This window comes from Magnolia sinica, chromosome 15 (assembly GCF_029962835.1).
Source record: "Magnolia sinica isolate HGM2019 chromosome 15, MsV1, whole genome shotgun sequence".
Classification (NCBI taxonomy): domain Eukaryota; kingdom Viridiplantae; phylum Streptophyta; class Magnoliopsida; order Magnoliales; family Magnoliaceae; genus Magnolia; species Magnolia sinica.
Window position 1 is genome coordinate 39,294,151 of NC_080587.1, and position 72,089 is coordinate 39,366,239.

The 72,089-nt window shown below is 37.4% G+C and overlaps 2 non-coding genes across 2 annotated transcripts; one reads left to right on the plus strand and one right to left on the minus strand.

Annotated features, from left to right (window-relative positions):
* Positions 1-45,884: 45,884 nt before the first annotated feature.
* On the minus strand, positions 45,885-45,991 carry LOC131228362 (small nucleolar RNA R71). Its single transcript, XR_009162867.1, has one exon. It is a non-coding gene; the product is annotated as a small nucleolar RNA R71 (small nucleolar RNA).
* A 25,097-nt stretch (positions 45,992-71,088) lies between these two features.
* On the plus strand, positions 71,089-71,195 carry LOC131228419 (small nucleolar RNA R71). Its single transcript, XR_009162921.1, has one exon. It is a non-coding gene; the product is annotated as a small nucleolar RNA R71 (small nucleolar RNA).
* The last annotated feature ends 894 nt before the right edge of the window (positions 71,196-72,089 follow it).

The following is a 72,089-nucleotide window of genomic DNA, read 5'->3' on the forward strand; positions in this document are numbered from 1 at the left end:
TGTGTGGGCCTAAGAATGTTAAGGCCCATTTTGAGTGAATGTCATGTGGGCCCATCAGTAGTGGCCTTGTTTAGGCCAACCATTGGCCCTCTTCGGCAAGTGTTTGTGATCTACATGTATTAAATGTATGCTATATTGAATCATGTGAAATTGTGTTGTGTGTACAGTCCTTCACCACTTGGTATGTGATATGTGTTGTATTATGTTGCTGCCTTATATTACCTAATTATATAATGAGTGTACAGCCTTTCACCATTTAACACTTTGGTTAGAGTGCGGCCTTAAGTAGTAAGATCATATGATATGTGTTTAAACCCATAAACACGTTCAATTACAACAAATATGTAGATTTAGTGGTGTGAGGATGTGATGTACATGTTTGGCCCCTTAATCATGTGGACATGTGACGTATGTAAGGTCACCTAATCATATGCAATTGTGGAGTATGTATAGTCGTCTAACCATATGATTGTGAAATGCACATAAGGCCAACCAATTACATGAAGTCAGGTGGCATTGGTGACCATCCAATGACATGACCACGTGCTTATGCGCATAGTCATAGTCACCTAAACCATGAAAATCGGGTTGTACGTGCAGATTTTCTCAGTCATGAAAATTATGATATGGGTTGGATTATACAACTTGATAATGAAGTGCCCCTCAATTCGGTATCATGCAACATAAATACAACCCTTACATTATGCTCATAGGTGAGGCAGATGCAGGGACCACTAAACTATATCTGATGTGATAGAAGCTAGTTCCTGGCCACTTGATCGTGTGACACCGAATTTAAGTCATTCTCCGTATGAAGTATAGGGCGATCATAGTTTAAGAGTTAGTGTAACATAGTGTAACCGGGTATGGTGGGTAAGCTTTTGATTGTGCCTTGGATGCTTTGAGATATGGTCACTAAACTATGATACTAATTATATGTCCACTCAACCAAGTGAAATTATGGCATCGACAACCTGACCATGTGGAAGCTTAATAAAGTAGTTGCACATAGATGTATGAGTTATGGTGTAGTAAAAATTAAGTAACCATGTGACCTAAGTCCCTTATTATGACTAGTAGAGTGACATTTGTGTGGCCACTCAACCATATGGACTTCTGATAATGGAGTAGCCATAAGACCAGGTAGGCATATGAGAATTGTGTGATTGCTCAGACTCATGGACTATGCTGGTGGTGTAACCTCTTGGGTATATGAACTTAAGACGTGTATCAGATTGATTATGGACCCTACCTTGATGTAAGTATTGCATATTTCACCATTTAGGCTAGCTAATTCTAGAACATGATTCCAAAATGATCTAGATCCAATTCCTAAATAAGTCAAACGATATGAAAGAGTATTAATTGAACGTATAACTTTCGAACACTTGTGAATCCACTCAATGTACATATTTTATCCACCCTGTTCAATTGTTTTTCTAACTAGACGATTTAATGATGGAGCTCGCTGACGTGTGCCTTGTGCATCTGAACTGTTATTCCTTATACTACATTAATGTATGTAAATTACCTATATTATCTATTTATTAGGAGCCACTGTAATGTTTGTGTGTGGACCAATCTGCTTGCGGGACCACTTGGAAGTAGGACCCACTACCCTGTATGAGATAAACCTGTGTCATTCCAACCGTGACTAACCCTTATGTGTATATTATATACCAAGTCATTCAACTTAGGGATCACTGTATCTTATGAGGTTTACATATTCCTTTCAAACTATTGTAGAATTGTTACGATAACTATTTGCAACTCCAACCTACTAACAACCCACCTGAAGGTGAAGCGCGCTACATTATATGAGTTTCACCAACACCATTCATCCCATGGATCATTTACTATATGTTATGTCTAAGCCTTTCATCTCATAACCACTTGGTGCATGTACTTTGCGTCAGCACCACTCATTAACCATAAGGCCCAGTTAGGGTATAACCATGTGGTCCCAATAGAAAAAAATTATATCGGGCCAAAGCCACTAATGGAATACCTATCTTGCGAAGGATATGGTGTAACTCTGAATACAATTAATGCTTGTAATTATGATAGCTATGGATGATATCAGTGATGTTAGTTATTTGATTAATAGAAGTACGTGATTTAATATCTTGATTAATGTTATTCCATTTCCTAGCATACTAAATTCATTTACTTAACCATGTTATTATTGATCATACTCATGCACCATGGAATGATGGTATGTGCAAGTGTACTTCAATACATTTGTTCATGTGTAAGATATGTCATCTTCAATTTAGTGATATGACCAAGGATTGATATAGTTAATAGTGGCATATGATGATTATATGTCATTTTTACTTTAAAGGTTAAGAAGACCCTAAACTCATGGCATTATATACATACCACATGCACTTGAATGTATGCCTTATCATAATTGCTTAAATTCATGCATAATCATGACATACATGATGATCGAAATACCACAGTCATGTCGTATAACATTGGTTGGATCTTGATGATGAAATGTACATCTATGATGATGACTTGGGTTATTCGTGAAAATGAACGGGACACTGGAAGTGTGGAAATAGTAGGAGATGATGTGCCCCTTGGGTTGAAAGTCCCTAAACCCCGATGCTAGCTAGGGTTGCCTCACCGTCGGGCCGAGTGGATACATGAGTCATGGATTTGACTCCCACTGATGAGGTCGGGTTGAGAAGAGGTGGGTCTAACCTGCTTAAGGGTTGAGGTGCAAACAGGGACCAGTCTGACTCGCCAGCGAGGAGAAACGCGAATGAAGTCCGTTACTGGCATGCCGGGTGGAAGTCCACCACAGGCAGGTATGTGAGGTTGATTACTGGTGTCTAGTGCATGGGTATCGACCACGGTGTTTTCCATGATATACAGTTTGTGGAAGGACACCATGGGGTGGGTATGCGAGGTCGATTACTAGTGTTTGGTGCATGGGTGTCGACCATGGTGCTTCCCGAGATATACAGTTATGATATGGCATGACAATTTGATAATGATGTTATGATTACGAATATGTGTAATACGGTTATGGCTGTGGTATAGGAGAAATGAAAATATGACTTGGTGATGCTAGTAGTATTGACTCAGAGTATTACTATAATGCATATGCATTCCATTGGCATTGACATCATACCTTACGTGTTACACGCCTTTCACCATACATGATTTCCTTGTTGCATATTTGTCTTGTTTGCATGTAGGACACACTGCACACACGTGTGTACTCACTAGGCTTTTTACCTAAGCTTCCTATTTCCCCATTTTTTTTAGGGCAGTAGCAGCTAGGAAGACTTAGCTTTCTCGATGCATTGTATCTATTTTTCGATTTTGTAATATTGGCATTGTGTACCTTTTGGAAAGCATTGCACTTATAACCAATAGGATTTATAATGGAAAGTGTTGCTTAGTATTTTGATCATGGATCTTCATTCTTAGGTATTATTATATGTATATACAACAAAAAAAAATTCAATCAAAAATCTTCCTTGTGGTGCACCGAACTCAGGACTTGGTGTATGGAAGTCGAGTGCTGGATTTGGAGCATCACGAAAGTTGTCTGTCCCTGGATTTGGGGCGTGACAGACCTCGTGGGCTCGAGTATCCACTTAGTCTCGACGTCAGAGCATCCTGCTGGTACCATAAGGGTTTGAGGGCTTTCACCCAAGGACATCATTTCGGCCTAATGCTTAAAACTAAGTATTTCCAGTATCCAATCCTGCTATCCATCATATGCATATGGAGGTCATAACCCTGATGTCGCTAGGGTACACAGTAATCATATCACACAATACAAGGTACATGAGTCATATGATCCTGTCACACATTAATCATGCTTATACTGTGTGCTCATAAGGGACAACTCCTCCCATCAAGGAGTCCAATAAGCAATCTGCCTAATGTTATAATGTTATGATCAATCACTCCCCATAACAAGCATGAAAATGATGCATATGGGCATGTATCATGATGCTATGCTAACACATACTCATAGTCGTAATCGATAATCAGCTTGTATATAAGGCAGGGTCCATAGAAGGATAGTAGATCTGATCTATAACATGAAGATCGGTCCTTAACAGTCGATATACCAAATCTGATATGATGAATTTTTCTACCTATGGCAAGAGGTGATGATGCATCCTCCTCATGACAAGGATGGGACTAAATGGCCTACTCATATCGAGAATGGGCCTAAGAACAAAGAGTGGGCTTCCAGGTTTGGGTACTTCTTCTAACATCAATGGGGGCCCAATAGTTTGGGTTTAGCCTAAAAAAATGAGATGGGTTACGATAATATCAATGGGGGCCCAATGGTTTGGGTTAGCCCACTAGGGGAAGATGAGAATGGGCCTAAGGATGGGCCTAAGGAGGTTACAATGTGGACCTTTAACCATCATTGCTCCCAAGGTAATGGGCTTAGGAATGGGCCTTCGAGAGGCTTACAATGTGCACATTTAACCATCATTGCTCCTAAGGCATGGCCCATTTAGAGCCTATCTTATAATGGGGGCCCATGGCCATATACTAACTAGGAAATGGATTGGCATCATAGACATTATTATATACATCATGGTGGGCTCACATATCGTAATGGCCTCACCACATGGGCCTCTCATATATCACATTAGCCCTCATCATATGGGCCTCACATACATCACATTAGGCCTCACACAAGGGCCTCACACACATTACATTAGGCCTCATCTCATGGGCCTCATATACATCACTTTGGGCCTCATCATAAGGGCCTCATACACATCACAATAGGCCTCATATACATCACATTGGGCCTCACCACATTGGCCTCATATACATAATATTGGGCCTCACACAAGGGCCCGTGAGCTAGGCATAAGGGATGGATAGTGTGTGTAACTCATACAACATAGTGGGCCTAATGGGGCGGCCCATATAGTCCAGAAAACAAATAGGCATCATGAATATAGAACACATACAACATTGTAGGCCTACAAATGGGCCCTTGCTGGACATCCTGGATAATATACACATCATGGTGGGCCTGTATAGCACAGATGGGGCCTTGCACATCTAGCAGGTGGGCATGTATAGCACAGATGGGGCCCTGCACATCTAGCAGGTGGGTCCTGCATGATCATTAGGTGGCCCTACATGTTCGGCAAATGGACAAACAGCGTGGGTAAAAACATAAATCATAAAAGGTCTCACCATCTAACAGGCTAGAATGTGTGGACATACAACACATGTATCATTGTGGGGTCCACATCCCATATGGACTGGATGGTGGGATTGCCCACAAACATCGAGGTGGGGTCCATGTCTAACTAGACTAAACGGCTAGGATAAAACATATGCAGCATGGTGCGTCCCACCGTACAGCAGGTTGGACGGTGCGGATAGCAGATATACATCACAGTGGGCTCTATCATCCATAGATAGTGGATGCCATGGATGAAAGACATGCATCAGGTGGGTCCACAGGTGTGGCCCACCGGCTTTGGATTAAAGATGATATTTGTGTTTTCCCTTCAACCAGGCCTATCCAGGCGGACAGGCAATAGGCCTGCCCACTGGACGGGCAGCAGGGTGGGCCTAACATATGGATAGCATGGATAAAATACATACATTATGCAAGGGGTCCACGTGGATGGGCCACCCATCCAGAAAATCAGGCTGATCCTTGTGTTTTCCCTCATCCAAATTTGCCCGAAAATGGGAAGCAAGGTGACCCCAAAAATCTAGATGTGTGAGCGCCCCATGTCTGGACAACAACATGCATCAGGTGGGCCATCATGCAAAGGATCAAGTGAGAGAGAGAGAGAGAGACATGTGATGGAGGGGCCCCGCCACTATGGACCCCTCTAGGATCTACAACATACATCATACATTCATCAAGATAGGTCTCATGATTGGGTGGGCCCTCAAATCAGTAAACCAAGGGGGGGATACCATCCCCATCACAAATCAAGGGTCTAGATGACCCATCAATAGCATGGATTTAAATAAAACATCATGATGTGGTTCATGGAGAATGACCTCATCATAGATCATGCACGCAACAAGGATGGGCCATTAGCCACATCCAAGGGATCAAGTAAGATCTCTACCATTGATTAGTGGGTCCTACATGTTCCTATGTAAGAAAAACCAAAGATCTATGAAGGGAAAAGGGAAATCTAGTCCTAAACATGTACCCACCTTGGATCTTCAACTTCTTCTTCCACCTTAGGGTCTTAGAGCTCCAAAGGAGGGGATTTCTATGGTTAAGATGGCTTTAGGAGGGTTGGATTGGGAGGTGTAGAGGGTGGAGATAGCTGGATTTTTGGAGATGGGTTGGGACGTCTTAGGGCTTGCAAATGGAGGAATGAGGAAGGAAAGAGAGAGGGAGATAGATAAGAGAGAGAGATGGGTGATAGCTTGTAGGTAATGATTAGTTTGTAAGGAGGCATGGCTTGTTGCCATTATGAGATGTAAGAGAGGCATGGGCTAACAATCATAACTTGTAAGGAGCATGGGTGGTGATGTCATCCCTAGGCTAGCTAGGATGACATCATCATCATCATGGTTTCTAGGGAATTGTAGAATCTGGAATGGGTGGGTCCTGCAACGTGCGGTCCACGGCCAAAATAGAGCATGGGCCATTTCTCACAACCGAAGCATCGGATTGGCACACGAGACGCGGCGATGATGCAGTCATAATGGCATAGGTCTCGGGTTGAGTCGGCTCGGGTTCACAGGACGCTACTCAAGGTCGCTCGCAAACATTATCTACAGGTCGTGGATCATCAGAATTCGACGGGGAGGATCGCGGGATCCTAAGGAATGGAATGGTCACTAGGACATAGGCCTGACATGAATGCTACCCAAGTAAATTTAGTAAAGTCATTGACAATTACCAAGAAATACTTCTTACCACCTCTACTCTCTGTTTTGGTTGGTCCAATAAGATCCATGTGGAGAAGTTCAAGAGGTTTAGATGTGGTAGAGGAGTTCATTTTCTTCTGACTATTCCTTATTTGTTTTCCAATTTGACATGCGTCAGATATTTTATCCATTTTCTTTAATTTGGGTAGACCTCTAATAAGATTGACTTTGCTCAATCTATACGGATTTCGGCGTTTATGCCATAATTCGTTTTCATTAGTTTGGACTATGTAACAAGATAATTCAAATGAGCAAGATTCATTAATGATATAGCAAATTTTAGATGTTCTACAACCATTTAATATCACACAACCTTTCTCATTTGTGATCTCGCATCCTTGATTTGTAAATTTAATACTATGCTTGTTACCGCAGATTTGAGAGATACTCAAAACATTGTGCTTAAGTTCTTCTATAAATAAAAAATTTTCAAAAGGAGAAAGGTTAGAAATTTGAAAGGTACCTTGGCCAATTATCTTGCAATTGCTTCCATCACCAAAAGTGACTGAGTCATCAGTCATTTCTTTGTAGTTGGTGAACAAATCTCTGTCACCTGTCATGTGTCTTGAGCAACCACTGTTTAGGTACAACTTTGACTGACTCGAAGCCTTGAAGGCAGTGTGGGTAATATGACAAGAAACTTTAAGAACCTATTTCATCATTATTTTCAGTTTTAAAGCACAATTAGTTTTCCTTCGCTTGATATTATTTTGTCTATCAACTCTCATATTAGAGTTTAATTTGAGAAGCTCCTTGAGTAACTCCACAATCTTTTTAGCTAAAGGATTATAGCATTATTTTCTAAAGTTGAGATTATTAGTATTGACATTAGATGCTTGAAAAGTTTTTACATTTTTAAATTTGTTTTGATTATTATATTTCAAGCCCTTCCCTTTTGAGTTAGAGGATTCTCCTTTGACAAATGTAGGAGATACATACTTATTTTTTTGAGTTATGTCTTTGACATCGCCTAGACCCAATCTGTCCTCACATTTTCTAGTTGCAGTTAATAACTTTTCAAGTTTAAAGTCTCCATGGGCATACCTTCATGTATCCTTTGAACTTAATAGAGAAGAAACTTCAAGTTTTAGTTTCACATTTTCTATTCTTAATTTTTCTAGTTCAGAAGTTTTGAAACTCAAATCGCATTTTGTTTTTTTCAAAACAATCAGAAATATGAGATTTTTCTAAAAAAGAATTTTCAAATTCCTCTTTTAATTTCAGAAAATTTTCTTTATTAAGTTTTAGCTTGACAACAATCTTACAACTTTCCTAGTATAGGGCATTATAGGCATTGTCATGCCCCAAATCTGGGGATGGACAGCTTCCGTGATGCCCCGAATCTGGCACTCGACTTCCATACACCAAGTCTCGAGTTCGGCACACCACAAGGAAGATTTTCGACTAAATTTTTTTATTATAATAATACCTGAGCATGAAGATCCATGATCAAAATACCGAACAACACTCTCCGTTATAAATTTTGATGGTTACAAGTACAATGCTTTATAAAAGGTACATACCGTCAACATTGCCAAATCAAAAAATAGATGCAATGCATTGAGAAAGCTAAGTCTTCCAAGCTACTCTAGCCCTGAAAAAAATTGGAAATAGGAAACTTAGGCAAAAAGCCTAGTGAGTACACACGTGTGTGCAGTGTGTCCTACATGCAAGCAAGATAAATATGCCACAAGGAAATCATGTATGGTGAAAGGCATGTAGCACGTAAGGTATGATGCCAATGCCAATGTAATGCATATGCATCATAGTAATATTTCGAGTCAATACTACCAGCATCACCAAGTCATATTTTCATTTCTCCTATACCACAGCCATAACCATATTATACGCATCTGTAATCACATCATCATCATCATATTGTCATAGCAAATCATAACTATATATCTTGGGAAGCACTGTGGTCAATACCATGCACTAGACACTAGTAATCAACCTCGCATATCCACCCTTTGGTGGACTTCCACCAACTACATATCATGGAAAACACCATGGTCGATACTCATACACTAGACACCAGTAATCGACCTCACATACCTGCCCTGCGGTAGACTTCCACCTGGCATGCCAGTAGTGGACTTCATTCACGCTTCTCCTCGCCGTCGAGTTAGACCGTTCCCTGTTTGCACCTCAGCCCTTAAGTAGGTTGGACCCACCTCTTCTCAACCTGACCTTATCAGTGAGAGTCAAATCCATGACCCATGTATTCACTTGGCCCGACGGTGAGGCAACCCTAGCTAGTATAGGGGTTTAGGGACTTTCAACCCAAGGGGCACATCATCCCCTACTATTTCCACACTTCCGGTGTCCCGTTCATTTTTAGGGATAACCCAAGTCATCATCATAGATGTACATTTCATCGTCAAGATCCAACTCATGTTATACGGCATGACTGTGGTATTTCGATCAACATGTATGTCATAATAATACATGAATTCAAGTAACCATGATGAGGCATACATTCAAGTGCATGTGGTATGCATATATAATGTCATGAGTTTATGGTCTGCTTAACCTTTAAGGCAAAAATGACGTATAATCATCATATGCCACTATCAACTATATCAATCCATGATCATGTGACTAAACTGAAGAGGACATGTCTTACATATGAACAAATGTATTGAAGTACACTTGCACATACCATCATTCCATAGTACATGAGTATGATTAATATCAACATGGTTAAGTAGATGAATTTAGTATGCTAGGGAGTGGAACAACATTAATTAAGTATTAAATCACATGCTTCTATTAACCATAATTACTGACATCACCAAATCATCCATAACTACCATAATCACATGCATTAATTGTAATAAAAGTTACACCATATCCTTCGCAAGATAGATATTCCATTAGTGGCTTTGGCCCGATATGATTTTCTTCTATTGGGACCACATGGTTATACCCTAATTGGGCCTTATGGTTAATGAGTGGTGGTGGTGCAAAGTACATGCACCAAGTAGTTATGAGATGAAAGGCATAAACAAAACATATAGTAAATGAGCCATAGGATGAATGGTGCTGGCGAAACTCATATAATGTAGTGAACTTCATCTTCACATGGGTTGTTAGTAGATTGGATTTACAAATAATTATTTTAGTAGTTCTACAATGGTTGGAAAGGCACATATAAACTTCATAAGATATAGTGAGCCCTAAGTTGAATGACTTGGTATATAATATACACATAAGAGTTAGTTACGGTTAGATAATGCAAGTTTGTCTTATACAACGTAGTGGGTCCTACTTCCAATGGTACTACAAGCAGATGGGTCCACACATAAACATTATGATGGGTCCCAACAAGTAGATAGTATAGGTATCTCACATAAATTAAGGTAGTACAAGGAAGAACAGTTCAGATGCACAAGGTACACATCAATGGGCTCCATCATCAAGCTGTTTGGTTGGCAAAACAATTGAACAGTGTGGATAAAATACATATATTGAGTGGGTTCACAAGTGTTTGAAAGTTATACGTTCAATTAACATTATTTCATGTTGTCTGACTTATTTAGGAATTGGATCTAGGTCATTTTGGAATCATATTCTAGATTTAGCTAGCCTAATGAATAAATGATGAAATATACAATACTCACATCAAGGTAGGGTCCATAATCAATCTGACACACACCCTAAGTTCACATATAAAGTAGTTTACACCATTAGCATAGTCCACGAGCCTGAGCAATCACACAATTCTCATATGCCCACATGGTCTTATGGCCACTCCATCATCAGAAGTCCGTATAGTTGAGTGGCCACAGAAATGTCACTCTACTTGTCATAATAAGAGACTTAAGGTGAGATGGTTACTTATTATTATTATGATTATTATTATTATTATTATTTTAATTATACCATAGCTCGCATAATGGGGCAACCACTTTATTAAACTTTCACATAGTCAGGCGGCTAGTACCACAATTTCACATAGCTTAACAGTCACCTAAGCACCACATGATCATATGGTTGGGCCACACATTCCCCACATAACCACATGATTTATGGCTATCCACGTCATGCATGATCACAAGATTTATAAGCTATATATTTAACACCATTTCGCCAAATGTACCTGCCATTTATCATATCAGTGATCATATGGTTAAGGGCCACGACAACCATAAATCCATTTAGACAAGTAGTCATACAATTGCTCCAATTTCATACTGTTAGGTGGGCTATAAAAATCACGCACTCACATGGTGTGGTGGCCCACACAACTTCCACCAATTGACACAACTAGTTGGGTCACCCAAGATCCCAAATTTCTATAGTGTACTGATCCACATAATTCCTACCAACTGATGATCTAAATGAGGAATAGCTATTATAATGGGTACCATGAAAACAACTTAGATTGCAGTAAATATATAGGTAGCCCCACACTCTAAAATGATCTAATCAAAATAGATGAATGGCTGGTAAAACATGTATATTAGGTGGTCCTTGATCGGTTAAAAAGAATAAATGGATAGATTTCTCACAAACATTACTGCAGCTCTAGGAAATATTTAATGGAGGACAAGTGATCAATATTGTTCCCGTGGAATGAGATTTGGATCTGACTAGTCTACGGGGAAACACCCTAAAATGATAAGGATAAACCGATGAATGGCAAGGATCTACATCATACTACAAGGAGGAATCCATGGTCAAGGAAGCATCTCGGCATATAGTGGCAGAATAGAGCCTAAGAATTTCTAATGGTTATTACTACTGTTTCTACTTGCAGCGTGGCTCACCTAAAATTGAGTTCATCTTGTGTCCATAGGCAGGAGGTGAGCCCACTTCCCAAGTGACTGAAAAATATAAGCAGTGTGGGTATACACCACATGCACCTAGGTTGGCTTCACATATATCACATTATGTCCAGGGAAGTTTTCATTGGTAAGCATATAATTCCCTTTCCTATTATTATTATTATTATTATTATATATTGTATAATTGTAGGTTCCATTGACATGGTGGGGTTTACCCCATGAACAATTTGTACAACAAACAACATCATAGCTGGTACCACCCATTAAACGAATCACATGGATATAAGGTACATACGTCGGGTGGGGCTCATAAAACATGGATGGTCTAAATGATGGACGACTTGGATATAAAATACATGTAACGAGTTGGCTCCACGGTCTAATGGCTGACCCAACTTTAGTGACAGTTACACATCACGGTAGAACTCGAAGGATTTAATAGTAGGGATTTTTATTCCCACTATTTCTTACAGTGTGGTCCACCTAAGGTGTGGATCTACCTCATTCTTTTTCTCATGACTTAAAGTGGTCTGAAGGAGTGGATGAATGGCTCAGATATACCTTTCATCACCACGGTGGGCCCCAGAAATATCTAAGTATTTTGAGTATAATTTTCACTGTCCAAGTGGCATGGCCTGCATGAACTTCTAATCGGCTTGATTTTTGGGACCATACAATAAATGGGGCTAGTAAGATGGATGAATGGTGTGGATTTAGCACATACATCATGGTGTGGCCATGATCACCGCCCTCTCTGGACGTCCAGGGAGGACATCACCTCCTTCACGCCCCTTTTTATTTTATTTTATTTTATTTATTTATTTTTTATTATTATTATTTTATATATATTTCTCATCAAGGTGGGTCACTTAAGAGATCTAGTCCATCTATTGTGTATATCCCACTTGGTGGAGAGGTCAGTCCAAGTTTCAGATGCATCAAAATTTCAAGTGGGCCCCAGCAAGTACTTTTATATGTTTTAGCATGTCCTCACATGATTTTTGATGGTGTGAGCCACTTGAGTTTCGTGTACCGCTGATTTTTGGGGGATCCCATCTTTTAAAGGGGACCCAACAAATGCATGGTGCAGATGCTCGATATGCATCAAGGTTGGGCCTGTGGTGGGGCCCACTTCCTTCCAGCATCAGCAGTAGGACGCTGCTTGCTGCAGCGTCAGGCGCTGACAGCAACATCGTCCAATGCTTTTTTTTTTTAGGTTTTTTGTAGGTGGGGCCCACATCAAGACGATCCAATCCGTCTACTATTATTATTTTTTGGGCTCGTGACGGGTCCAATGAGACTAATATTAAATATGTTTTGATGTACGAAAATATTACAGCAGGCTCTAACAAATTATTAGCATTAAAACAATCTCTTTGATGGTGGGGCCTACCAGAGATTTAGATTGGCTTCAGTTTTCGGCTCAATGCCTAAAATGAGCTGGGGAATCGGATGAATGACATGGATTAAATATATACATCATGGGTGGGGCCCGTTGTGGACCCACACCCTTTTCTTTTGTTTTCAAGCAGTGGCAGGGACGTCTGGACACTGCAGCAAGTAGCGTCCAGCCTTCTTTTTTATTTTATTTTTATTTTTTGTTTATTTGTGGTGTGTGTGCATGTGTGTTTGGCCAGCCCAAGTCCTCACTTTGGACGGTTTAGATGGACTACAAAATTCTAGTGGGGCCCACTATCAATGGGTCCCACATAAAGTCTATAATAAATTATTTTTATTATTATTCTTTTTATTTATATTCTCCCATGAATCCACACCATTAAACACATCATATCATCACCATTATTGATCATCATTATCACCATTAAACACATCATACTCTCCTATGTATCCACACCATCGATCACATCATTATCATCAAATCGTCACCACTAATAATCATACAAATAATCAAAAAGAAAATAAACCAAGAGTGGAGTGGGTGTACTCACCTTGATGAATTAGATGGATGGTTGAGATGGATGGAAGGGATGGAATTGATGGTTGAGATGGATGGAAGGGATGGGATTGATAGAGTTGATGGCCCACCAAGATCACTCCCCCCCCCCCCCTCTCTCTCTCTTGTATAGAAAATGATGAAATGTTAAGGGATGGAGGGGTATTTATAGAGAAATGGATAAAAATTTGGTTAAGTTAGGCTAATGTGATTAATATTAGCTTACGATAGGATTATGGGAATTTGTGCATGATTAAGAATTAATGGTGGATTAAGGAGACATGGGGTGGCATGGCATGATGACATCATGCTTCAGGTGTGGCATGGAGAAGAGTTGACTTGGGGTGTACATGAGAGAGAGAGGGGTATGGGTGTGTGACATGACACACATGGGTAGAGATTCTCTCACCCATGTGTGGCATGTGCATGTGTGTATGACATGTGTTGTACACATGTGTGGAATGGAGTACATGGCGCCTTGCGTACATGATACACTAATGATTCTTCACGGCATATCTCACTAATAGAGTATTGTACAGATGCACGGGTTATACCTCCACGATCGCGGCGACGGGCCGGTCGATATGAAATAGGTTTCGGGGTCTTGAGGTTCCGCTCAATTAGGTGTGTACTATGAACGACCAATCCAGGTCTAGCTAAGGGTGTCGATCATTGTGTACATAAGCATAGAAAGTTGTACGAAATAGATGAGGTCTTACAGGCATCCTGAAGATCTTCTTCATTTTTAGGGTCACTTCTTAGATTTTCATATTCAATTGAATCGCAACCACCTATGGAAGTGAATCTGGCTAGAGTCATTAAAGCCTTGGCTTCATTTGAAGTTTCAAGTTTTGATTCATCTGACTCAGAAGAATGTTCAGAGCTGGATGATTCATCCCTTATGGTTAACATGCCTTTTCTCTTTGGCTTGTCTCTTTTTGGACACTTATTTGCCTAATGCCCATATTCGTGGTAGTTGAAACATTATCTTTTAGAGATTTCCAGTTTTTAGATTTACCCTTTTTCTTCTCAAAGGGTTTTTGAAAATCTAATCTTTTCTTACTTTTAAAAATCATGTTAAACTTTTTAGCGTGTAAAGCCATATCAACTTCTGAGTTTTCACAATTAGAATTAATATCACTCTATTTTGAAATAGATTTGGATGATTTAAGAGCTATGGACTTACCTTTTGGAGCGTTGAAATTTAACTCGTAAGTTTGAAGTGAACCAACAAGTTTCTCAACCTTCATATGATTTGTGCCTCTAAGTTCCTGAATGGCATTCACCTTGGAATTAAATCTCTTAAGAAGAGAACACAGTATTTTGCACAGACTTTGCTTTCTGAGATACCATTTCCTAGACCCCACATAGAGTTAACTATGACATTTAGTTTTATATATAAGTCCATGAAAGACTCATTTTCTTCCATACGAATCTCCTCAAACCTACTGGTGAGGATCTGAACTTTAGACTTTTTGACTATAGTTGTTCCCTCATATGTCATTTCAAGAATGTCCCGGGCTTGTTTAGTAGTATCACATGAAATGATTCTTTTGAATTCATCAAGTGATAGTGCACAACATTTAAAGCCTTAGCATTAACACCGCTCTCATTTTTTTGAAGAGTAATCCACATGTATAAAGGTGCTTCCTTAAGTGACTTGGTTCCATCACTGCCTAGAACCTCATACATCAGTGGATTCCATTTAGTCACCGTGGCTTGCCACATGCTTTCATCAATGGATTTCAGAAAAATCCTCATTTTGGCTTTCCAATAAGCATAGTTTGAGCCATCAAACAGTAGTGGCCTAGTAATAGATAGGCTATCAAAATTTTACATACTGAAAGCTCTAGATTGATAAGCTCAGGAAATAAATCCAAAAGAATGAGCAACTTATATCTGATACTACTTGAAAAGGGTGAGCTCTCAGTCCTAGAGGAGAACGGCTGAATAGGACTATGCCAAATAAAAATAATTGTGGAATATAAATGAATATAGCTCAATCAAATAACAATCTCAATTGCAATAATATTGAGAAGTTGATTCAAACGTTATTCAAAGAACAACACCAAAAACCAAAGTTTATGGTAGGACAACCTGATTTCTTAAACTCGATAAGGATAAAAAACCCAAACTAAAACAAGAGGTAAAATAATAAAATCTAGCTATTACAACATTCACCACATGTACATGAAATAGATACAATCATTCACCACTCATACATCACATACATCAACCACAAAACACTAAAAATTATAGTGGTTCGGAGTGTACACCAACTGTTCTTAAATAGCCACACCTGCTCCACTCCCAATAATCACCACCCACGTGATATTGGATTTCACTATGAAAGAAGGTTTTCCAAGGTTTACCTTAAAACCTTTACAATTGCATTTTCAATGGGCTACCACAATTAAAAACCCCGCGCTGAGATTTTCTGGCTATCTCAGTCAAAACCACAATAGAGATTTTCTGGCCATCTCAAAAACCAAAAGAAATTAAAAAAAATATTTATATGAAGATTCTGCTTGATGTAGCCCGGTAAAACTGCTTCATTTGATGATGAAGATGTCCAATGTTCAATCACACATATAGAAGGGTTCTAGGTTTAAATGAATTTTAAATTAATCCAACCTTGGGCTACTTTGATTTAATTCCTTGGATCTCAAAAGGGGTAGAGAAGAACACCCTTTTATAAAATCAGATTGAAGCAAAGAGTGATCAAGAAATTAGAAATCAAAAAGTTATAAAAACAATCTTAATTTACCAGACAATAGCTTGACAATCACGAGGGCTTTTCTCTCAAAGTGGAGGCTTGATTTGGCTTTTTATCAAGGATAAAAGCTGAGAAAAGTCCTCTATTTATAGGCCAAAAAATAGTTCCTTCGACTGGTCTAAGGTCAGCTTCGACTGGTCTACGATTCAACCAAATCTTAAAAATTCTTACACGATCGGATAAAACCATCCCTCGACTGGTTGAGTGGGGCCAAAATAGCTTGTTGGAGTTCGAGTCGAGCCCTTCTAGACTGGTTGAGCTAGTGTCCATGATTGGTCGAGCAGGGTGCTCGAATAGTTGTGACTGTAAGTGCTATAGTTTTTATCCCTGTCTGTTGTCAAATTTGTGGTGCCAAAATCAATGTTATGTTATATATAACTTGCTTAAGTGAAGCTCTTTCAAGGATCAACATTCATGAACAAGCTAAGCTCACAACAAGCAAAGCTCAAAAGACAAGACTCAGGCTGCAAGACTTCAAGAAGAGTTCAAGGCAGTTTGTACACTTTCAAGATTGAGCTACATCAAGGTTTGATCTACATCAAGATTACAAGGCTCATACTTCAAGGTCTCAAGTTCCGAATGTTTCAATGTCCATACTTCTTGGTTGAAGTTTAATTGACCATAGGTTGACCTTAGAAGTAGGTCATTTTGGATACATAAGTCGAATGTTATTTTATATGTGATTGGTCTGTTCTTCGACTAGTCCTAGACTTGCTTCGACCAGTCTAAGAAATTCCTCGACCAGTCGTGAGTTTGTTACATATTCCGGATAAAATCTGTTAGCCTTCGATTAGTCCAGGAATCTGTTCGACCAGTCGTAGGAACAGTGTCGACTGATCTTCGACCAGTCGTACAATCTTCGACTCGAAGTCCAGCAAAGATTTTCTGGACCTACGACCAGTCGAAGGAAACCTACGACCAGTCGTAGGTGACCTACGACCAGTCGTAGAACGGTCAAAGCTTATCCCGCCTAATCTTTCAAATATCTGTTATGGCTTCGACTAGTCGAAGAGCACTCTAGACCAGTCGAAAACCCGATCTTCTCACCTATAAATAGTGCACGAATCTTAGAAGAAATTATCGAATTACTTAGTCCTTTCAAGCCAATCTTCGTCGAACTTCTGAGAGTTAATTCTGTGCTCCATCTAAGCTAAGTGTGCTTATTTAATATTCTCTTTCCTTAGCTTTATTTAATTGATTTTGTTTCTGCTATTCCAATCTGATTTGATAAGAGGAATTGTTATTCCCTTTCTTTGGAATCAAAATCAATTAAGGCAAGCCCTATTTGGTTTAATTTAAAATCTATTAGAATTAGAACCATTGTAATCGAGTACTGGACATTGAACTTGGACATTCAATCATCTACTTTGATTTGGTTCTACTGGGCTGCTACAACGAAGGAGATATTCAGGTATTTTACATATTGTAAATTCCTTTCTATTATTTTGGTTTCTTTCAAGATTTGCCAGAAAAATCTTGTTATATTGGTTATCTGAGGAAAGCCAGGAAAACTCAAAAGTGGGGTTTTTTTAATTGTGTAAACCCACATACAAAGACACAATTGTAAGGGTTTTGGGTGAACCTGGGAAAACCTATTTTTAGTGAACGCTAATATCCCCTGTGTGAGGATATTAGGAGTGGAGTAGCTTTTTGTGTGGCTGTTGTTTAACAGTTGGTGAACACACAGGCAAACCACTATAAACCCTTGTGTTTGATTGATTTATTCTTCTAATTTTTAATTATTCTTTTGTGGGATGTAGTATGGTAGTGAATGTTGTAATTATTTAATTCAAGCTTTGTGAGAATGTTGTAATAGCTTAGAATTTATTTTTTGTTATTCCTTTATCGCTTGATTTTCAATTTCATTTGAAAGTTGTTCCAGCAAGGTTGCCTTGCCATTTTTATGGTGTATGGCTGTCCCTAGAACAATACATTTTTAATTACAAGTTATTTCAATTCAGTTTATATTTATTATTGTATTCCTCTTCGGTTTGAGACTTGATACAAAGATCTTTCTAGGAATAAGGTTGTCCTACCATAAACTCTGTTTTTGGTGTAAGGTTGTCCTTAGAACAACGTTTGTATCAACCTCTCAAGATCTGGATTTTGAGGTTATTTTAATTTACTGCATTGTGATTTACTTTGGCTATCATATTCATTTTAATTCCGCTGTTATAAGTTTTAATTTGGCACTGTCCTATTCACCCCCCCTCTAGGACATATAGCTTGGCCTTTTCAAGTGGTGTCAGAGCCTAATAGCTCTTTTTTATTCTTGGATTTAATTCCTGAGCTAACGATTTAAGCTATTTAAGATGTCAAATTTTGATAGCCTTTCAGTCACTAGGCCTCTACCCTTTGATGGCTCCAACTATGCCTATTGGAAAGCCAGAATGAGGATCTTCCTCAAATCAATGGATGAAAATGTGTGGCAAGCCACAGTGACTGAATGGAATCTTCCTATCATGGAAGTTACTGGGGTTGACGGTTCAAAATCAATGAAAGTAACACCATATTACCAATGGACCACTCTTAAGAAAAGTGAGAGTAGTGCAAATGCTAAAGCACTAAATGCAATTACTTGCACACTATCACCGGATGAGTTCAAAAGAATCATTTCCTGTGATACTGCAAAGCAAGCTTGGGATATATTAGAAATGACACACGAGGGTACTACAATTGTCAAAAAATCTAAAGTCCAACTCCTCACAACCAGATTTGAAGAAATTCATATGGAGGAAAATGAAATGTTTATGGACTTTTACACTAGATTGAATGACATTGTAAACTCAATGTGGGGTCTTGGCGATAAAATCCCAGAAAGTAAAGTGTGTGCAAAAATACTACGCTCACTTCCTGAACGGTTCAATTCTAAAGTAACCGCGATCCAGGAACTTCGTGATATGGATAATATGAGGGTAGAAGAACTAGTTGGTTCACTACAAACCTACGAGTTAAACTTTAAAGCTCCTAAAGGAAAATCTATCGCACTAAAATCTTCTAAATGTAATTCAGAAGAAAATTCTGATTCAGAAGATGATATGGCTCTTTTAGCTAAAAAATTTTACAAGATTTTCAAAAGCAAGAAAAGGGTTGATTTTCAAAAATCAAATGACAAAAAGAAGTTTAGACCCAAATCTCAAAAATCTTTGAAAGATAGTCAATGTTACAACTGTCTAGAATATGGGCACTTAGCAAATAGATGTCCTAAAAGGGACAAACCCAAGAAGAAGGGTATGTTGGCTACATGGGATGAATCATCTGATTCTGAAGGTTCTTCTGAATCAGAAGATTCTGATACTGAGTCGGGTAATGAGGTTAAAGCTCTTATGACTCTAGCCAAATTCACATTTTCAGATAATGACTCTACAAGTGAAGAAAATCTGAATAGTGAATGTGAAAATGAAGATGATCTTCAAGACGCTTACAATGCCCTATATAAGGAAAGTTATAAAATTGCTGTCAAACTTAAAATTCAAAAAGAAAAGTTTTCTAAACTCAAAAATTGTTTTGAATCACTTGTCTTAGAAAAATCACAAATTTCAGATTGTTTTGAAAAATCAAAATGCGATTTGAAATTCAAAAACTCACTAATTGTTGATTTAAAATCTGAAATTGAGAATCTTAAAACTGAAGTATCTTCTCTTCTGAGTCTAAAGGACACATGGAAATATACCCAAGGTGATCCAAAGTTAGAGAAACTTTTATCCGAATCTAGAAAATGTGGCGATCGATCCAGGTTGGGCTATGATAAAAATTTATCTCCTAAACAAATGTATACTCCTCCTATGTTTGTTAAAGGAGAGTCCTCAAACTCAAAAGGGAAAAGTACTTATCAAGATTTTTCTAGAAATTCAAAAACCTAGAAACAGCCATGTCAACTTTAATCAGAAACGAAATCCACTAGCTGAAAAGATAGTTGATTTACTCAAGGAGCTCTTAAAATCTAACTCTATAGGTCATTCCTACAAATGTACACAAAAGAAGACCAACTATGTTCCTAAACCCAAAACAGTTATGAAATGGGTTCCTAAAGTCACCTACTTGGTTGCTCACACTGCTTTCAAAGCAACAAGTCATTCAAAGTGGTACCTAGATAGTGGATGCTCCAGGCATATGACAGGTGACAAAGCTTTATTCACCGATCTGAAAGATATGACTGATGGTTCAGTCACATTTGGTGATGGTAGCACCTGCAAGATTATAGGCCAAGGTATGGTTCAACTTTTTAATCTTCCTGTGTTTAAAAATATTTTATATGCTGAAGGCCTAAAGCACAACTTGCTTAGTATATCACAAATATGTGATAATAACCATAATGTTCGGTTTTCTAATCAAAGCTATGAAATACTAAACAATAAGGGTTCTGTAATATTAACTGGACGTAGAACGTCTTAAAATTGCTATATTATTAGTGAATCCAGCTCATCTAATCAAACATGTTACATGGTCCATACAGACGAGACTGATTTATGGCACAAACGTCTTGGACATGTACATTATCGAAATTTATATCGATTGAGCAAACGAGAACTTGTAAGAGGTTTACCCAAACTTCAAAAATTAGATAAAATATGTGGTGAGTGCCAGATAGGCAAACAAACAAAGAACTCACACAAAAAGGTGAATTCAAATACCACATCAAGACCACTCGAACTTCTCCACATGGATTTGATAGGACCTACCATAACGGAAAGTCGTGGTGGTAAAAAGTATATCCTGGTAATAGTTGATGACTTTACCAGATTCACTTGGGTAGTCTTCTTAAGGGATAAATTTGAAACCCTTGAAGAAGTAAGAAAAGTTCTCAAAAGGATTCAAACTGAAAAATCCTCTCAAATCAGTAAAATTCGTAGTGATCATGGATCTGAATCTGAGAATAGCAATTTTGAGAAGTTCTGTGCCGACCAAGGAATATTACATGAATTCTCTACTCCCAAAACTCCACAACAAAATGGAATTCTAGAAAGAAAGAATAGGGTGCTTCAAGAAATGGCTAACGTCATGTTGAATAGCATGAAGCTCTCTAAAAATCTTTGGGCTGAAGCAGTCAACACAGCTTGCTATATTATTAACCGAGTATACACTGGCAAAGATAATAATAAAACGGCTTACGAATTGTGGTTCAATAGAAAGCCTACTGTTAAATAATTTTGAGTTTTTGGCAGTAAGTGCTATATTTTACGTGATCATGAAAATTTGGGAAAATTCGATACAAAGAGTGATGAAGGGATTTTTCTAGGATATTCCTTAAACAGTCGAGCTTATAGGGTCCTAAACAAAAGGACTGGTGTGATTCAAGAATCCATTAATGTTGTTATTGATGATCATTTAAATGTACCAATTTCTAATTCAGATAATGATGAAGTACTAATCATTGATAAACCCGATACTTCATCAAATCAGACTGATTCTGAGTTAAGGACTGTTAAAGATCATCCAACCACTCAAATTCTTGAAAACCCTCTCACCGGTGTTTGCACCCGTAGACAACTTGAGGATATATGTAATTATGTATGTTTTACATCCCAAATTGAACCTTCTAACGTAAAAGAAGCTCTGGCTGATGAGAACTGGATTGTTGCGATGCAAGATGAACTCAACCAATTTGTAAGAAATGATGTTTGGTATCTCGTACCAAGACCTAAAGATAAACACATCATTGGAACAAAATGGATTTTCAAAAATAAGTCTGACGAATGTGGAAATATAATTAGAAACAAGGCTAGACTGGTGGTACAAGGTTATACTCAAATTGAAGGGATTGATTTCGATGAAACCTTTGCACCAGTAGCACATCTTGAATCTATCAGACTATTTATATCCGTTGCATGTTTTAGAAAGATAAAGATCTATCAGATGGATGTGAAAAGTGCTTTTCTAAATGGCGATCTACATGAAGAAGTCTATGTTGAACAGTCAATGGGTTTTGAAGATTCTAAAAATACTGATCATGTATATCGGCTTAAAAAGGCACTTTATGGATTAAAACAAGCACCTAGTGCATGGTATGAGAAACTAACGAAATTTCTTTTAAGTCATAATTTTCAAATGGGATCTGTTGATAAAACTCTGTTTGTTAAGAAACATAATGATCATATCTTAATGGTACAGATTTATGTTGATGATATCATTTATGGATCAACTTGTACTGACTTAACTACTGAGTTTGCAGATTTGATGAAATCACAGTTTGAAATGAGCATGGTTGGGGAATTGACTTATTTCCTTGGATTGCAAGTAAAGCAATAACCTGAAGGAATATTCATTTCTCAATCTAAGTATGCCTTGAATCTAATCAAGAGATTTGGATTTGAGAATGACAATAATTTCGATACTCCTATGAGTACTACCCTGAAACTATCAAAAGACTCTAATGGTAAAAATGTTGACTCAAAACTTTATCGGAGTATGATTGGTAGTTTGTTATATTTAACTGCTAGTAGACCTAATATTTCACTAAGTGTTGGTATTTGCGCAAGATATCAATTTGATCCAAAAGAATTTCACTTGATTGCTGTCAAGCGAATTATTAGATATGTCGCAAGTACTGTAAATCTTGGTCTCTGGTATCCTCATGAAACCAATGTCCAATTAGCTGGGTACTCGGATGCTGACTGGGCTGGTAATCTAGATGATAGAAAATCAACCAGTGGTGGCTGTTTTTTCATTGGAAATTGTCTAGTTTCCTGGTTTAGTAAGAAATAAAATTCTATATCACTTTCAACAGCTAAAGCTGAGTATATCGCAGCTGGTAATGCATGTACACAGCTTGTTTGGATGCAACGAATGCTAAGTGATTATGGAATTAAATAGGATTCTATGTTATTATATTTTGATAATTTCAGTGCGATAAATATTTCAAAAAATCCTATTCAGCATTCTCGTACTAAGCATATTGACATTAGATTTCATTATATAAGGGAATTAGTAGAAGAAAAAGTTATATCTCTAGAACATATTCCTACTGAAGATCAACGAGCTGACATTTTCACAAAACCTCTCGATAAAAGCAGGTTCAAAGATATGAAATTTGATCTTGGCATGTGCATTTTAAATTGATAATTTATGCCTTCTTGTATTATAGTGTATATATTTGCTAGATTAAATTCCATTTTTTGTTAAAATTGCAAGAAATTTGAATTTTTTGGGGTTTATTCGACCAGTCATGAGTATACACGACCAGTCGTACTACGACCGGTCGTAGATACCCACGACCAGTCGTGGAACACGGGTTTCACTTCAAATTGGGGATTTTTTCACTTTCTTCCTCATTTCTTCTTTCTTCTCCTTGGAGCCGAACTTCGACTCGTCGAACCCATCCTTCAAGTTCTTCAAGGTTAGTGTTCCAAATTTTATTTTTCTTGCATATTAGTGTCTAGATTGCTTCCTTTTCTCTCTTGAAGCTTTCTATTTTGAAAATCTTTGAGATTTGGGGTTTAGATTTTGAAAAATCTGTTTTGAGCAAACCCACTTCTCAATCCTTTGTAACTTCTTTATTCCTTTAAATCCTTGTTGCAAATGGCTTCTAGAGGTAGAAAAACTACTTCACGTGGTCCTTCTTCTTCCTCCAGACCGATCGCTATCTCTAAACGTCATCTTCTTGTTCCTAATGATGATCCATCATATGTTAGGATATTAGATCTCGTAATGTTATCGTTGAACATCCTGTTGATGTCAATCATATTGCACCTTTTGACATCCTTCCTATGCTTGAAGCTATAGGTTGGGTTAACTTATTGCATTGGGGTGAGCCTGCATACCGGTCCATTGCCAAATCCATGTTTACATGTATTAGTGCATTTTCACAGGATAATTTAACTTTTCAAATTTCTACTAGAGAAGGGCCATTTGACGTTGATCGTCATTTAATTTCAGCCCTTATGAAAATTCCTGTGAATGATGAGGGTATTCCTATCCATAATTTAACCGATAAACCCTCAATGGCTGAAAAACGCATGCTCACTAGAGACTTGTGCAATATGGATGTTCAATGGACTCAAAAAGGGAATGCGCTCCCCGTAAGGTATTTGTTACCCAAATACAGAATTCTCCACAGAATCTTTGTGTCTAATCTGTATCCTCGTTCGGGTAATAAATCTGACTTGACTTCGTTTATGGCTCGTGTTATCCATGCTATCTCAAATGGTACTCAGATTTGTTTGCCATCCTTAATCTGTCATTTCATTATTCAGTTTTGACTCCATCCTGGTCATAATGACATTCTTTTTGCCTATATTATGACTGTATTGGCTACTCATATGTTAGTCGATATGCCTGTTGATGAAGCACCAATCCATCATCTGATCTTCAACAATACAAATATTAATAAAATGAAGTTGGATCTGCTTCCTAAACAAGGTGGTGGTGATGGTGGTCATGAAGAAGCTGGTGTTGACATTAATATGGATGACATTTTTGAGAAACTGGATTCTGACTCAGCAAATGATCCAGATTTTGTACCATCTGATGTTGATGCACGTCTGAGTGCATTAGAGGGTAAAGTTGAGGATATAAATGTTAAGTTGGAAAACATGTCTGTTGCTCATGATTTGCAATTCAAATACATGCGCAAATATCTAAGGCGCTTGAACAAAGGCATGCACCAACTTGATCCCTCTATTCCTGCTCCTTCATCAAGCTCTAGTTCTGACTAGTTTTTATGAGACTTTTGGTCTGTAATAACTTTATTACTTAGTACTTATTTTCTTGAGTTTGAGTTGGGTTTTATGCTGGATATTTGTTCTTGATGTAATATTTATGCTGGATATATGTGATGCTATCTTGAGTATCTCTATGAATCTTTTGCTATACTCTCTTACTTCCTCATGTTTCCTCTCATGACTTCCTTTATTTAGTTCTCCTTTGTCATATTGTGACAAAAAGGGGGAGAATGGTTTGTTCTTAATGTGATTGTGAGAGGAGTAGCATTGGTTATGTTTCTCAGGGGGAGTTAGGGGGAATATATGTTTGATCTTGTTGAATGAAACTGGTTGAATGTTGAATATTGAATATTGATTTGCAGGTATTAACCAGTTGTTTTACTTTTGTTTGGTTATGTGTTTTGTCACTAATTTGACAAAGGGGGAGATTGTAAGTGCTATAGTTTTTATCCCTGTCTGTTGTCAAATTTGTGGTGCCAAAATCAATGTTATGTTATATATAACTTGCTTAAGTGAAGCTCTTTCAAGGATCAACATTCATGAACAAGCTAAGCTCACAACAAGCAAAGCTCACAAGACAAGACTCAAGCTGCAAGACTTCAAGAAGAGTTCAAGGCAGTTTGTACACTTTCAAGATTGAGCTACATCAAGGTTTGATCTACATCAAGATTACAAGGCTCATACTTCAAGGTCTCAAGTTCCGAATGTTTCAATGTCCATACTTCTTGGTTGAAGTTTGATTGACCATAGGTTGACCTTAGAAGTAGGTCATTTTGGATACATAAGTCGAATGTTATTTTATATGTGATTGGTCTGTTCTTCAACTAGTCCTAGACTTGCTTCGACCAGTCTAAGAAATTCCTCGACCAGTCGTGAGTTTGTTACATATTCCGGATAAAATCTGTTAGCCTTTGACTAGTCCAGGAATCTGTTCGACCAGTCGTAGGAACAGTGTCGACTGATCTTCGACCAGTCGTACAATCTTCGACTCGAAGTCCAGCAAAGATTTTCTGGACCTACGACCAGTCGTAGGAGACCTACGACCAGTCGTAGAACGGTCAAAGCTTATCCCGCCTAATCTTTCAAATATCTGTTATGGCTTCGACTAGTCGAAGAGCACTCTAGACCAGTCGAAGACCCGATCTTCTCACCTATAAATAGTGCACGAATCTCAGAAGAAATTATCAAATTACTTAATCCTTTCAAGCCAATCTTCGTCGAACTTCCGAGAGTTAATTCTGTGCTCCATCTAAGCTAAGTGTGCTTATTTAATATTCTCTTTCCTTAGCTTTATTTAATTGATTTTGTTTCTGCTATTCCAATCTGATTTGATAAGAGGAATTGTTATTCCCTTTCTTTGGAATCAAAATCAATTAAGGCAAGCCCTATTTGGTTTAATTTAAAATCTATTAGAATTAGAACCATTGTAATCGAGTACTGGACATTGAACTTGGACATTCAATCATCTACTTTGATTTGGTTCTACTGGGCTGCTACAACGAAGGAGATATTCAGGTATTTTACATATTGTAAATTCCTTTCTATTATTTTGGTTTCTTTCAAGATTTGCAAGAAAAATCTTGTTATATTGGTTATCTGAGGAAAGCCAGGAAAACTCAGAAGTGGGGTTTTTTTAATTGTGTAAACCCACATACAAAGACACAATTGTAAGGGTTTTGGGTGAACCTGGGAAAACCTATTTTTAGTGAACGCTAATATCCCCTGTGTGAGGATATTAGGAGTGGAGTAGCTTTTGTGTGGCTGTTGTTTAACAGTTGGTGAACACACAGGCGAACCACTATAAACCCTTGTGTTTGATTGATTTATTCTTCTAATTTTTAATTATTCTTTTGTGGGATGTATGTATGGTGGTGAATGTTGTAATTATTTAATTCAAGCTTTGTGAGAATGTTGTAATAGCTTAGAATTTATTTTCTGCTATTCCTTTATCGCTTGATTTTCAATTTCATTTGAAAGTTGTTCCAGCAAGGTTGCCCTGCCATTTTTATGGTGTATGGCTGTCCCTAGAACAATACATTTTTAATTACAAGTTATTTCAATTCAGTTTATATTTATTATTGTATTCCTCTTCGGTTTGAGACTTGATACAAAGATCTTTCTAGGAATAAGGTTGTCCTACCATAAACTCTGTTTTTGGTGTAAGGTTGTCCTTAGAACAACATTTGTATCAACCTCTCAAGATCTGAATTTTGAGGTTATTTTAATTTATTGCATTGTGATTTACTTTGGCTATCATATTCATTTTAATTTCGCTGTTATAAGTTTTAATTTGGCACTGTCCTATTCACCCCCCCCCCCCCCCCCCCCCTCTAGGACATATAGCTTGGCCTTTTCAGTGACCCTACCAGAAAAATCTAAAATTTTGTAACAAATCCAAGACTGGTCGAGAAAAACCGTAGACTAGTCAAACATAGGCTAGGACTAGTCGAAATAGAGCCTATAACATGCACAATAACTCATACTAAATGTGCAATATGAATGACCTAAACCTAAGGTCTTTTTAGGGTCATTTATACATGAAATATTGAACATTGATCTTATAGCTTCAGTTGCTTCGGTTGATCTTCAACTTGATTTACTTGAAGCTTGATCTTGTACACTTGAAGCTTTAACTTGATCTTGACCATGTAGTGCACTTGGACTTGAGCTAGCACATAAACTTGAAGTAGCACTTGAACTTGGTCTTGCTCTTGAACTTAAACGTGCACTTTAACTTGAACTTTGAAATAGAACTTGCACTTGAACTAGAAGTAGCAATTGAAGTTGATCTTGAACAAGGTAGAATAATCTTCATGACTTGAGCTTTGTAGCACATCTTCTTATGAAGGTGAACTTTTCATCTTTGAACAAGTCCATCATTCTAAAGTGGTTACTCACTACGGAATTTGACAACACAGGGTGCTTGATATATAACATAGCACTTACAATCTCCCCCTTTGCCAAATTCGTGACAAAACCAACTTAGAAGATTATAATACAAACTTCACACAATGCACAAGTTCGTAAACTTCATAACTTCACTTCACAACATAATACTCTTTTAAATAAAAACTCCCCCTCAGTCTACTATCCCTCAAACTAAGCATGGCAACATGTGGAGTACCTGTATTAGCAAATACAAATATCCAAAAAAAAAAAAATCACCACTCCAATCTACACCATATAATCAATGAACATAACCACAAAGCTCTTCCTCGTTTTGTCATAACTTGATAAAGGAAGATATAAATATAGAGATCGAATGTAAATGTGATTATGATAACAAAAGAGAATAGTATAAAAAAGAGTTAGCATATAGAACATACCAGAGGGTCATCATCATCAAGTCATACACAACTAGTGAAAAAGTGAAAGATAAAGTTAAAGTTATAGATGCCCAAACATCAAGAAAGAGAACTAATCTGATTCAGATGAAGGAGGAGGTGGAATGGACGGATCAATCTGATGGAGTCCTCTAGTTATGTGATGAAAGTACTTATATATATATTTCATAGATGATTTATGGCTCTCTGCAGACTGTCCTGGGAAATTTTCAGTTCATCCACCTTCTCCTCCAAAGTGCGAAGGCGCTCATCAAACTGATGTGGCTGAAAATCAGGGTCAGCCTCAACATCAACTGATTTTAGTTCATCAAAAATATCATCCATCATTATGTCGGTTGGTGAGGTGTCTTCTTCTTCAACTTCCTTTACTTATCTCTTTGGCCAAGATTGAGCTTCAGGTTCATCTTGTTAATATTAGAATTATTGAAAGGAAAAACTACAATAGGAGCTTCACCAGGTGGCATGACCGCATTACAATGTAAAGCCAAAGTGGTCATCAAGTAGGCAACTGGAATATATCTGTGGCTTGGATGAAGACAGAATTGAATGATAATATAGAAAATTAAGGATGGAAGACAAATAGGAATACCTGACACAACTGAATGTAGAATGCAAACCATGAAAGAAGTCAATTCAACTTTGTTGCCAAAATGGGGATAAACATTCGCAATGAAGATACGATGAATTACCCTGTATTTGGGCAACATCTGATTGGCCAGAAGCACATTCATCGCACTCCATTTAAAGTCCATGCAACATAATTTACAGGTTAGCGATCGACGTTCCGATTTAGTCATTTTTTTTGCTAAGGTTGCTATCGGAATACCATCATCGTTAACATTAACATCAAGCAAACCTTAAATTAAAAATCGATCAACTTGAAATGTACCTTCTCTAAAGCTAATAGAGAAAGTTAAGTCTTCAAGAGATACATCGCTAATGGAAGCGAACATTCCTTGTGCAATGGAGCGGTATGCTGGTCCACCCTAATTCAAGATGCTTTCCCAACCTACAGTGGTAAAGATGGGAAGGAGCTGAAATTGAGTAAGGTGATTTGAATTAACCGAATGCTCAAGATAATCTCGTGATTACGGAGATTCTGCACATACTCGGGGTCTTCCTTGGGAGGACGTAGGGTTCTCACCCTAATAGGAGTGGATCGAGAGGAGGAAGCTCGAGTAGCTTTCTTCCTAGATCATCCTTCCATTGCAAGCTTAAAATGTAGAAATACAACAATGTAATGAAGGGTTTCAAACACAATAGATTTTTGTCTAAAACCCCTAAGAAATTACAAGAAAAGCTCTAATTGACTCTAAAATCTTGAAATGTAAGTATCAAAGAACCCAAATATGAAAGGAAATAAAAAATAGAGCACTTACAATGTACCAATCGAAGATGGGTTCGACGAGTCGAAAGGGGGACGAGTGAGAAAGAAGAGAAAAGTGAAGAAAAAGGTGATTTCTCTTACATAAAGGATCCTAATTGTGTAACTCAACTGGTCGAGTACATGCTCAACCAGTCGAGACACGACTGGTCGAGGATGTGCTTGACCGGTGATGCAAGCACTAAAAATTCAGAATTTTTATATAAATTTTATTCAACAATTGTTTGCATAAAAATATAAAAATAAAACATGCAAATATGCCATGATAAACTCAATTAGAATTCCACATACCAATATCCATTTTCAATTTAGAAAACCTATTCATGTCAAGTGGTTTAGTAAAGATGTTAGCAAGTTGATTTTCCATTTGAATGTATTTCAACGAAATGCTTTTATCTTCAACCAATTCCTGAATATATTGATACCAAATGTCAATATGCTTCGTATGGGAATGCTGGATGGGATTTTTAGAAAGATTAATTGCACTAGAGTTATCGCAATACAATATCATTGTATCTTGCGTAATTCCATAATCATTAACCATTCTTTTCATCCATATAAGCTGGATATAAGCATTTTCAGCTGCAATGTATTCAACCTCAGCTATGGATAATGATACGGAACTCTATTTCTTACCGTGCTAGGAAACTAAACAATTCTCAACATAAAAACATCCACCGCTAGCAGATTTTCTATCATCTACGTTCCCAACCCAGTCAGCATCCGTATAACCAGCTAATTGAACATTTGTATCATGCAGATACTAGAGGCTTGGATTAGCCGTAGTTACGACATATCTAATAATGCACTTGATAGTAATAAGATGAGATTCCTTAGGATCTGATTGATATCTTGCACAAATACCTACATTGAATGCGATATTAGGATGGCTTGCAGTTAAGTATGACAAACTACCAATCATACTACAATATAACCAAGGATCTATACTTTTAACTGTTGCATCTTTTGAGAGCTTGAGAGTCGTACTCATAGGAGTATCGAATTTCTTACCGTTTTCAAATCCAAATTTCTTAACCAGGTTTAAGGTATACTTGGTTTGAGAAATGAAGTTATCATCTTCTAGTTGTTTAATCTATAAGCCTAGAAAGTAGTTCAATTCTCTCACCACACTCATTTCGAACTTGGATTTCATAAGCTTTGTAAACTTAGTGGACAAGTTAGAGTAAGTAGAAACCATAGATAATATCATCAACATATATTTGTACTATTAGTATGTGTTCATTATATTTTTTAACAAAAAGAGTTTTATCAACACTCCCCATAACAAAATTATGACATAGTAAGAACTTAGTTAAATTTTTATATCGCACCTTGGGAGCTTGTTTCAAACCATAAAGTACCTTTTTAAGGTGATACACATGATTAGAGTGTTTGGGGTCCTCAAAACCCTTATGCTGTTTAACATAAACATCTTGATGTAGATCAACATTTAAGAATGTACTTTTAACATCCATTTGATAAATCTTAAACTTTTTAAAGAACGCAATGGATATGAATAATCTGATGGATTCAGGACGAGCTACTGGAGCAAAGGTTTCATCATATTCAACTCCTTCTATTTGAGTGTACCCTTCTACAACTAGTCTAGCCTTATTTCTGATTATATTTCCTAATTCATCAGATTTATTTTTAAAAATCCACTTGGTCCCAATTATATTTTTATCAGATGGTCTTGGAACTAAATACCACATATCATTCCTAACAAATTGATTCAATTCATCTTATATGGCAATAATCTAATTTTCATCAGTGAGTGCCTCTTTTACGTTGGCTAGTTCAATTTGAAAAATAAAACGCATATAATTACATATGTTTTCTAGTTGTTTTCGAGTACGCACACCTATTAGAGGATTGCCTAGAATTTGATCGGTAGGATGGTCTTTGACTGATCGTAGTTCAGTATTGATTGGAGAAGATGAGTCAGGTTTTTCAATTATATTGACTTCATCATCTTCTGAACTAGATGTTGGTGTGTTCAGGCGATCATCAATAACAACATTTATAGACTCCTGAATGACACCAGTTCTTTTGTTAGAACACAATATGGTCGACTATTTAGAGCATAACCTAGGAATATCCCTTCATCTCTCTTAGTATCGAACTTCCCTAAATTTTTCTGGTCTTGTAAAATGAAGCACTTACTTCCAAAAATTTGAAAGTATTTAACTATAGGTTTCTTATTAAACCACAATTCATAAGTCGTTTATCTTTAGATTTTCTAATGTAAACACGGTTTATAATATAACATGCAGTATTAACAGCTTCGGCCCATAAATTTTTGGGTAACTTTATGTTATTTAACATTACATTTTCCATCTCTTGTATCACTCTATTTTTCTTTTCAACGACCCCATTTTGTTAAAGTTTCTTCAAAGCTGAAAACTTATGCGATATACCATGATTGCTACAGAACTTCTCAAAATTACTATTTTCAAATTCTGACTCATGATCACTTCGGATCTTAACAACATTTATTTCTTTTTCGTTTTAGATATGCTTGAGTATTCTTTTAACTTCATTGAGAGTCTCCAATTATTCTCTCATGAATGCTACTAAAGTAAATCTAATAAAGTCATCCACAATTACCAAGAAATACTTTTTACTACCTCTACTCTCCATTCTGGTTAGTCTAACAAGATCCATGTGGAGAATTTCAAGAGGTTTGGATGTGGTAGAGGAGTTCACTTTCTTTTGACTACTCCATGTTTGTTTTCCAATTTGACATGCATCACATATTTTATCTATTTTCTTCAATTTGGGTAGACCTCTAATAAGATCGGCTTTGCTCAATCTATACAGATTTTGGTAGTTAACATGTCCAAGGCGTTTATGTCATAATTCATTTTCATTAGTTTGGACCATGTAACAAGATAATTTCGATGAGCACGATTCATTAATGATATAGCAATTTTCAGACATTCTATGACCATTTAATATCACACAACCTTTCTCATTTGAGATCACGCATCCTTGATTTGTAAATTTAACACTATGCTTGTTATCATAGATTTGAGTGATACTCAAAATATTGTGCTTAAGCCCTTCTACAAATAAAGCATTTTCAAAAGGAGGAAAGTTAGAAATTTGAACTGTACCTTGGTCAATTATCTTACAGTTGCTTCCATCACCAAAAGTGACTGAGCCAACAGTCATTTCTTTGTAGTTGGTGAACAAATCTCTGTCACCAGTCATGTGTCTTGAGCAACCACTTTCTAGATACCACTTTGACTGACTCGAAGCCTTGAAGGTAGTGTGGACAACAAGACAAGCAACCTGAGGAACCCATTTCATCGTTGTTTTAGGTTTTAGAGCATTGTTGGTTTTCCTTCACTTGATATTATTTTGTCTATCAACTCTCATATTAGAGTTAGATTTGAGAAGCTCCTTAAGTAAGTCTACAATTTTTTTAGCTAAAGAATTATAGCATTGTTTTCTAAAGCTGGCATTATTAATATTGACTTTAGATGGTTGAAAATTTTTCACATTTTTAAAGTTGTTTTGATTATTATATTCCAAGCCCTTTCCTTTTGAGTTAGAGGATTCTCCTTTGACAAATGTAGGAGATACCCTCTTATTTTTCTGAGGTATGTCTTTGACATAGCCCAGACCTGATCTTTCTCCACATTTTCTAGATGTGGTTAATAACTTTTCAAGTTTAGGGTCTCCATGGGCATACCTCCATGTATCCTCTTAACTCAATGTTGAGGGTCAAATATTGCATATTGGACCCTATTTATTACTTGGTTTTATGAACATGATAATGCTTAAAGTCCTATTTTAATCATGTTTGTGTTGCAAGAAGAATTTAAGAGCTTGGACTGAAAAGGGTACTAAAAGCATAGATTTGATGCTCAAAAATCACCAAGGTTGTGTTGTAAGGAGAATTTAAGAGCTTGGACTGAAAAGGGTACTAAAAGCATAATTTTGATACTCAAAAATCACCAAGATAAGGGACGGATCTTAGGAGACCGAGATTGAAGAATTCACACACCATAGATCTGAGAAAACCAAGTGATTGAAGATAAGGAAGCCTGAAAATCATCCTAAATGCAGGATCACAGGGTTTCCACCATCCGTTAGGCATGAAACTTTATATCTGGCTTGAGGATCATAAAGTAATTGTACATATAAAATTGTAAACCTCGGATCTTTGTGGAAGTGTCCAATGGAAAGATCAGCCACAAATCACTAATTTTGGGCCCACCTAATCTTTAGATATGCTTCATATTTAGGATCAGCCCATATATGAGATGGAAGAAATGAATGGATGGTGTAGATGTTTCAAAAACATCACGATGGACCCCACCTTGGGTTGTGTGTGCACACAACGCACGTCAGCCGCTGTGCACCGAACTTAGAGTCAGGACAAACGTGGTTTAACCTGACTCCTAGCCAAAATGGAAGCTCTCTCCTCTTACATAGCAGCTAACATTCGTCCGTTGTGATGCATTGTGGCCAACCACCTTTGATCGGATGGATGATCCGAGCCGTCCATTCAAATCGGACGATGGGGCATACCACGTCCATGGAGTTAGATTAAAGAGATCTAATCATGGGGTTCTCCCACAACAACCACACGCAAACCAGTTTCGTGGTCTTCTCGCTGTGTCAACCCGTTGCGAAACTCAATGCGAAAGGGTTCACCGACCATGCACTCTAGCCGACCGACTCCCAACAGCTATAAAAGGAGGGAGAAAGGGTGTGGAGTAGACATCAGATAGTGGTGGATGTGGGACATGAGAACAAGAGAGAGAGAGAGAGAGAGAGAGAGAGAGAGAGAGAGGACGTGTGGAGGATTAGACGGCTAGATTTTCTCTCCCTTTCCTTCATTATTTTGTTATGTTTTAAAAGATTTTTAGTTCAGTCATGTCTATGATTGGCTAAACCTCTTAGCTAGGGCTAAGAGGTGAAGCTTGTAGTGTGATGGGTTATTTTTTATTTCTTTGATTCATATTGATTGAACTCTCTTTGATTTTAGTTTGATTATAAGAAATACTTTCAGTTTTTAACGATTTGTTGTGACGTAAATTACAATCGATTTGCGATAGCTCGGAGTATGTTATTTTCATTATATGGATTGTGAACTTGGGAACCCTGTTGTTCACCATTGTCCCATGGACATGGTTGGATGATGAAATTCTTCCTAACGTTCATGATTCTCTCAGATTGGTTGTGAATTGGTAAAATTTTGTTGTTTACTTTATCTCATGGGAATGGTTATGTGATGGAATCACTTCTAGTTCTCATGCCTCTCATCCATTGAGAACTAGATCAAAGGAAGTTTAGATTTGATTTTTAATGAGATATCTTCCAATTGGATGAAGATGGGACTCTGATTCCAGTTGTGTTCGTGAATCAAGCATAGATCTCCATGATCTCTACAAGTGGATCCTTGGAAACCCTAGTTTCCCACCTTTGAATTTTACAAGTTTCAGTTAAATAGTTTGCAATTATTCTCTTAAATTCTCCAGATTTAGATTACATCTTCTTTTAATTCTAGTTCTAGTTACTTTTAGAATACGTACAAGTTTCAGTCCCTATGGATTCTGAAAGTGCTCTGGTTAGTCAATTAGCGTGCGCATTGAGTTAACTAGACAGAAAAGCCCCATAAGAAGATTGATCAAGCAACTGCCTCAACTAGAAGTGTGCCCGAACTCGTCACAGGTAAATCTTAAGCCTCACATCCCATGTCCCAAAACACCAGTTAATTAAAACCCTTTAAATTGGTTAGAACACCGTAAGGCATTATGGTTAGAAAACTCTTTTCAAACTCGAAAAAATCTCTAAGTTTTCTTCCTTTGTCAATTTATCGACAAGTGGTTCAATGAAATCGAACCTTGTTGTTGATGTCCTCGAAGCTCACTCGATATTATCGAAATGAGGACATAAGATGTCTAGCAACCACAAAGATATCTGGACGGAATTATCGATGTATCGATAGAGGGTTCGATATGATTGAAATTTGAATCTCGAGTCCATCGAGTAGACTCGATAAAATTGACATCAGGTCTGTTGTGTCCAAAGTTCTGCTAAGGCAAATCATGTAATCTTCAATATATCAAAGAGCTTCTTGATATCCACGGAATTTAAATCTCGAAGACATCAGAAGTCCTTCGATGATATTGGATTAGGACACATTTATATCCAACGAGTTTTTCAGGATATTTTTCTCGGATCGAGGATCACTCGATAAAATTGATATTCAAATATCGATCATATCGAGGCATGGTCGATATCATCAAAAGTGAACAGAAACTGTCTAGCAAGCTTATAGGAGAATTTCATGAAAATTATCGATGAATCGACACTACCCTCGATATCATCGATAATCAAATTTCGATGATATCGAGTGATGCTCGATCATATCTGTTTCCTGAAAAATCTTTAAGGACAAGTCTCTCTCATTTTCAAATGTCGAGGAATTGAACTTCATGTCGATGAATCTAAGTTCGAAATCCGATGACATCGACATATGTTCGATTTCCTTGACCAGCTGACAAAAGGTTTTAAAAGCATTTGACATTTAAGTTCGTGTCATCGAGCGGCCAGTTGATGCTATCGAGAGTATACGCTCGATGATATCGACCTTGCTCAATGATATCGAACTCTGTAAAAATGTGACCGTTTTATATCCGTTGGAACCTTTTGCTTATTTAATGAGAGCTTTCCCTTAGTTTTTGGACAGAGAAAATATAGAGTGCTTTTGTGTGTTTAACCCTAGATCATATACCCAAAGACTTTTTCTCTCATGGAAGTTCATCCTCCAATCCACCCTCATCATTGACATTTAATAGAGTGGATTGGGGAATGAACTTCCGCATTTAAGGATCCTACAGCTACCACCTTAATGGGAGATCATTAAGTTGGGATGACTTGAATGCATAGATGATTGGAATCACTCTATCTCGCTTATAGGAAAACATTTAATAGAGTAGGATTCCATCATAACTTTCACCCAACCTGTCATCATGTATCGGTACATCTTCTGAGTTGCGGTTCAATGGAGCTGAAGATTCTTTGTCATCAAAGGAGGAGTCTTCAACAACGCACTGAAAGGGGCTCATCTACTTATCCGTAAGTCATTAAAGTCCAGAGGACCCTTGAGATCATTCATTTTGTAGGATTGGGTCTAAGGTGTTTCTCACCCCTTGCAAGTCCTCATAAGAGGCCTTCGGCAGGAGTGTACGTGGGGGTCTTTGTGTTGACCCTTGCTCTATGGAGAGCATAAACCCTTAGGTCCTTGTGAAGGTCCTTGGCCAGTGTGGCTTAAAAATTGGGTGTTATGTGTGGACCCTTGCTCATGGGAGCATAAACAGTGTCGTGTAGACACATTGTGTCAGCCTAAGTGTAGGTTGTACTAGTTAGAGGTGAACCTGATTTAAAACCTTCGATTTGAGGTGAACCTATTATGAAACCTCCTTTGCGAGATCTGGTACTCTTAAGGGTTGAGTGTGTCTACCAGAAGTGGAGTAGACAAGTAGTCGAACCACTATAAAAATGATTGTGTTTGAGATTGCTATTGTCTTCCATTACTTAAGTGATTTCCTTAATTACTTTCACACTTGATTATTTGAGATCACACCTCACACACACAGTCAAATCCATCATAAACTGATTTACATATTATGTATCTCTCCAATAGTTTTATGATTGGATCCTCTGCCAGGCTTGGAAGCCAGTAGAATTACTCTATAGTAATCCTGATGCATGCCTACCTTTAGGATTAGAGGGATAGGATTTTAAATTGTCATAAAATATTAAAAAGTCCTATTCACCCCCTTTAGGACCTATTGGCATATTCCTACTTCAGCTAAAGCAGTCATTACCACAATTTCAATTGGTATCAGAGCAGGTCTCTCTTAAGGGCTTCACCGCCTAGAGAGTGATCTTGACTGAAGTTGGTAATATGGCGAAAGGAGAGGGCTCATCGGTCACTAGACCTTTAGTGTTTGACAGATTAAATTATGCATACTGGAAGGCTAGAATGCACTACTTTCTGAGATCTTTGGATTATGATGTTTGGGACACTGTTGAAAGAGGATACGTGCCACCAACCGAACAAATAGTACTTGAAAATGGCATAGCTATCACCAAACCAAAATCCAATGAAATGTGGTTTCGATAAAGAAAAATAAACATCTGAAGCTAAAGCTATGAATGATATCTACTATACTATATCCCAAGACATTTTCAATCAAATCAGTATGTGTGGGACAACCAAAGAAGCATGGGATTTGTTAGAAACAACCCATGAAAGAACAAGCACTGTGAAGAGATCCAAACTACAACTCTTAGAATCACAGTTTGAAAGTCTCAGAATGGAAGAGCATGAGACCTTCATGGAGTTTTTCATAAAACCAAACATCATTTGCAACTCCATGGGTAGATTAGGTGAGAAAGTTCCGGTCTCAAAAATCTGTAGGAAAATACTAAGATCATTATCGGAACGGTTCAATCCTAAAGTAACAATCATTGAGGAGTGTAGAAACATAGATGAAATGAAAGTGGGATAACTAGTAGGTTCCCTACAAACATTTGAACTACACTTCAAACAAACTCATAAATCCAAAACTACTGTGCTCGAAACTTCAAAGAATACAACAAATGAGGACATTGAGAGTGAAAGAGAAAACGAAGATGAAGAAGTGGCTTTGTTGGCTCAACGGTTCAGAAAATTCTTTCAGAAAAATCGTGGCCGACCATTTAAAGGAAGACAGATGAACAAAAAACATTTCACAGGTAAATCTGGTAAAAAGGTCAAGGAACCACAATGTTATACCTGTCAAAAGTTTGGACATTTATCTACTGAATGCCCAAATAGAAAAACCAAAGGAAAGGCAATGACAGCCACGTGGGATGATACAGAAGAGTCAAACTCAAATGCAGCGACTCAGAAAGTGATGGAGACCAGAAATCCCTGAAAATTCTTATGGTCTCTACTACTCTAATCATTCCCATCGAAATTAAGAACGATGAAGAACCGCAAGCCACTAAATCATTTCCATCTGATAATGAGGAAACTAAGAAGGAAGAAGAGGAACAGAACAAACTACAGGATTCTTACAATCAACTCTATATTCATAGCATCAACTCCTTAAAAGACTTGGAATATCTGAAAATAAAAAGGAATGCTGCAAAAAGATCTGGATAAAACTTTGGAAATTAATACACATCTAACTAATGATTTATAGCAATATCATTCAGATAATGATAAATTAGAAAGAATCAATACCTTCCTTAAATCCAAGTCTGACAAATTAAACAAACAGGTTGAGCTATTAAAAGATAAAAACATGCTCCTTCAAAATGAAAATCACACAGTCCTGTTTGATTCAGAAGAATCCAAAAAACTTGCCAAGATAAACTATAAGTTTTCCCAGAGTGGTGAGAAATTAAAAAAACTCTTAGGTATGGGAAGACTCGGAAAGGACAAGAGTGGCTTAGGATACGAAAAATTAAAAACAAAAAATGGAAATGCAACACAAACTGAAAAATCTGCTGCTTCAGGTAGTAAAACAAGAACCACTCCTGTTTGTCATTTATGTGGTGATTTTGGTCATTATAAGTTTGAATGCATGTCACCTAGGAAGACTCAACATAATTCTGGTCAAAATCATACCGATAAATACAGACTGACCAGAGGAACAATACAAAATGTTAAGAGTCCACCCAGGGATATGAATAGAAGAAATAGACATCCATTACCACCTAGAATGACCAACAGAATGGAGGAATTATTGAATCAATTAGTTGAACTAAACAAGAATACTAATGAATTTGTAAGACAAGGAAACACGATCTAGTTGCCAAACTTGATTAAAAAACTAAAAGCACCAAAATTAAAAATCCTGCTACAAAATGGATAGTGAAAGAAAAGAAAATTTCCTGACAACTCACTCAATTCATATGCCTTGAAATACTGAGCATGGAAAGAAAAGTCCAGGTCATGCATCTAGATCTGGATAGCTGCTGAAACGATGCAATTTTGCTGAACTCTTAATGTTATATATGAGGTCTCTCACCTTAACTTTTGTATATAAACATCTCGATGTTTATAATTTTGGATTGTATAATGACTGTACAAATTTTTTACTAGTATACTGGTTGATATAAAGAAATACTTTATTATACATAGAAGATTGTCGATATGCTAATAAATGAAGAAAATATACACCTTCGATATGTGTGTTGATAAAACATGTGGACTCTCGATTAAATCGACCAAAGATCGATATCATCGACACCTCTTTGGAATATGAGAAGTCATATGATCAAGAATGTTATCGAAGACAGTCTCGATGACATCGAATGGGGTCAATCGATATCATCGAAATGACGTTTGATGATATGCAGCTTGATAAAAAGCGATCGAGCGGGAAAAATCACTTTTTTTTTCTAAAAAGTTTTTGTTTTTCTTTCTCCCTGCTTGTCCCCTTCAGCCGGAGGTTCATCAGTGGGTTCTAGACATTCCTCAAATCTAGTAATACTCCTTCCATTCCCTCCTCACAATCAAGATTCCATCTTGGTCTTGTTAGGATATTTCCTGATTTTTAAAAGAAACTCTGTCCCTTTATCTCCAATCTCTTCAAATCTCTTTCTATGAGATTCAAATAATGGGGAAGGACAAAGGGAAATCGTCCGGGCCTGGAGAATCTTCGCGATCCTCGCGACAAAAAGTTCTTGCTCAAAGGGAAAGGGCAAGAGCTACTGAACATGGGACTCCCACTCGCCAGGGAACACGACAAACTTCACGCGGTGGGTCCCAATCTGAAATATTGGCCCCTCCTCCTGCTATGGTGAATTTGGCGCTGGCAAAATACACTGGACGAAAGTTAGTTTTTGAAAGAAGGGTCGACAAGGAATGCCTACAACCCTATAATCTGGAACCCCTGTTAACCGAAATCAGATGGCTACCTCTACTCGATTTTGGGGGCCCTTGTCACTATGAACAGACCTACAATTTCTTTGCCTCCTATCATTCGCCAGTGTCTGATCCTCCGTCCATCACAGTTTCTGTTGATGGTGATGATGTAGAGATTATCCTTACCGTGGTTACAAACATCCTTGGGCAAACACTGTCACCCGTCAGTCTCCCTGAAATGGACATCGAAAATGTTGAAACCCAGTCCATGGTTACTAAATTTCTTTGTCATGGTCATGACATTCCTTGGTACCAAGGGAATGCGCTAAAAACAAAGTTCATGGAACTCCAGCATCATGTTCTGCATGGTATCTTTGCCTCCAACGTATACCCTCGTGGTACAAATCGTACCGACCTCACTATTTTCATGTCCATGATAGTCTATTCGGTAGCCATAGGGATAAAAATCTTCCTCTCGACTCTGATTGTACACCAGCTAGTATATGCGATCCATACGTCTAGAGATGTCTAGTTGCCCTATCCTTGGATTATTCAAAATGTGTGCAATACGATTGGTCTTCCCACAACAAATGATCTGGAACTTCCCCTCCAAAACTTCCACAAGAACAATATTAGAAGGATGGACTTGAAGTTTCACTAGTTTCCAGAAGACCAACTGGAGGAAGGGATTTAAGAAGAAGATGAACATGGTGCTCCAACAGAAGGCGCTGAAATGGATGAGGGTGACCCTCTTGCATCTCAACAGGCTCTGCCCTCATCTAACCCTGGACACACAAAGAAGTTCAAGCTACATCAGGATCAGATTGGCACGATACAGTGAGATGTCATTCAGCTGAAGGAGTCTACAAATGCATGATTCAATGTCCTGGAACGTCTAGTGAATGGGGTGCAATAGTCCGAACAGCAATTGGTCGATCTGCTCACCTACCGTTGCGACGATACAGCACTGTCTTCCTTCACTCCTCTGCCTTAGTGCTGACATCCAGGATTTGTCACATACATTCTTCTCTTATATCTGCATATGGGCATTGGTATCTTTTCGAATTCCCTACGATCCTATGAGTGTATGTGATACATTACTAACCTAAAAAGTCTAACATTTTTTTTGGGTGCCCATGGATGGGCTGAATTTTATTTTGGTATGGGAAGAATGATTATACTACTGCTAATCTTGGGCAGTATATATTTTTGGAAATTTTGGGCTATGGCTAATTACATCTAATGTATCTAACTGCCATATTTTGCGATTCCCTGTTCTCCCTGGTTTATCTGGTTTCTATCAACTATGCGTGTGATGCTTGCTCTTTATTTCCATATTATTTGCTATTCACTGCTCTTCTTGTCCTGATAAGCATATATGTTTTCTAAAATGAGATGATCTTGTACATCTATCTACTGTGCTTATGCTCCCTAACTTTTGGTTCTCCCATATTATCTAAACTTCAGTCAATATCAACTGTTATGTTATCCTTTACCAATGACTGACAAAAAGGGGGAGAACAAATCCACACCCCGAAGGGAAATTGTGTGTATCTGTTTGTTGATGGTGGTGTGGGTGTTAGGGGGAGCAACTACAAGGAGACAGGGGGAGATTGCTGTTAGGGGGAGCAACTATTGATGTATATATGTGCAAACTAGATAAATTTGTAAAATTGTGTAAAGTTCATGTACACACAATTTAGGGTGTTAGTCTAGATGTTGTTCTAGGGTGTTTTGGTGTTTTGTCACGTAATTGACATAGGGGGAGATTGAAAGTGCCCAGGTTTGTCAATTAGCGTGTGCATTGAGTTAGCTAGACAGAAGAGCCCCACAGGAAGTTTGATCAAGCAACTGCCTTAACTGGATGTGTGCCCAAACTCATCACAGGTAAATCTTAAGCCTCACATCCCATGTCCCAAAACACTAGGTAATTAAAACCCTTAAAATTGGTTAGAAAACTCTTTTCAAACTCAGAAAAATCTCTGCCTTTGTCAATTTATCGACAAGTGGTTCAATGAAATCGAACCTTGTTGTCGATGTCCTCGAAGCTCACTCGATATTATCGAAATGAGGACATAAGATGTCCAGCAACCACAAAGATATCTGGACGAAATTATCGATGTATCGATAGAGGGTTCGATATCATCGAAATTTGAATCTCAAGTCCATCGAGTAGACTCGATAAAATCAACATTAGGTATGTTGTGTCCAAAGGTCTGCCAAGGCAAATCATGTAATCTTCAGTATAATGAAGAGTTTCTCGCTATCCTCGGAATTTAAATCTCAATGATATCAGAAGCCCTTCGATGATATCGGATTGGGACACATTTATATCCAGCCAGTTGTTCAGGATATTTTTCTCGGATCGAGGGTCACTCGATAAAATTGATATTCAAATATTGATCATATTGAGGCATGGTCGATGTCATCGAAAGTGAACAGAAACTGTCCAGCAAGCTTATAGGAAAACTCCTTAGAAATTATCGATGAATCGACACTGCCCTCGATATCATCGATATTCAAATTTCAATGATATTGAATGATGCTCGATCATATCTGTTTCCTGAAAAATCTTCAAAGACAAATCTCTCACATTTTCAAATGTCAAGGAATAGAACCTCGTGTCGATGAAATCGAAGTTTGAAATCCGATGACATCGACATATGTTCGATTTCCTCGAGCAGTTGGCAAAAGGTTTCGAAAGCATTTGACATTTGAGTTTGTGTCATCAAGCGGCCAGTTGATGCTATCGAGAGTATATGCTTGATGATATCGACCTTGCTCGATGATATTGAACTCTGTAAAAAATGTGACCATTTTATATCTGTTGGAACCTTTTTTCTATTTAATGAGAGCTTGCCCTTGGTTGTTGGACAGAGAAAATGGATAGTGCTTTTGTGTGTTTAACCCAAGATCATATACCCTAAGCATTTTTCTCTCATGGGAGTTCATCCTCCAATCCATCCTTATCATTGACATTCAATAGAGTGGATTGGGGAATGAACTTCCGCATTCATGGATCCTGTAGCTACCACCTTAATGGGAGATCATTAAGCTCGGATGACTTGAATGCATATATGATTGGAATTACTCTATATCCCTTATAGAAAAACATTTAATAGAGTAGAATTCCACCATAACCTTGACCCAACCCGTCGCCATGTATTGGTACATCTTCTGAGTTGCGGTTCAAGAAAGCAAAAGATTTTTCATCATTAAAGGAGGATATCTTCAACAACGCGCTGAAAGAGGTTCATCTGCTTACCTGTAAGTTATTAAAGTCCATAAGACCCTTGAGATCATTCCTTTTGTAGGATTGGGTCTAAGGTGTTTCTCACCCCTTGCAAGTCCTCATAGGAGGCCTCCGACAGGAGTGTATGTAGGGGTGCTTTGTGTTGACCCTTGCTCTATGGAGAGCATAAATCCTTAGGTCCTTGTGAAGGTCCTTGGCCAGTGTGGCCTAAAAATTAGGTGTTATTTGTTGACCCTTGGTCATTGGAGTGTAAACAATCTCGTGTAAACACATTGTGTCAGCCTAAGTGTAGGTTATAACGGTTAGAGGTGAACCTTATTTAAAACCTCCGATTTGAGGTGAACCTGTTGTGAAACCTCCTTAGTGAGATCCGGTACACTCATCGGTTGAGTGTGTCTGTCGAAAGTGGAGTAGACAAGTAGTCAAACTACTATAAAAATGACTATTTTGAGATTGCTATTGTCTTCCATTACTTAAGTGATTTCCTTAAATACTTTCACACTTGATTATTTGAGATCACACCTCATAACACAGTCACATCCATCATAAACTGATTTACATATTGTGTATCTCTCCAATAGTTTTATGATTGGATCCTCTACAAGGCTTGGAAGCCTATAGAGTTAATTTGTAGTAATCTTGATGCATGCTTACCTTTAGTATTAGAGGGATAGGATTTTAAATTGTTATAAAATATTAAAAAGTCCTATTCACCCCCCTTTAGGACCTATTGGAATATTCTTACTTCAACTAAAGCAGTCATTATCGTAATTTCTTATTCGACCTCCGTCTTACCGAGATTATTACTACATCGCGACCCTACACTTGGGGTTGTGAACAAGTTTTTGGCGCCATTGTCGGAGACTAATGGTTGTGTTTTTTTTAGATTAGCTAGTTTTGGGATTAATTTAAGATTGTTTTTATACTTTCAAATTTTAGAATTAGGTTTTTTTGTTTGATTTTTAGAAACTAACCTAACTTTCTTGTTTTGTAGGATCTTGATATAGACCTTTTAAATTGGTAATCTCTTTCTAATTTTTTTTGTTTTCTAATTAGGGTTTGTTTTCTGTTCTGTGAAACTTTCTTATTCTAGGATTTCTTTTATTTTTAGAAACTAACTTATTTTCTAATTTTAGGTTTAGAAACTTTCCATTTCTTTTTCTTTTTTTTTTTTTAAAAAAAACTTTCTAATTTTACAATTTTTGTTTTTAGAAACTAACTTGTTTTATTTTGTTTTGCAAGATCTTAATTTAGGAACATCTAATTTGGTAACTTCTTTCTAATTCTATATTTTTATTCCTTCCTTTCTTTTAAGTTTAGTTTAGATTCTGAATTGAGGGCTGAGAGTGTTTCATGCCCAAGTGGGTCCGTGACAACACTCAACATCTTTTCAGTGAAGGAGGATTGGTTGAGGGGTTATCTATCCATCACAGGATTAGACATCACTCGAGATCCTCAGAGTTAATTGAAGTGATGACTGCAAATCAACCGGTCAATCAACCGGGAAGACAACCTCAACCTCGGGTTGAGGAAGTCCAGGATGAGAATGAGGTGCATCAAGCACCCTAGCCTTATACTTTGTGAGATTATTTACAACCGGCGGAGGTGAGTATGTCCTCATGCATGGTTTTTTTAGAAAATACAGGACACATGGATATTAAGCCAAGGGTGATCGAACTCCTTCCAAAATTCCATGGACTTGAATATGAAAGTCCATAGTTGCACTTGAAAGAGTTTGATGAGATCATAACTACTTTATATTTTTCGAACGTGTCTGAGAATACAGTCATACTGAAACTCTTTCCCTTTTCTTTGAAAGAGAAAGCTAAGAGGTGGTTGCATTCAGTACGTCCTCGATCTATTGGCACATGGAATGATGTGATAAGGGAGTTCATAAAGAAATTTTTTCTACATCATAAAATGAACACCCTTAGAAAGTCAATCATGAACTTTGCCCAAAAGGAGGATGAAACATTCTTCTAATGTTGGGAGCAGTTCAAGGATCTTGTCAATTCATGCCCACGACACAGTTTTGAAATGTGGTGCATTACACACTTTTTCTATGATGGACTAACATCTTCCATGCGCCAATTGGTTGAGACAATGTTCAATGGGGAATTCATAAATAAGCATGTCGATGATGTGTGGGACTACTTGGATAGACTTGCTGAAAACGCACAATCATGGGACACTTACCCAAAATCAAGCACCACTTCTAGGCCCGCTCAATCAAAGGAGAGGGGCGGATTATACCTTCTGAAAGAGGATGATGATATTAATGCTAAAGTGTCTAATCTCATAAGGAAATTTGAGGCCATGGAACTAAAGAAGGATAAGGTTAAGGAAACTATTTGTGGTATTTATGCTTGCAAAGTTCACATAACTGAAAATTATCCTACAATACCTACCTTTCAAGAGGTGTTGAATGAGCAATCCAATGCCGTGAATAATTACCAACGACCTTTCAATGGACCTACCTCCAATATATATAATCCCATTTGGAGAAATCATCCAAACTTCAGTTATAGGAATGGACAAACTGCTACTCCTCAAAGTTTTTTCAATCAAATTCCAAATCAAGTGAAACCTCAAGAGGATCTGGTTCTAAAACATATTAAAAAACAAGAGCTTATCACTCAGGGTATATTGCAAACCCTTCAAGACATTTCAAAGGCCATACAAGGGTGTAAGACAAAAAACTCAATTGGGGAAAAAAGGATTCTTCCAGCCCAACCTCTTCCCAATTTAAAACCAAAATATGAAATTAGCAACCCGAGCTCTTCAAATCAAATGGAGCAAGCTAAATCTATCACCACTCTTAGGAGTGGGAAGACCATTGACAAAACCATTCTGGTTAGGGCTAAAAAGCACCGGAAGAGGACAACAATGATTAATCTAACCATGCCCCACAAGAACTAGAACCGAAACCTTAAGGGAAGCCGATTGCTCCATTTCCTCAATGGTTGGTTGCACTAAAACCTCTCTCTAACTCTTAGGACATTCTAGAGGTGTTGAAATAAGTGAAGGTCAATATTCATCTATTGGATGTGGTTAAACAAATACCTTCATATGCCAAATTTCTGAAAGACTTGTATATGACCAAAAGACAGCAAAACATTTAAAAGAAAATCTTCTTAACTGAGAAAGTGAGTGTCATCTTAAAGCAAGGTATGCAACAGAAATTCAAAGATCCCGGTAGCCCAACCATACCTTATGTAGTTTGGAACTACCGAATTGAGCATGCACTTCTTGATTTAAGAGCAAGCATAAATCTGATTCTCTACTCAGTCTACAAACAATTAGGTTTGAGTGAATTGAAACCCACCTTAACCACATTACAACTTATTGATCGCTCAGTTCATGTACCGAGAGGGATAATTGAGGATGTGTTGGTCTAGCTTGACAGATTCTACTACCCTGTAGATTTTATCGTCTTGGATACGGAACCCATCAGTAACATGAGCACTCAAATTCCCGTCATTCTTAGTCGCCCATTCCTTACCACTTCAAATGCAATCATCAATTGCAGGAATGGAGTCATGAGTATGTCTTTCAGGAATATGACATTGGAGTTAAATATCCTTTTTAATACAGGTAGACGGTTAGATGATGATGACGATTTCCACGATATTAACATGATTGACTCTTTCGTGGAAGATAGAAAACATTTGACCTTATCATTTGATCCTGTAGAGACGTTCCTGGCCCACTTCTATAATTTTGATGATGACATGATTAGGGAGATGGGTGCCATGCTTAATACTATGTCGGTACTTGTAGTTAACCAATGAGGCCACAATTTGAAAAATTACCCTAAACTAATGTAGTGCCTCTACTGTCTAGCCTCAAGGCACCGAAGCTTGACCTAAAACCATTGCCCTCTTATTTGAAATATGTTTATTTAAGTCAAGACGAGACATACCCGGTGGTGATTCCTTCCCACCTTGAGTAAGATAGGAGAGTATGCTCATATCTACTCTCATTGAGCATAAGGGCGCCCTTGGATGGACGATTGTGGACCTCAAGAGAATTGACCCGTCAATTTATACTCACTGCATTTATCTTGAGGATAATACGAAGACCTCTCGGCAATCACAACGTAGACTAAATCCAAACATGAAAGAAGTGTTTAAGGCTGAGGTTCTTAAACTATTGGATGTGGGTATCATACACCCTATATCCAATAGCCAATGGGTGAGTCCAACTCAGGTGGTTCCTAAGAAGTCTGGAATCACCATCATAGCCAATGCCAATAACGAACTCATGCTATTAGAGTTACTACTAGTTAGAGAATGTGCATTGACTACAGGAAATTAAATACCGTCACGACGAAGGACCACTTTCCTTTGCCCTTCATTGATCAAATTTTGGAAAGGCTAGCTGGTCATTCATATTACTGTTTCCTTGACGGATATTCGGGCTACAACCAGATAGAGATAGCACATGAAGATCAGGAAAAGACCACGTTCACATGTCCTTTTGGCACCTTTACTTACTAAAGGATGTCATTTGGACTGTGCAATGCCCTCTCCACTTTTCAGTGATGCATGATGAGTATTTTTTCTGACATGGTGGGGTAATATCTAGAGGTCTTCATGGATGACTTCTTTATTTTTGAAAGTCGAGTGCCAAATTTAGGGCATTATGAAAGTTGTCATTCCCTGATTTGGGGCATGACAGTAGATCACCTTGAGGGCTGATAAATATTACTCCAGCACCGATTCCTGATGATCGAGAAGCACCATCAAAATACATTTGCAACGATTTAAGTGATTCAATCAACATCAATTGTTCATCTGGGAAACTGTTTGTAATTATTTCACTATCCGAAACAGGATGAGCTACTAAGAAATCTATCATCGCTTGTCCTTTTACTACTTTTGTTGGTTCATAAGAGATCGTGTATTCTGAGAGCGGTAACATCAGACAACATTAGCCTTGGCATCAAGAACTTTATAGGATCGACTTGCTAGATTAGAATTATATCATGGGAGAGAGTGTAATGCCTTAGTTTCTATATTGCAAATACTAATGTTAGGTATACTTTCTCAATTGGTGATGTAACGACCTTGGGATTTTTGTGCTTATCTTTCCTTAAGTAGTTGTTTCGGGGTAATTAGCGCTTTACTCGATTGCTTGTGAAATTCGCATCAATCACTTTAAATTGTATCTGCATGGCTCTAAACGTGTAGATTAGTGAGCGCTACGTTACTCTGAAATCTGGGATCCATCGCTAAATCCAGTTGTTCTGGGGAATTTTTGGAAGATCTGGATCGGACCTGGACCGCGCGTCGAAAGTCCGATAGCGATGATCTTAGGCTGTTGCGGTCACGAGTTGGGCTTGATCTTCACCTCGAAAATCAAGTCGATCTGATGTTCTGGGTCGATTTGATTGAGCTCGGAGTGAAGAGTGTGAGAACGGTTGGAATTTATTAAGCTTTTATTGAAATCTGAGTCGTGTCGCTTGCGCGACGATTTTAAGCATTCTGACCGTTGGATTCTGACCCAATTTCACCTTCTGATCAGGATGGTTGGCCCAGGCATATCCTAGTGCTTGTGGACCTGATCGAGTTTCCGTGACCGTTGAATTGAGTGTGGTCTGCCACGGCTGATCTGAAGAGCCGGTCGGTATGAAATCTCAGCTTGACCTAGATCCATGGTCAAGGAGCTTAAGTCCGACCTTTCGTGATTATAGGCCCACCAGAAGTGCTTCGTTAGATCGAGAAAGGCTTACTTTGGTTATAACCTAAGTATACCTTGACCCTGGGGTTATTTCCATCATTTTAAGGCCTATATATAGTCCTTAAACCCTAGCTCTCATTTCCATACGAATTTTCTCTAACCCTAACTTGGAAAGAGAGTGGAAAAGAGAGAGTTAGTGAGAGAGATTGGTTGGTGATTCATCTTAATTCTTCCTTGTTCTTCTTCATCTTCGAACCTTCACTTTGAATCGTTCCTCTGACAATTCTGAGTTCCTTTGGGGTAAGTTAACCTAACCCTAACCTGTGTTAGAGCTTAGACTAGTCTTGGTGTTGTTGTATCTCATTTCTATCCTTATTTTAGGGTATTCTAGCGCCGTTGACGAAGACAACTCGTCTAAATCAGCTCGGCGGTTCTTTCTTCGCTTAAGGTGCGGACTTTAAGTGTATAGGTTATGGTTTTCAAGGCTTTCAATCCCAGTTAGTGATTTATTCTTGCTATGGATGAGATTTCACATGTCAAATGTCATGTTTACATTGCTTTTCTGATATGCATGTGCTATATTGAGATTTGTGTATTCTAGGTGTATTTATAAAGTACCGTATACGTATAAAATACGCACTTATGTTTGCCATGATTAGTTGTCATGTATGTATGCTAGATGCATGGATGACAACTCCTTGATAAAAGGAATTGTCTAAGTGTATGTATTCCAACATACGTCATGTATGTTGTTCCACGTATGCTAAGTGTTTGTAGAAATGCATGAATGATCTAAAGTGTAACTGATTACACTAATTGTGGGTGTTGAGAAGTGATTCTCAATACTCCTATTGATGCGCATGATTTCCTTTATGCAGTTACATTCCAAGTTATTTAAATTCAAGCATCTCCTATGCTTACATTTATGTTAAGTTGATATTCTTCAGATGCGTTTGTGCCATGATTTGAGTTATTGTTCCATTACTGTTTTACATTCCATATGAATATCTGTAGTAGTGTAGGATATTTGGGACTATGCCTTAGTCCAGGAGATCGGTAATTGACCCTATATTCATGGTTGAGATTGCTTTCGCCACGTAAGACGTATTAGACGAACCCAAGCCATATTAGAGTTGGCGGCAGTGGTTTGGCCACGCGGAGTGTTTGCACACTCTGTGTCGTTCAATTCAACGTGCGCTCGTGCTAGTCGAGTTCGTCAAGTAACCCGATTTTCCGATGTATGTTAACCATGTATGGACGCTACTGCTTGAATCTAGGGTACCGAACTTACCAGTGAAATCCTAATAACCATGGTACCTGATCCGCTAAGACTCATGAGCCGGACATGGTGGTATGGGACACCGTGGTCGAGCTGTCGGCCTACGCTGGGGTGACGAGCCTCCCCGTAGTGACTAGTGAGCAACTTAACTCGTGAGCCGATTATGGTGGTATGGGACACTATATTCGTGCTGTCGGCCTATATTGATTGGTGACGAGCCCTTTGTAGTGACCTCGAGCATACCTGGATACCGTAAGGAGGTGACGAGCCGATCTGTGGTAGTAAGGGCATGAAAGGCGTGCATTGATTGGTGACGAGCCCTTTGCTACGACCTCAACTATATGATCGTATGAGATATCTAGGATTGACGACCCTAGTATGGATCACTGTTTGGATGGTGATATGAGGAAGGTATCTTAGCTTCCCAATCCTGTTGTGTGAAATGGACTAATAACAACTTGGTAATCATATCCACGCACCGCATTTGCATGTGCTTTGTAGATGTGGCGCACTTTGAGGCGATGTCATGCGTAACGTAAGATGAAGACGCTGAGGGTGTACGCGTGAGGGCACGCATCATATTGCATTCATCCTTGCATTAACAAGAGTACTTAGGATTTAATTACTTATCCTGCTTTATCATTACTATTTGATTGAACTGATAACATGTTAACCAGTGCCTTATTGTTCCACTGAGTTGATCACTCACTCCCACGTTTCTGGGGCGGTGTTACACACCCACCAGACTCTATCTTAGGCCTTGATATTGCAGATGTGGATGCGACGTCTGAGGCAGAGCGGGAGCTGGATGACGACGAGGCTGCCTTCTCCTATATGCAGTTTTCAGACGGGTTTTAGCGAGCCTCGGTCTGATGCATGGGATTTCTGGGATCTTTCTGGGGACTGAAATGATGTAATTTGATACTTATAATTTTGTTAAATAACACTTTTACACGATCTGGTTGTATATGTAATTCAGGGATTTACACTTGTACACATTTTACTATAAGTCTTCCGCTTGCTTTATTCACTTGTCCCTGAATCATATCTGTGTTTTGGCTTAATCTATTCCATGTTTTATGCACTAATACAGTCAACATACATTCATCATTAAATATGTTGCATAAGTGATGTTTTGGAACTTGGGAGTTGAGTTATGCTCGACCCCCGAATTTCAGGGCGTTACAAGTGAATAATTACATTTCGCACCTATTAGAGTTCGACTTAAATAATAAAGTGCAGTTTCTTTTCCCTGTTCATTCTCTTGAGCTAGTAAAGCTCCCAGGGAGTTTTCAGCTATAAAGATATATAGGATGAGAGGTTTTCCTTTCACAGGAGCTGTTAATACTAGGGGTTATTTTAGTAACTCTTTATTAGAGTCGAATACGTTCTGACATGCCTGATCCGTTATAAATTATGTTCCTTTCTTCATTAAATGAGTGAACGATTTACACTTTCCGACCAGATTAGAGATAAAGCTTTGAATATATATATATATATATATATATATATATATATATATATGTTGATTTTTCCTACAACCTTTTCAGTTCCTTCAATATCTTCGGTGGCGGCATTTATTGAATAACTTTGATCTTTTAAGGGTCAATTTTGATTCCTCTGTGCTTGATGACAAAGCCAAGGAATTTACCTGATGAGACACCGAAGGCATATTTTGTTGTTCATAACCCCAAGTGTAGGGTCACGATGCAGTAATAATCTCGGTGAGACCAAGGTCGAATCCACATGGACTAATCTCGTAAGTATTCTGAAAACAACTAGAAGCAGAACTATAAGAAGATGAAAACCTAAATCTAGAAGTGTATAAAGAGCAATTATGAATTATTGAACTAAAACTTAAGAAATTCAAAGTTGGGAAACTAGGGTTTCCAAGGATCCACTTGTGGCAATCAGGGAGATCTATGCTTGATTCAAAGACGCAACTAGAATCAGAGTCCTATCTTATCCAGTTGGAAGATATCTCAGTAAAACCAAATCTTAACTTCCTTTGACCTAATTCTTAGTAGATGAGAATTGTGAGAACTAGAAGTGATTCCATCACAAAACCATGCCCATGAGATAATGGCTCATAATAGGATATACCAATCTAAAAAACAAACCTAAGAGAATCATGAAGATTAGAAGGGATTCCGTCATCCAACCATGCCCAAGGTAAGAAGGTGAACAATGGAATTTCCTAATTTCACAATCTCAATTCATGAAAAGAATATACTTCAAGCTATCGCAGATCTACTGTAATTTGAGTCACAATAAATCATTAAAAACTGAAAGTATTTCTTAAGAATCAAACTACAATCAAAGAGAGTTCAACATAAACATGAGTCAAAGTAATAGAAAACATCCCATCACGCTACAAGCTTCACCTCTTAGCCCTAGCTAAGTGGTTTAGCCAACCATATACATGATTGAAACTAAGGCCCTAGAAGAAAGCATGAAAAACTAAGGAAGAAAGAAGAAAAACGCTTGACGACGGCTCTCTGTCCTTGTGCTTCGCTCCTCCAAACCCTAGATTGATTAGAATGATCCCCAGGGTACCTTGGGGACTCCTATTTATAGTTGTGCAACACTTCCTTTCGTACCTCTTTGGAAAAATCCAGAAACTGCCTCAAATTTACGCACTCTACGTAACTTTACGCGATTCGTTCAATGACATCGAACAGGCTTCGATGTCATCAAATGTGTCTTTTCTATGTTCCTTTTCCATGCTTTTATAGCTTCATTTGGACTTTGTAACCTTTCATGTCATCAAACCTACCATCGATGTCATCGAGGAGTGCTTCGAGTAATTGAAAATGGTGCCCAATATGTATAGCGAGTTTTGCCGAAATTCCAGAAAAAATGGATGTCATCGAGCAGGTCTTCGATGTCATCGAGTAAAGATTTGATTCATCAAAAAACATCTTCAATTTATCTAGCGACTAACTCGATTTTCCTTTTTAAATTCGATGTCATCGACCCGTGTTTGATGTCATCAAAAATGTATATTTTGCTCTTGTTCTTTCGACTTCGCTCCCACTCCGCTTAGTTTTCTTGAATCTTGGGACCTTAAAATCTTTAATCTTTCTCCTATGATCCATTCTTTTGCCTTAGTGATCTTTGAGCGTCAAATCCATGCTTTTAGCACTTTTTTATAATTCAAGCTCTTAAATCCACCTCGCAACATAAACATGAGTAAAATAGGACATTAAGCAGTATCATGTTCATAAAACCAAGATATAAATGGGGTTCAATATGAAATATTTAACCCTCAATATAATTCCCAACCAGCATTTTGCTAATCCCGAGCAAAGTATGTATAAAATAAATCTTAATGCTTAATGTCAGAATCTTTTTTAGAAAATAATCTTTTGTGCACTCAATGATGAATGGGTCGAATTAAGATACGAAAGTGAGGTTTCAAAAACCTAGAACCCAATCACATATGCAACCAATTAAATAAGTTCTTTGTCCATTAAATCGAAGCATAATTTATATATCAAGTTTTTCAATGTGCTTAGTGAAAGTCAATTTACTTCCCATACGAATAATATCAATTCATCATGTTAGCTATGCTCATCACTTCAAGATCAGTTTGGAACTCAAGTACTGATTCTGAACTTATCCCCTATTCCTTCTTTTTTAATTTTTGATTTTATATCGATGGTCAATTTTTATTCATTCTTTTTATTTTTGCATTCTTTCTAGATTTTTCATTCTTTTTATTCTTTTTCATAATACATGACCTTTTTATCCATCTCCAATTTTTTAATTGGTTTTTCTTCTTCTTTTAAGGTGGATAAAATTCTCCAAACTCGATTATCACCATCTATCAATGATTTACATACTAATAATAAGAAATTCTAGTACATCTTACAGAAGGCAATATTAAATGTGTCTTGTGTTTAACATGATATTCAAACTTCCTCTTAATCAATTGAGTGCAAGTACTTAGGTAATAAATTACTTAGATGACTAGACTTCAGTAATTCAAAATTCAATCTTTATCTTATCATGCTCAAAGCATTCTCAAGTACATAATTCATCACTTCCCAAATAGATTTCAACTTGAAACAATGATAATTTTTAAAATTTTTGCTCAAAACTAAGAAAACACTAATTAGGTTACCTAATCCCCCTTCCCCAAACGAAAAAGTTAAATTGTCCTTAATGTAAAAGAATAAGCATGCAATGCAAAAGAGGCAATGAAAAGAAAAAGGAAGTGATGGAAAGGTAATACCTAAAGAAGGAATTCTGAGGCGTTTCTAATAATCTTAGTGTGAAGATAGGTTAGCACCAAACAAAACTCAACAAAGTATAAGCAAACTATCCTAAACAGTGGAAGCAAACTACCCCAGTCCTATGAAAGTGATAAACCTACCTATACCTCCATCAGACTAGGAGATCAATCTTGGTACAGAGAATCACTTAGAGGTATGGACATGTCCTCTAAATCAAATTTCTTAACAAATGGCTTTAATCGATGTCATTTACTTTGAATTCATTGTCATTGTTCGGATTCTTTATCTGAACAACCCCATGAGGATAAACATTGGTAATAGAGAAGGGGTCGGTCTAACGAGATCGGAGTTTGCTCGGAAAGAAATGTAACCAAGAATTGTACAAGAGGACCTTCTAACCCGGTGTGAATGATTTCCAAAAAATGTATTAGTCATAAAACACTTTCATCCTATCCTTGTAAATTTTTGAGTTCTCGTACGTATCATTCCAAATTTCTTCAAGTTCATTCAACTAAAGTTTGCGTAGTGAGCCAACGTTGTCCAAATTGAAATTTAGATTTTTAATAGCCCAGTAGTGAAAAGGCCTAGCTATATGTCCTAGAGGGGGGGTGAATAGGACAATGCCAAATAAAACTTATAACAGCGGAATTAAAAAGAATATGATAGCCAAAATAAATCACAATGCAAGTAAGTAAAATAACCTCAAAATTCAGATCTTGAGAGGTTGATACAAATGTTGTTCTAAGGACAACCTTACACCAAAAACCAGAGTTTATAGTAGGACAACCTTATTTCTAAAAAGATCTTTGTATCAAATCTCAAACCGAAGAGGAATACAGAAATAAATACAAACTGAATTGAAATAAATTGTAATCACAAATGTATTGTTCTAGGGATAGCCATACACCATAAAAATGGCAGGGCAACCTTGCTGGAACAACTTTTAAAGGAAATTGAATATCAAGCTGATAAAGGAATAGCAGAAAATAAATTCTAAACTATTACAAAATTCTCACAATGCTTGAATTAAATGATTACAACATTCACCACCATACATACATCCCACAAAAGAATAATTAAAGATCAGAAGTATAAATCATTCAACCACAACACAAGGGATTATAGTGGTTCGCCTATGTGTTCACCAATTGTTAAACAACAGCCACACAGAATGCTACTCCACTCCTAATATCCTCACACAGGGGATATTAGCGTTCACTAACAAAATAGGTTTTTCCAGGTTCACCCAAAACCTTTACAATTATGTCTTTGTCTGTGGGCTTACACAATTAAAAAACCCCACTTCTGAGTTTTCCTGGCTCTCCTCAGATAACCAATACAACAAGATTTTTCTAGCAAATCTTGAAAGAAACCAAAACAGAAAGGAATTTACAATTAAATGTAAAATACCTGATTATCTCCTTCGTTGTAGCAGCCCGGTAGAACCAAATCAAAGTAGATGATTGAATATCCAAGTTCAATGTCCAGTACTCGATTACAATGGTTCTAATTCTAATAGATTTTAAATTAAACCAAATAGGGCTTGCCTTAATTGATTTTGATTCCAAAGAAAGGGAATAACAATTCCTCTTATCAAATTAGATTGGAATAGCAGAAACAAAATCAATTAAATAAAGCTAAGGAAAGAGAATATTAAATAAGCACACTTAGCTTAGATGAAGCACAGAATTATCTCTTAGAAGTTCGACGAAGATTGGCTTGAATGGATTAATTAATTCGATGATTTCTTCTGAGATTCGTGCACTATTTATAGGTGAGCAGATCGCATCTTCGACTGGTCTAGGGAGCTCTTCGACTAGTCGAAGCAATAACAGATATTTGAAAAAGCTGGCGCGATAAGCTTTGACCGTTCTACGACTAGTCGAAGGTCTCCTTCGACTGGTCGTAGGTCACCTTCGACAGGTCGAAGGTTTCCTTCGACTGGTCGAAGAACCTGAAAAACATCGCTGGATTTTGAGTCGAAGTTTTTCGACTGGTCGAAGATGCAGTCGACACTGTTCCTTCGACTGGTCGAACAAATTCCTGGACTAGTCGAAGCCTAACAGATTTTATTCGAAATTTGTAACAAACTCACGACTGATCGAGGAATTTCTTAGACTGGTCGAAGCAACTCTAGGACTAGTCGAAGAAGGCCTAGGACTAGTCGAAGAACAGACAAAACTTATGTAAAATAAACATTCGATTTATGTATCCAAAATGACCTACTTCTAAGGTCAACCTATGGTCAGTCAAACCTCAACCATGAAGTAAGGACATTGAAACATTAGGAACTAGTGACCTTGAAGTATGAGCCTTGAAGACTTGATGTAGTTCAATCATGAAATCTTGATGTAGCTTAATCTTGAAATCTTGATATAGCTCAATCTTGAAATCTTGATGTAGCTCAATCTTGAAATCTTGATGTAGCTCAATCTTGAAAGTGTCTTGAGTTCTTTAGAAACTGCCTTGTACTCTTCTTGAAGTCTTGCAGCTTGAGTCTTGTCTTGTGAACAGTTCTTGCATTCAAGATTGATCCTTGTACTTGTGAGCTTTACTTGTTGTGAGCTTAGCTTGTTCATGAATGTTGATCCTTGAGAGAGCTTCACTTATGCAAGTTATATATAACAGTGATTTTGGCACCACAAATTTGACAATAGACAGGGATATAAACTATAACACTTACAATCTCCCCCTTTGTGAAATTAGTGACAAAACACATAACCAAGATAAACATAAAGCAAAACAACTAGTTAAAGAGTTATGAACCAGGTCATATAAACTGGCTTACCTGCAAATCAATATTCAATATTCAACATTCAACATTCAACCAGTTTCATTTAACTAGTTCAAACATACTCCCCCTGAGTAACATAACCAATGCTACTCCTTTCACAATCACATCGTTAAGAACAAACCATTCTCTCCCTTTTTGTCACAATATGACAAAGGAAACAACAATAAAGGAGAACTAAATAAAGGGATATATGAGAGTAAACATGAGGAGTTATGAGAGTATAGCAAAACAGTGATAGAGATACTCAGCATAGCTTCACATAAAATAAATATCCAGCATAAAACATAGATAGTATCCAACTCAAAATCAGTCAACCAAGTGCTAAGTTATAAAGTTATTACAGACCAGAAGTCTCATATAAACTAGTCAGAACCAGAACCAGATGACGGAGCAGGAATAGAGGGATCAAGTTGGTGCATGCCTTTATTCAATTGCCTAAGATATTTGCGCATGTACTTGAATTGTAAATCATGAGCAACAGACATGTTTTCCATCTTTACATTTATATTCTCAACTTTATCCTCTAATGCACTAAGACGAGCATCAACATCAGATGGTTCAAAATCTGGATCATTTGTTGAGTCAGAATCCAGTTCCTCAAAAATGTCATCCATATTAATGTCATCACCAGCTTCTTCATGACCACCACCACCACCACCACCTTGTTTAGGAAGTAGATCCAACTTCATCTTATTGATATTAGTATTGTTGAAAATCAGATGATGGATAGGTGCCTCATTAACCGGCATATCGACTAACATATGTGTAGCCAATACAGTCATTAAATAGGCAAAAGGAATGTCACTATGACCAGGATGGAGTCTAAACTGAAGAATGAAATGACAAATTAAGGATGGTAAACAAATCTGAGTACCATTGAAAATAGCATGGATAACACGAACCATAAACGAAGTCAAGTCAGATTTATTACCTGAACGAGGATACAGATTAGACATAAAGATTTTGTGGAGAATTCTGTACTTGGGTAACAAATACCTTGCGGAAAGCGCATTCCCTTTTTGTGTCCATTGAACATCCATGTTGCACAAGTCTCTAGTGAGCATGCATTTTTCAGACATTGAGGGTTTATCAGTTAAGTTATGGATAGGAATACCCTCATCATTCACAGGAATGTCCATAAGGGCTGAAATTAAATGACGATCAATGTCAAAAGGCCCTTCTCTAGTGGATATTTTAAAAGTTAAATTATCCTGTGAGAAAGCACTAATACATGTAAACATGGATTGGGCAATGGACCGGTATGCAGGCCCACCCCAATGTAATAAGTTAACCCAACCTACAGCTTCAAGCATAGGAAGGATGTCAAAAGGTGCAATATGATTAACATCAACAGGATGTTCAATAATAACATTACGTAATCTAATGTCCCTAACATATGATGGATCATCATTGGGAACAAGAAGATGACGCTTAGAGATAACGGTAGATCTGGAGAAAGAAGAAGGACCACGGGAGGTAGTTTTTCTACCTCTAGAAGTCATTTGCAACAAGGATATCAAGGAATTAAGAAGTTGCAAAGGATTGAGAAGTGGGTTTACTCAAAACAGATTTTTCAAAATCCAAACCCCAAATCTCAATGAAATCCAAAATACAAAGCTGAAAGCTTGAAAAGTAAACAATCTAGACAAAAATCTACAAGAAAAACGTGATTTGCAACACTAACCTTGAAGAACATGAAAGATGGGTTCGACAAGTCGAAGCACGGCTCCTTAGAGAAGAAAACCAAAATGAAAAAGAAAGCAAAAATCTCCAAATTTAAGTGATTCACGAGTTCTACGACTGGTCGTGGGTATCTACGACCGGTCGTAGGTCGACAGGTCGAAGAATAACCAAAAATTCATATTTCTTACAAATTATACAAAAATTAGAATTCAATCTAGCATATATATACACTATAATACAAGTAGGCATAAATAATCATTTTAAAATGCACATGCCAAGATCAAATTTTATCTTTTTGAACCTGCTTTTATCGAGAAGTTTTGTAAAAATGTCAGCTCGTTGATCTTTGGTAGGAATATATTCTAGAGATATAATTTTTTCTTCTACTAATTCCCTTATATAATGAAATCTAATGTCAATGTGCTTAGTACGAGAATGCTGAATAGGATTTTTTGAAATATTTATCGCACTGGAATTATCACAATGTAATAACATAGAATCCTGTTTAATTCCATAATCACTTAGCATTCGTTGCATCCAAACAAGTGTAGCTCAATCTTGAAAGTGTCTTGAGTTCTTTACAAAGTGATATAGAATTTTATTTCTTACTAAACCAGGAAACTAGACAATTTTCAATGTAAAAACAACCACCACTGGTTGATTTTCTATCATCTAGATTACCAGCCCAGTCAGCATCCGAGTACCCAGCTAATTGGACACTGGTCTCATGAGGATACTAGAGACCGAGATTTACAGTACTTGCGACATATTTAATAATTCGTTTGACAGCAATCAAGTGAGATTCTTTTGGATCAGATTGATATCATGCGTAAATACCAACACTTAGAGAAATATCAGGTCTACTAGCAGTTAAATATAATAAACTACCAATCATACTCTGATAAAGTTTTGAGTCAACATTTTTACCATTAGAGTCTTTTGAGAGTTTCAGGGTAGTACTCATAGGAGTATCAAAATTCTTGTCATTCTCAAATCCAAATCTCTTGATTAGATTCAAAGCATACTTAGATTGAGAAATGAATATTCCTTCAGGTTGTTGCTTTACTTGCAATCCAAGGAAATAAGTCAATTCCCCAACCATGCTCATTTCGAACTGTGATTTCATCAAATCTGCAAACTCAGTAGTCAAGTCAGTACAAGTTGATCCATAAATGATATCATCAACATAAATCTGCACCATTAAGATATGATCATTATGTTTTTTAACAAACAGAGTTTTATCAACAGATCCCATTTGAAAATTATGACTTAAAAGAAATTTCGTTAGTTTCTCATACCATGCCCTAGGTGCTTGTTTTAATCCATAAAGTGCCTTTTTAAGCCGATACACATAATCAGTATTTTTGGAATCTTCAAAACCCATTGGCTATTCAACATAGACTTCTTCATGTAAATCGCCATTTAGAAAAGCACTTTTCACATCCATCTGATAGATCTTTATCTTTCTAAAACATGCAATGGATATAAATAGTCTGATAGATTCAAGACGTGCTACTGGTGTAAAAGTTTCATCAAAATCAATCCCTTCAATTTGAGTATAACCTTGTACCACTAGTCTAGCCTTGTTTCTAATTATATTTCCACACTCGCCAGACTTATTTTTGAAAATCCATTTTGTTCCAATGATGTGTTTATCTTTAGGTCTTGGTATGAGATACCAAACCTCATTTCTTACGAATTGGTTAAGTTCTTCTTGCCTCGCAACAATCCAGTTCTCATCAGCAAGAGCTTCTTTTACGTTAGATGGTTCTATTTGGGATCTAAAACATACATAATTACATATATCCTCAAGTTGTCTACGGGTGTGAACACTGGTGAGAGGGTTTCCAAGAATTTGTGGTTGGATGATCTTTAACAGTCCTTAACTCAGAATCAGTCTGATTCGATGAAGTATTAGGTTTATCAATGATTAGTACTTCATCATTATCTGAATTAGAAATTGGCGTGTTTAAATGATCATCAATGACAACATTAATGGATTCTTGAATCACACCAGTCCTTTTGTTCAGAACCCTATAAGCTCGACTGTTTAAGGAATATCCTAGAAAAATACCTTCATCACTCTTCGTATCGAATTTTCCCAAATTTTCACGATCATGTAAAATATAGCACTTGCTGCTAAAAACTCGAAAGTATTTAACAGTAGGCTTTTTATTGAACCACAATTCGTAAGCCGTTTTATTATTATCTTTGCTAGTGTAGACTCGGTTAATAATATAGCAAGTTGTGTAGACTGCTTCAGCCCAAAGATTTTTAGAGAGCTTCATGCTATTCAACATGACATTAGCCATTTCTTGAAGTACCCTATTCTTTCTTTCTACAATTCCATTTTGTTGTGGAGTTTTGGGAGCAGAGAATTCATGTAATATTCCTTGGTCGGTACAGAACTTCTCAAAATTGCTATTCTCAAATTCAGATCCATGATCACTACGAATTTTACTGATTTGAGAAGATTTTTCAGTTTGAATCCTTTTGAAAACTTTTCTTACTTCTTCAAGGGTTTCAAATTTATCCCTTAAGAAGACTACCCAAGTGAATCTGGTAAAGTCATCAACTGCTACCAGGATATACTTTTTCTCACCACGACTTTCTGTTCTGGTAGGTCCTATCAGATCCATGTGGAGAAGTTTGAGTGGTCTTGATGTGGTATTTAAATTCACCTTTTTATGTGAGTTCTTTGTTTGTTTGCCTATCTGGCACTCACTACATATTTTATCTAATTTCTGAAGTTTGGGTAAACCTCTTATAAGTTCTCGTTTGCTCAATCTATATAAATTTCGATAATGTAGATGTCCAAGACGTTTGTGCCATAAATCAATCTCGTCTGTATGGACCATGTAACATGTTTGATTAGATGAGCTGGATTCGCTAATAATATAGCAATTTTCAGACGTTCTACGTCCAGTTAATATTACAGAACCCTTATTGTTTAGTATCTCACAGCTTTGATTAGAAAACCGAACACAATAGTTATTATCACATATTTGAGATATACTAAGCAAGTTATGTTTTAAGCCTTCAACATATAAAACATTTTTAAACATAGGAAGATTAAAAAGTTGAACCGTACCTTGGCCTATAATCTTGCAGTTGCTACCATCACCAAATGTGACTGAACCATCAGTCATATCTTTCAGATCCGTGAATAAAGCTTTGTCACCTGTCATATGCCTGGAGCATCCACTGTCTAGGTACCACTTTGAATGACTTGTTGCTTTAAAAGCAGTGTGAGCAACCAAGCAAGTAACTTTAGGAACCCATTTCATAACTGTTTTGGGTTTAGGAACATAGTTGGTCTTCTTTTGTGTATATTTGTAGGAATGACCTATAGAGTTAGATTTTAAGAGCTCCTTGAGTAAATCAACTATCTTTTCAGCTAGTGGATTTCGTTTCTGATTAAAGTTGACATGGCTGCTTCTAGGTTTTTGAAAAGTTTTTGAATTTTTAGAAAAATCTTGATAAGTACTTTTTCCTTTTGAGTTTGAGGATTCTCCTTTAACAAACATAGGAGGAGTATACTTTTGTTTAGGAGGTAGATTTTTATCATAGCCCAACCCGGACCGATCGCCACATTTTCTTGATCCGGATAAAAGTTTCTCTAACTTTGGATCACCTTGGGCATATTTCCATATGTCCTTTAGACTCAGAAGAGAAGATACTTCAGTTTTAAGTTTCTCAATTTCAGATTTTAAATCAATAATTAGGGAGTTTTTGAATTCCAAATCGCATTTTGATTTTTCAAAACAATCTAAAATTTGTGATTTTTCTAAAACAAGTGATTTAAAACATTTTTTGAGTTTAGAAAACTTTTCTTTTTGAAGTTTAAGTTTGACAGCAATTTTACAACTTTCCTTATATAGGGCATTGTAAGCGTCTTGAAGATCATCTTCATTTTCACATTCACTACTCAGATTTTCTTCACTTGTTGAGTCATTATCTGAAAATGTGAATTTGGCTAGAGTCATAAGAGCTTTAACCTTATTGCCCGACTAAGTTTCAGAATCTTCTGATTCAGAAGAACCTTCAGAATCAGATGATTCATCCCATGTAGCCAACATACCCTTCTTCTTGGGTTTGTCCCTTTTAGGACATCTATTTGCTAAGTGCCCATATTCTTAATAATTGTAACATTAACTATCTTTCAAAGATTTTCGAGATTTGGGTCTAAACTTCTTTTTATCATTTGATTTTTGAAAATCAACCCTTTTCTTGCTTTTGAAAATCTTATAAAATTTCTTAGCTAAAAGAGCCATATCATCCTCTGAATTAGAATTTTTTTCTGAATTACATTTAGAAGATTTTAGTGCGATAGATTTACCTTTAGGAGCGTTAAAGTTTAACTCGTAGGTTTGCAGAGAACCAACTAGTTCTTCTACCCTCATATTATCCGTATCACGAAGTTCCTGGATCGCGGTTACTTTAGAATTGAACCGTTCAGGAAGTGAGCGTAATATTTTTACACACACTTTACTTTCTGGGATTTTATCGCCAAGACCCCACATTTAGTTTACAATGTCATTCAATCTAGTGTAAAAGTCCATAAACATTTCATTTTCCTCCATATTAATTTCTTCAAATCTGGTTGTGAGGAGTTGGACTTTAGATTTTTTGACAATTGTAGTACCCTCGTGTGTCATTTCTAATATATCCCAAGCTTGCTTTGCAGTATCACAGGAAATGATTCTTTTGAACTCATCCGGTGATAGTGCGCAAGTAATTGCATTTAGTGCTTTAGCATTTGCACTACTCTCACTTTTCTGAAGAGTGGTCCATTGGTAATATGGTGTGACTTTCATAGATTTTGAACCATCAACCCCAGTAACTTCCATGATAGGAGGTTTCCATTCAGTCACTGTGGCTTGCCACACATTTTCATCCATTGATTTGAGGAAGATCCTCATTCTGGCTTTCCAATAGGCATAGTTGGAACCATTAAAGGGTGGAGGCCTTGTGACTGAAAGGCTATCAAAATTTGACATCTTAAATAGCTTAAATCGTTAGCTCAGGAATTAAATCCAATAATTAAAAAAGAGCTATTAGGCTTTGATACCACTTGAAAAGGCCTAGCTGTATGTCCTAGAGGGGGGGTGAATAGGACAATGCCAAATAAAACTTATAACAGCGGAATTAAAAAGAATATGATAGCCAAAATAAATCACAATGCAAGTAAGTAAAATAACCTCAAAATTCAGATCTTGAGAGGTTGATACAAATGTTGTTCTAAGGACAACCTTACACCAAAAACTAGAGTTTATGGTAGGACAACCTTATTTCTAGAAAGATCTTTGTATCAAATCTCAAACCGAAGAGGAATACAGAAATAAATACAAACTAAATTGAAATAAATTGTATTCACAAATGTATTGTTCTAGGGACAGCCATACACCATAAAAATGGCAGGGCAACCTTGCTGGAACAACTTTTAAAGGAAATTGAATATTAAGCTGATAAAGGAATAGCAGAAAATAAATTCTAAACTATTACAAAATTCTCACAATGCTTGAACTAAATGATTACAACATTCACCACCATACATACATCCCACAAAAGAATAATTAAAGATCAGAAGTATAAATCAGTCAACTACAACACAAGGGATTATAGTGGTTCGCCTGTGTGTTCACCAACTGTTAAACAACAGCCACACAGAATGCTACTCCACTCCTAATATCCTCACACAGGGGATATTAGCGTTCACTAACAAAATAGGTTTTTCCAGGTTCACCCAAAACCTTTACAATTGTGTCTTTGTCTGTGGGCTTACACAATTAAAAAACCCCACTTCTGAGTTTCCTGGCTCTCCTCAGATAACCAATACAACAAGATTTTTCTGGCAAATCTTGAAAGAAACCAAAACAGAAAGGAATTTACAATTAAATGTAAAATACCTAATTATCTCCTTCGTTGTAGCAGCCCGGTAGAACCAAATCAAAGTAGATGATTGAATGTTCAAGTTCAATGTCCAGTACTCGATTACAATGTTTCTAATTCTAATAGATTTTAAATTAAACCAAATAGGGCTTGCCTTAATTGATTTTGATTCCAAAGAAAGGGAATAACAATTCCTCTTATCAAATTAGATTGGAATAGCAGAAACAAAATCAATTAAATAAAGCTAAGGAAAGAGAATATTAAATAAGCACACTTAGCTTAGATGGAGCACAGAATTATCTCTCAGAAGTTCGACGAAGATTGGCTTGAATGGATTAATTAATTCGATGATTTCTTCTGAGATTCGTGCACTATTTACAGGTGAGCAGATCGCGTCTTCAACTGGTTTAGGGAGCTCTTCGACTAGTCGAAGCAATAACAGATATTTGAAAAATCAGGCGCGATAAGCTTTGACCGTTCTACGACTGATCGAAGGTCTCCTTCGACTGGTCGTAGGTCACCTTCGACAGGTCGAAGAACCTGAAAAACATCGCTGGATTTTGAGTCGAAGTTTTTCGATTGGTCAAAGATGCAGTTGACACTGTTCTTTCGACTGGTCGAACAGATTCCTAGACTAGTCAAAGCCTAACAGATTTTATCCAAAATTTGTAACAAACTCACGACTGATCGAGGAATTTCTTAGACTGGTCGAAGCAACTCTAGGACTAGTCGAAGAAGGCCTAGGACTAGTCGAAGAACAGACCAAACTTATGTAAAATAAACATTCAATTTATGTATCCAAAATGACCTACTTCTAAGGTCAACCTATGGTCAGTCAAACCTCAACCATGAAGTAAGGACATTGAAACTTTAGGAACTAGTGACCTTGAAGTATGAGCCTTGAAGACTTAATGTAGTTCAATCATGAAATCTTGATGTAGCTCAATCTTGAAATCTTGATGTGGCTCAATCTTGAAATCTTGATGTAGCTCAATCTTGAAAGTGTCTTGAGTTCTTTACAAACTGCCTTGTACTCTTCTTGAAGTCTTGCAGCTTGAGTCTTGTCTTGTGAGCAGTTCTTGCATTCAAGATTGATCCTTGTACTTATGAGCTTTGCTTGTTGTGAGCTTAGCTTGTTCATGAATGTTGATCCTTGAGAGAGCTTCACTTATGCAAGTTATATATAACAGTGATTTTGGCACCACAAATTTGACAACAGACAGGGATATAAACTATAACACTTACAAGTAGGCTCTATGTTTCAACTCTATAGGCAAGTGGAAAGCCTTCCCATAGACAAGTCTAAAGGGTGACATTTCAATAGAGATTTTGCATGCAGTATGGTAAGCCCATAAGGCATCGGTCAATTGAATTAACCAATCCTTACGGTTAGGGTTAACCATCTTTTCCAAGATGTGTTTAATTTTCCTATTAGAAATCTCAGCTTGCCCACTTGTTTGTCGGTGGTATGGAGTGCTCACTTTGTGGGAGATGCCATATTTCTTCGTTAAGTTTGTAGATGACTTATTATAAAAATGTGAACCTCCATCACTAATGATGGCTCGAGGTGTTCCGAACTGGGAAAGGATGTTTTCTTTTAAGAAATTAATGATCATTTGATGATCATAGTTCTGGCATGGAATCACTTCGACCGATTTAATGACATAGTCTACGATGAGTAAAATATATAAATTCCCAAAAGATTAGGGGAATAGTCCCATGAAATCATTACCCTAGTAATTAAATGCATCAATGATCATAATGGGGTTTAAGGGAATCATGTTTCGATGAGACAACGCTCCCAATTTCTAAAAATGATCACAAGCTTTATAAAACTCATGAGTATCCTTGAAAATAATGGGCCAGTAAAAGCTGCTCTGCAGAATTTTGGCCATGGTCTTTTTAGCAGAAAAGTGACCACCATAGGCATGAGAATGACAAAAGGAGATGAAACTTTGATTTTCATTGTCTAACACACATCTCCTTGAGATTTGGTCTGGACAATATTTAAAAAGATATGGATCATCCTAGAAGAATTTGCGTACCTCGGTAAAGAATTTTTTCTTATCTTGCACAGTCCAATGTGTCGGCGTGAAACCTGTAGCAAGATAATTAGCAATATCCACAAACCGAGGTGAATGGGAGACTTTAAATAGTTGTTCATCAGGGAACATGTCATTTATATGTGTCTTCTCAAGGGAATCAAAGAGATCAAGGTGGGAAAGATGGTCAACCACTACGTTCTCTACACCCTTTTTATCTTTTATTTCCAAATCGAATTCTTGGAGTAGGAGGATCCATCTTATCAGGCAGGGCTCAACATCATTCTTAGAAATAAGATACTTAAGCGCTGTATGATCTGTGTAAATGATGATCTTGGATCCTTTCAAGTGGGACCTAAATTTGTCCAAAGCGAACACTCTGGCTAAGAGTTCATTTTTCATAGTAGAGTAGTTTACTTGGGCAAGATTTAGAGTTCTACTTGTGTAATGAATAACGTAGGGCCTCTTTTCTTTTCTTTGGCCTAAAATCGCCCCAAAAGTATAGTCATACACGTTGCACATAAGTTCAAAATGAAGGCTCCATTCAGGTGGCTGCATGATAGGTGCAATGGTTAACATGCCCTTGAGCTTAGTAAAAGCTTCCTGGCATTGCTCAGTCTACTCTATGGGATATCCTTTTGAAGTAGATTGCATAAAGGACAAGAAAGGTGACTAAAGTCCTTTATGAATCTTTTGTAAAATTCAACGTGTCTTAAAAAGGATCGCACATCTCATATGTTCTTGGGTGGAGGTAAGTTAAAGATAAGATCAATCTTAGCCTTATTTACCTCATTTCCCTTGTACGAGATGATATGTCCAATGACAATCCCGTTACGAACCATGAAATAACACTTCTCCCAATTCAGTACCAAATTCTTTTCCTCACATCGCTTTAACACACATTTAAGATTTTTCAAATAATCGTTGAAGGATGGACCAAAGATAGAGAAATTGTCTATGAAGACCTTTAAATATTGCCCCACCACGTCAGAAAAAATACTCATCATCGCTGAAAAGTGGTGGAGGCATTACATAGTCTGATTGGCATCATTTGGTGAGCAAAGGTGCTAAAAGGACATGTGAACGTGGTCTTTTCTTAGTTTTCAACGGTTATCTCAATCTGATTGTAGCCTGAATATCTGTCAAGGAAAGAATAATAGGAATGACCAGCTAGCCTTTCTAATATTTAATCGATGAAGGGCAAAGAAAAGTGGTCATTTCCCGTGACAGTATTCAACTTCTTCCACTCAATGCACATTCTTCAACTAATAGTGACTCTAGTTGGTATGAGGTCATTGTCAGCATTGGCTACGATGGTGATTCTGGACTTCTTACGAACTACCTGAGTTGGACTCACCCATTGGATATTAGATATAGGGAATATGATACCCACATCCAATAGCTCAAGAACCTTAGCCTTAACCATTTTCTTCGTGTTTGGATTTAATCTATGTTGTGGTTGCCAAGAGGTCTTTGCATTATCCTCTAGATAAATGCGACGAGTATGAATCAAAGGGTCAATTCCCTTGAGCTCGGCAATCGACCATCCAAGGGCTCCCTTATGCTCAATGAGAGTAGAAATGTGCACACTCTCTTGTTCTTGCTCAAGGTGGGAAGAAATCACCACCAGGTATGTCTCATCTTGATCTAACTAGACATATTTTAAATCAAAGGAAAAAGGGTTTAGGTCAAGCTTCAATGCCTTGAGGTTAAACGGCAGAGGTACTACATCAGCTTAGGGCAATTCTTCAAATTGTGGCCTCCACAGGTTAACTTCAAGTACCGGCACGATATTAAGCATGGCCTCCATCTCCCTAATCATATCATCATCAAAATCATGGGAGTAGGCCAAGAACATCTCTAAAGGGTCAAAGAATAAGGTTAAAAGTGTTCTATCTTCTATGAAAGAGTCAATAATGTCACGGGAATCGTCATCATCCTCTAATTGTTTACCCATATTAAAAAAGATATTCAACTCCAATGTCATATTTTTAAAAGATAAACTCATGACTCCATTCCTATAATTAATGATTGCATTTGATGTGGTAAGGAATGGGCAACCAAGAATGATAGTAATTTGAATGCTCATGCCCATGATGGGTTGTGTATCCAAGACGATAAAATTTATCGGGTAGTAGATTTGTCAACTTGGACCAATACATCCTCAATTATCCCTCTCAGTGCACAAACTAAGTGATGAGCAAGTTGTAAGTAGTCCAGGTGGGTTTTAATTCACCTAGACCTAGTTGTTCGTAGACCGAGTATGGGATCAAATTTACGCTCACTCCTAAGTCAAAAAGTGTGTGCTCAATGCGGTAATTTCCAATTACACAAGCAATGGTTGGGCTACTAAGATCTTTGTATTTCTATGGCACATCTTTCTTGAGGATGGTACTCACTTTTTCTGTCAATTTTTTTTTCTTTTTGATACTTTACTGCCTCTTAGTTGTGCATAGGTCTTTTAAATTTTGGCATATAAAGGAATTTGTTTTACCGCATCCAGTAAAGGAATATTGACCTTCGCTTGTTTCAACACCTCTAAAATGTCTTGAGAGTTAAAGAGAGATTTTTGTGCAATCAACCATTAGGGGAATGGAATTATTGGCTTGCTTAGATGTTTCGGTTCTAATCCTTGTGGAGTGTTGCTAGGTCTACTAGTTTCATTTACTTTTGGGTCCTTAGACTTTTTGGCCCTTATTAGAATAGATTTATCAATTATCTTCCCACTCCTGATAGTGGTGATAGACTTAGCTTACTCCATTTGATTTGAAGAGCTTGGATCACTTATTTTGTATTACGATTTATGATTGGGGAAAGGTCGGGTTGGAAGAATCCTTTTTTTTTTCCAATTGAATTTTTATCTCACGCTCTTGTATGGCCTTTGAAAGGTCTTGAAGGGTTTGTAATATACTCTAATTGATAAGCTCTTGGTTTTAAATATGTTTCCAGACTGGATCCTCTTGAGGTTTCCCTTAATTCAAGAATTGGTTAGGGACTCCTTGAGGAGTAGCAGTTTATCCATTCCTCCAACTAAAGTTTGGATGATTTCTCAAACTATAATTATATGTGTTAGAGATGGGTCCACTGAAAAGTCTTTGGTAGTTGTTCACGGTATTTGATTGCTCGTTTAGTGCCTCTTGAAAAGCAGGTATCGTTAGAAAATTTTCAGTTTTATGTATGCTGCAAGCACAGTTACCGCAAACAACTTCCTTAGCCTTATCCTTCTTAAGTTCCATGACCTCAACCTTCCTTGCAAGACTGGACACTTTAGCATTTATATCATCATCCTCTTTTAGCAAGTATATCCCACCTCTCTCCCTTGCTTGAGTAAGCTTAGATTTGGTGCTAGATTTTAGGGAGATATCCCATAATTGTGCTGTTTTAGCGAGTTTGTCAATGTAATCCCACACTTCATCGACATTTTTGTTCATGAATTCCCTATTGCACATCGTCTTGATGAATTGGCACATAGAAGATGTTAGTCCATCATGGAAGAAAGTTGTTATGCGCCACATTTCAAAAACTGTGCTGTGGGCATGAACTGACGAGATCCTTAAACCACTCCCAACATTGGAAGAATGTTTCATCTTCTTTTTGAGCGAAGTTCATGATCGACTTTCTAATGGTGTTCATCTTATGGTATGAAAAGATTTTATTATGAACTCCTTCATCATGTCATTCCATGTGCCAATAGATCGTGGAGATAGTGAGTGCAACCATGTCTTAGCTTTTTCTTTCAAGGAAAAAGGAAAGAGTTTCGGCCTGGCCATGTCCTCAGACACGTTAGGAAAGTATAAAGTGGCTATAACCTTGTCAAATTCTTGCAAGTGCAGGCATAGAATTTTATATTCAAGTTCAAGGAACTTTGGGAGGAGTTAGATCACTCTAGGCTTGATATCCCTATTTCCTACATTTCCTAGAAAAATCATACAAGAAGGGGTGCTCACCCCTGTCAGTTGTAAGTAATCTCATAAAATACGAGGCATGGGTGCATGGTGCACCTCATTCTCATCCTGGACTTCCGCAACTCGAGGTTGGGGCTGATTCATTGGTTGATATATAGGTTGATTTGCAGCCATAACCTCAATTAACTCTGAGGATCTCAACTGATGTCTAATCCCGTAATGGATAGATAACCCCTCAACTAATCCTCCTTCACTCAAAAGATGTCGAGTGTTGTCATGAACCCACTTGGACATGAAATACTCTCACCCCTCAATTTCATATTCTAACCTAGACTTAGAAGAAAGAAGGGAAATAGAAATCTAGAATTAGAAAGAGAGAGAGAGAGAGAGAGAGAGAGAGAGAGAGAGAATTAGAAAGAAGTTACCAAATTAGAAGGTTCTGTAATGTCTCGAAAAAATCCATACAAGGACCTGAGTACCACCTCAAGCAGAATCACCTAAGGACCGTATCTTGTCGTAATTAAGGTAAAATTTAGTTAAGTACTAAATTGAATAATTGGTGGATTAAGCTTAGGCCACCATTTCCACAAATGAGAAGACTTAAAACCATTAATAC